Below are 70734 nucleotides of genomic sequence, written 5' to 3'. Positions count from 1 at the left end.
TCTTTTCCTATACTTAAAAAAAGGAATTTTATTAATTGTGTTAAGCATAAATGCTTGTCTGAGAGGAGATAAGAAAATGATTGACCGAACGAAGTGTGGCCCAAGTTTTGATTCGATGGATTTGCTTTGTTTGTCTGTATGTTTGTTTGTTTGTCTGTATGTTTCACAAATGACGTTCCCTGCTTAATGTAGAGCTTTTTGCTGTTACTAAGTCGTCGCTTAACTCTATCGTCAAATCCCTCTACCAGTTCTATGCGATATGCTCTCCACTGCACTGTTTTGAGCCATTGTTAGGTAGGTATAAATAACTGTTACAACTGAACAGGATTTTTGTTTATAGGTACCTATGTTTCTTTTCCTATACTTAAAAAAAAAGGAATTTATTAATTGTGTTAAGCATAAATGCTTGTCACAAATGACGTTCCCTGCTTAATGCTTGTTAGGTAGGTATAAATAACTGTTACAACTGAACAGGATTTTTGTTTATAGGTACCTATGTTTCTTTTCCTATACTTAAAAAAAAAGGAATTTATTAATTGTGTTAAGCATAAATGCTTGTCACAAATGACGTTCCCTGCTTAATGCACTACGCTAGATTTTATGACTTGACTTGGACTCGAACCACCAACCTCCAGATCCGAAGTCCACCGGGCTAACCACTACACCACTGAGGTTGGTTATACTTTTCCTATACTTACTGGAACTGTTTCCTCTCTGCTTCAGTTTCTTTCTTCAGTTCGTAGCTTCGATTGTTGAGCCAATAGAACTGAGTGCTTGGCAGTATGATGCATCGGTTCAAAGGGGAGTCTTCGTTCTTCAGCTGGGACACTTTCAACACTATTGTGGTCTCTACCTCGTTTAACTTCTTCTGCTTTTCTGTCTGCATGAAATTATTTGTTAATTAGTTTATCTATTACCTACCTCTCTCGAAGTTCCATCTCCGTATCTAAAGAACATAGTTGGACCAGGGCTCAAGTCAGTGAGTCTTCGTTCTTCAGCTGGGACACTTTCAACACTATTGTGGTCTCTACCTCGTTCAACTTCTTCTGCTTTTCTGTCTGCATGAAATTATTTGTTGATAAGTTTATCATCTATTACCTACCTCTCTAGAAGTTCCATCTCCGTATCTAAAGAAGTTTGAGTCTTCGTTCTTCAGCTGGGACACTTTCAACACTATTGTGGTCTCTACCTCGTTCAACTTCTTCTGCTTTTCTGTCTGCATGAAATCATTTGTTAATAAGTTTATCTATTACCTACCTCTCTAGAAGTTCCATCTCCGCATCTAAAGAACATAGTTGGACCAGGGCTCAAGTCAGATTATGAGCAAAGAATTCCTAATTATAAGCACCTAAATGGCAAGTATTGTGTCCCTTATTGCTAACCTAATTAGGGATATATTGCGTGATATGAAGATACGACAGAGACCACGCACGCGTGAGTCTGATGTACATAGCAGTTGTTTCATTGCTTTGAAAGCAAAACGGCGCGGCGATGAAACACTCATCTTTTGAAAACATGAACATTTTTATTTCCGATTCTCCGTGTAATGGAGATTGGTAAAGACTGCAATGAGGAAAGGAGCTAAGAACAAGTACTCACACAAAGTAGTATTTTACAGGTACTTTTGTTCTGATTTATTCAATATTTTAATGTTGTAGAACTTTTTTTTCTTCTTATGAACGCTTATGTGGCCTTTTATGAAATACCTAGATATTAATTATTTATCAGAAATCACCAACACAAGTTCCTGTCCAGCTAAAATTTACCATTATCGTCCTAATGATATAAATTGAAAATCGAGTAAATAAATTACCTAATTGACATGGGTGCCTTGCCTATCCTATAATACCTCTCTTCATTCGAAAGCGATAAATTAGTCATATCAGTATGCTATTCAAAATTTCAAATCCATTGTCCTGAAAACTTTACAAACTTTTGCCGTCCTAACTTCCTGGAGAGTTGAATTATTTCGTCCGAATCGAACTAAATTATGCCGGATTGTGCAAAATATTCATCCTTCTTCCTCTTGATTAGCTACTAGTTGCCCACGGGCTACGTGTGTTGTCACATTTTATTCGGAATTGAATATGTTTTATTTATTTCACCCATTATTCAGAAATTAACCTATTCGAACATGGAATATTCTATGCATTATTCTATGCACTAAGAGGAGCAAACCAAGGTAAGTGTAAAAGAACCTCGCCTAGCTAGAGAATAGAATGGTACTTATCTACAATCTACATAGGTATTAATGTACAAACATATTTAATAATTATTATAATTCCAAACAATATCCAGCATTTTAGGGGCTAAGCCATTAATATTGCTTTTTCTATACATCATCTATGTTTTGATTTTCATTGTCAAGAGTTACATCTTCATCTTCAATAATGTCTTCCTCTTGCTCTAAATCAGCAGTGGCTTCTACATAATCTACATCATCTTTCACGTCGTCTGTTTTAGTCTCACTCTCAATGTCTGATCTTACAATATCCTCATCTTCTTCTACTGAAGATTCACCAACTTCAGTCACACGATCTCCTTCATCTGGTTGTACAGATACTTTGATAATGTCCTCTTCTATTCCAGATACATCTGATAGTACTGACATAGCATCATCATGACCTTCATCTTTCTTGTTCAGCTGACTTTCAGTTTGTTCAATATCCAATAGCAGCATGGAGAGGGTTGCTTTGATAACTTCAGCATTGCTAACACCAATATTTGAGTCTTCTTTTTTAGTTGCCAGATCTATCATGACATCTACTACATCATCCACCGTTTCATTCTCAGTTCCTTTGATATTCAATCCATACAACTTTTTCAAATCATCCACAATAAAACTAAAATCATCCGTGTCGAGTTTGTGAGAATTTATGGCTTCCAGGATTTCTTTGATTTTCTTGCTGGCATTTTTCAATTCAGTTGCTCGGTCAGCAGGAGTATCTTTCGGTTTAGTCTTGACTATCTTGATTTCTTTTCTCATTGGAGGTAGTTTGACAGGAGGGCGTGTACCTTTATATGTAAGGTCACATAGTTCTGTCATGATTAGAACCTCTTCACGTTTCAGTCTGTCATACATTCCACAGAGCTTCGCAATATCTTGGTTATAATCAGATTGACTAGATTTGTGCTTTTCGTTTTCAAGTTTTTTCTGCAATAAAATGAGAGAGATACAGTCATAGATATTACATCAAGTACAATTATCTGAAAGAAGACATTTCGGAATGAGATTTTATTGACACCACTATATTGTACAGCTTCATTTGTCCATTAGAGTAGCTAGTTTTCACACTGGGAACACACAAATCCACTTTGCAGTGACATTAAATGCCAGGAGGGTTATTATTTTTTATAATGACGTAATTATGTTCCCACCCCTTGTAGTGCATGAGCCTTTGTTTCTAGAACAAGTACAAATCCTACCTTTGAATTGATAATAGCAATTTCCCTTTCCAAATGTAGCTGTTCTGTTTCTAATGTTGCCAGAAATTGAAATGTTTCATTTCTATTCTTCATCAACTCAAGCAGGGCTATTTCTTCTTCTTCCAATTTTGTCTGCGAAAAAATGTAGCGTATTAGGCTTCTATGCAGTTAAGTGCGTATAATATGTATGTGCATAACCCCCATTTTAGTCTCCCCCGCCTACAAAAGAATCGCGATTCTTTTAGAGTCGATTCTTTGAGTCGAATATTTGAAAAGAATCGAATCGCGGTATTCGAATATTCAAAAAGAGTCGAATATCCCATCCCTACTTATTAGGCTTCTATGCAGTTAAAAGCGTATAATATGTATGTGCATAACTAGGTACTTATTAATGAAAATATGATCTAAACTTGACACTTCAGTTGAGGGATTACCATTGTAATGACGAACATCTACCTTGCATTATTGGTCGGAATAGCTCCCTAAGGAAAATCATTGCACATAAAATATGTAAATCAAAGATAAAAACCTAACAAACTAATCTCCATCAAACACATAGAAGACCTAAGGTCACAACCTTCCACTAATATTTCTAGTGAAATGAGACTGAGCATCTAGAGAATCTAGGCATCTAGAGATAAACAGAGTATTATATCAAAGACACACCAACAGAAAGGTTTAATATGAGCATGTCGGCCTGTCAATTAGCAGACGGGCACAATGGATAGGGGATGTTCCTGTGCAGACATAATGAGAAAACGGTGAATATCCCTGTGTGTCTAAAATGGTTTATTAAACAACCTACGCAACGAAATACTAAATTGGCTATACGACGAAATACTAAAATAGCCTGCCCAATAAGTTTAGGTGACCTTTAGGGTTTAATTTTAGAATACATCACTCATTCACTCATTCCTAGAAACAACATTGTATGGTAGATTTCTTTTGAAAGTTGGGTTTTGCTATAAAACTTCTATATCAGACATAATGAGAAAACGGTGAATATCCCTGTGTGTCTAAAATGGTTTATTAAACAACCTACGCAACGAAATACTAAAATTAAAATAGCCTGCACAGTGAAATTCGTAAGGTTACCTACGTAAGTTTAGGTGACCTTTTGGGTTTAATTTTAGAATACATCACTCATTCAGCATTCACTCATTCCTAGAAACAACATTGTATGGTAGAGTTCGTTTGAAAGTTGGGTTTTGCTATAAAACTTCTATATGTATTGCTGTTACCTAACTGGGTATAATATTTTATTTTTTTCAAACTCATTTTTGAGTAACTTTTTTTCCTTTTCGTATGAACACGGGTACTTTAAAATGGACTCTTCACCCTACATTTTAAGTATCCATGCAGACATACACTCCTTAAGTTTAACACATGCACATGCAGTCATGCACTTTTCGGTAACATAGGTACTAACACACTCTCTCTCTCTCTCTCTCTCTCTCTCTCTCTCTCTCTCTCTCTCTCTCTCTCTCTCTCTCTCTCTCTCTCGCTCTATTTTTCTCTTTCTCGTGTCAATTTTCTATTTCTAAAATAAAAAAGCAAAGGAAATTTGATTTCTTGACTCTTTATTTGACGCTTTGAGAGACGAAATAGAAATAAAATTCTGAGAAAAAAATGGGGAATTTTAGAGAAAGAAATATGGAGAGAAAGGGCGAGAGAACGAGAGAGAGAGAGAGAGAGCACGGACTTATATCCTATAGGTTTCATCTCTAATTTCCTAATAACGTGTTTTCGTGTTTTTCTTCCTAATATTTCACTCTCCCCCTCTCCTGCGATTCTCTTTTATTTATATCTCATTGCCTCTTTATCCTTTTCTACCCCCTTATACCGTCCCTCTTTTCTCTCTCTCTCTTTCTTCTTTTTTTTCTCAGTATTTTCCCAGCTCAACTGGCATAGTTATTTTGTTCTGATCAGATATCTACAATCTAGATTACCTAGGCAGGTTTGGAAGAGAGTCTATTGAAGATACCTTTTTTGGATTCCTCCTATCTTTTCAAAATTTATCATCTCCATTTTTTCTCAGTATTTTCCCAGCTCAACTGGCATAGTTATTTTGTTCTGATCAGATATCTACAATCTAGATTACCTAGGTAGGTTTGGAAGAGAGTCTATTGAAGATACCTTCTTTTTTTGGATTCCTCCTATCTTTTCAAAATTTATAATTATACCTACCAAGGCCTAGGTAGGTAGGTAACTACACGTAAGTGAAAAAGATCCTGATTATTGTGTGGAATTTGACACTGACACATATTGAGCCCCTAACATGTGAAAATTTTATTAGACACGTGTACCTCTGGCATCACGTGTAAACGACACCCTATATCATCCGAAATATCTCACGAATGGGGAAATGTTGATAATTCAGTTCCCTCAATAATCTCAAATGTCCAGCATTTTATTTTATGCTCACTTGTGGCAGAGACTTAAAAAAAAAAACCTTTTCAATCTAGATTACCTAGGTAGGTTTGGAAGAGAGTCTATTGAAGATACCTTCTTTTTTTGGATTCCTCCTATCTTTTCAAAATTTATATACCTACCAAGGCGCCAAGGCCTAGGTAGGTAGGTAACTACACGTAAGTGAAAAAGATCCTGATTATTGTGTGGAATTTGACACTGACACATATTGAGCCCCTAACATGTGAAAATTTTATTAGACACGTGTACCTCTAACATAGGTACTAACACATAATTAAACAAATGACCTATCTTAAGTCTGTTCCGAAGTTCTTTATTTACTCATTTATTAATTTTTGGAATTTCCTACCTGTTTTCGTTTCAGGTCGCTGTCCAGTGATTTGATAATGTCAGGCACATCCATTCTCACTTCATGGATTAGGGCCTGTAGTACAGCCTCCTCCAATTCAGTCACATTCACAAGGCGTCCATATTTCTTTATAGTGGCTTCGTTTACTTGGCCCAGTAGCTTCTTGTATTGCTCTTGAAGACGGGCGTTTTCGCTCTTGATTTTCGACAGCGTTTTGTCGCATTCACTGTTGAGAGGAGACCTATATCATCCGAAATATCTCACGAATGGGGAAATGTTGATAATTCAGTTTCCTCAATAATCTCAAATTTCCAGCATTTTATTTTATGCTCACTTGTGGCAGAGACTTTTAAAAAAACCTTTCCCTATATCATCCGAAATATCTCACGAATGGGGAAATGTTGATAATTCAGTTTCCTCAATAATCTCAAATTTCCAGCATTTTATTTTATACTTACTTGTGGCAGAGACTTTTAAAAAAACCTTTTAAAAAAGCCTTACCTTATTGTGGTATCCTTGGCCAGTTCCATCTCCAGAGGACTCTGCTCTTGATCCTGCTTGAACATATCTATCATATCACTGATAGACATATCCGATGAGATAGCACTCAGATCACTCAGATCCAAAGTGGAGATGTCGGAAGATCCCGAGGGAAGTTCCAGGGTAGCCATGGATATCTCGGGAGTTGTGAGGAACATGTGAGACCTGTGGTGATGAAAGTGTTGACTTAGGGGTAAGGCTTTTGCCGAAGGTCCCCGGTTCGAGAAAATCACAGACAAATTTCGATGAGCCATGGATATCTCGGGAGTTGTGAGGAACATGTGAGACCTGTGGTGATGAAAGTGTTGACTTAGGGGTAAGGCTTTTGCAGAAGGTACCCGGTTCGATAAAATCACAGACAAATTTCGATTGCAAACATTTCAACGGATTACTTTCTCGGGTTCGATGACAAGCTACCGGCCTGCTCACATACTAGATGTAAAGCTGAGCGGTCTGACATCTGACAGACAAGACGATGGCGGATGGGGAAAGCGAGAAACACGCGATTGCCAAGATGGTTACCCATCCGGATAATAACCATGTGCAATGTAGCTTAACTTCCATGCATTCAACGTTCCATTGCCGCTGGTCTACACAAACAAAAGATAGGTATCGATTGGTAACTAATCGAAATCGAACCATTATTAATGGATTAGTTCAGACGAGCATCACTGACCTGTGGACATCCGACTCTAAATGATCCAGTCCAGGATGGGATAGCACACTAGGCATTCTGAAAGTCGCACAGGACGGCAGCTCGCAAGGCACTTCCGAAGGTTTCTCCCCGCCATGAATTTTGAACACGGTTTGGGAAGCCTCGTTTTCTTCTTCGTTCAGTTGGGACATGGTATCGGGGAGGTTCAAACTGGACGGCTCCTCAGAGAATGGGGACACAATGATCTCAGGGGGTCGTAGAAGATCCAGCTCCGGACATGTCCAGAGATTTCTAGGCTCGTATTGATCCGGGAAAGTCGTCTGATCAACCTGTAAGCAATTTGAACATGTCCAGAGATTTCTAGGCTCGTATTGATCCGGGAAAGTCGTCTGATCAACCTGTAAGCAATTTGATATTGACAGACTGAAAAATATCCTTTCTTTATTCTGCCAACACCATTCTGCTACAGCTAAAGCCGCTACAATAACAACAGACTGCTTACTTGCCCTCACGATGGCCGGTATTCAACTACCCCAACAAGCCTATACCACTAACTTCTTTGGACCTATGGACAAATCCAAGGGAGGCAGCTACATTCCTGGGTCTACTGGATGGGAACACGAACGAGGATGATTTGTGACAAAAGGAGGCGCCGCTATAACAACAACAACAATAACAACAACAACAAGATTGCAACTATAGGTAAATGGATTATTCGTAGAGATAAAATCTAAATATGAAATGAAAATGAATGAAAGGAATTCTAATTGTGTTAAGCATATTTAAATGCTTGTCACAAACATCGTTCCCTGATTATTTCACCTTGATAAATTTCATGACATGACTTGGACTTGAACCACCAACCTCCAGATCCAAAGTCCAACGCGTTAACAACTGCACCACAACTACCCCAACAAGCCTATACCACTAACTTCTTTGGACCTATGGACAAATCCAAGGGAGGCAGCTACATTCCTGGGTCTACTGGATGAGACCATGGACGAGGAGGATTTGTGACAAAAGGAGGCGCCGCTATAATAATAACAACAACAACAACAACAACAACAAGATTGCAACTATAGGTAAATGGATTATTCGTAGAGATAAAATTTAAATATTTAGATAATTAGATTCAATTAAATAAATGCCTATGACACATTCGATTCGTCACAGTTGCTGTGAAGAAGGATCGGAAATCGATATTTTTGGAATCTGAAATAAACCCCAACGGAATTCTCAGTTGACATAAGGACGTCAGGAAAACATCCCAACAAACACTCACCTGAAATTTCCTCTCCGGGAATTCCAGGTCATAGTTCAAGCAAGGGATGCTCGGAAAGTGCTGATGAAACTTCTTCGGAATAAACACCTGTCTCTGTTTGAGATCGTGGGTCAGCTGTTTCATTTCTTGAATGAGATCGACTTTCTCTTGCAACAGGTCGAGGACCTTCTGATTGAATTGTTGCTTCAAGTTGTGAATCTGTGAGATGAACGAATGATGTGTGAAACAATTGAACATTTAATCGTATGTCATAAATCATAAAAGAAATGTTGTTCCATTGTAGATATTAAGGCTCGCGTAGGAAAATGGCCTAATGGTGAATGTCCCAACATTAGTAAACAACTACAGTTCTCATAAATATGGACAGCCCGAACTTACATCCAAGATAGGGAAATTTGACAACAGATAATAATTATACTACCTAGGGTAAGTGTACCATTTATTCGCCCACCTAAAAAACGTACCATTTATTGGCCCACCTGTACCATACGCCACATAAATCTGAACTGGACGCACTTTTTCAAGATCCAATTTCATCAAAAGAAAGGGCTCAAAGACTGCTATCGAACCAGTGCTATACAAAAATTGTAGTCATAAAAACAAAAATTAGAAAAATAAATGTGGGCAGGTGGGTCAATAAATGGTACGTTTTTTAGGTGGGCGAATATGTCAGGTTTGCCTCTTGAGCATTTAGCTCAAGAATATTGTTGGGGGGAAGAGCTCTTTCGTGAAAATCTACCACTTTTGAAATAAAGCCAATAAAAAATAAAAAATCCACAATACCTTATGCACCCTATTATCCTATTCAAAGCCTGTTGTTCCATCCATTGTAGATATTAAGGCTCGCGTAGGAAAATGGCCTAATGGTGAATGTCCCGACATTAGTCAACAACTACAGTTCTCATAAACATGGACAGACCGACCTTACATCCAAGATAGGGAAATTTGACAACAGATAATATACTACTTGTGTCATGTCAGGTTTGCCTCTTAAGCATTTAGCTCAAGAATATTGTTGGGGGGAAGAGCTCTTTCGTGAAAATCTACCACTTGAAATAAAGCCAATAAAAAAATCCACAATACCTTATGCACCCTATTATCCTATTCAAAGCCTTTTTTTCTTTCTCTCATTTCCTTTTCTTTCAATCCCTTCCTTTTCTCCCGTGACTTTTTGTCTAATTTCCCTTTTCATCTGTTCTTTCTCCGGATTAACCCTTTTTCTCTATACTATATTTATCATTTCTCTTCCAGTTTTTCTCTGTTCTCAATTTTCTTTTGTCGTAGAAAACACAATAAAACCTTGCGACGATGATGAAAACCAGAGATGACCTAGAAACTTACTATTTACTAAAAGACGAACACCTCGTGACCTAGTTGTTCAGTGATCTGTAAAACTCACTCGGAAAAGGGCCCCCACGATTCCTCAATGGGCCTGGAAAACCTATCAGCAAATTGTCCTTATCTGTAGCTCTCCTTTCACCGAAACCGAACCACCGCGCACCGCACCGTTCAAGAGTAAATTTAATTCTCATTTCCTTTTCTTTCAATCCCTTCCTTTTCTCCCGTGACTTTTTGTCTAATTTCCCTTTTCATCTGTTCTTTCTCCGGCAAGGACCTTCTGATTGAATTGTTGCTTCAAGTTGTGAATCTGTGAGATGAACGAATGATGTGTGAAATAATTGAACATTTAATCGTAGGTATGTCATAATCATAAATCATAAAAGAAATAATGTTGTTCCATTGTAGAAAAATATTAAGGCTCGCGTAGGAAAATGGCCTAATGATGAATGTCCCGACATTAGTAAACAACTACAGTTCTCATAAACATGGACAGATCGAACTTACATCCAAGATAGGGAAATTTGACAACAGATAATATACTACTTGTGTCATATCAGGTTTGCCTTAAATGCTCAAGAATATTGTTGGGGGGAAGAGCTCTTTCGTGAAAATCTACCACTTGAAATAAAGCCAATAAAAAATAGAAAAATCCACAATACCTTATGCACCCTATTATCCTATTCAAAGCCTTTTTTCTTTCTCTCATTTCCTTTTCTTTCAATCCCTTCCTTTTCTCCCGTGACTTTTTGTCTAATTTCCCTTTTCATCTGTTCTTTCTCCGGATTAACTCTTTTTCTCTATACTCTATACTATATTTACCTCTTCCAGTTTTTCTCTGTCCTCAATTTTCTTTTGTCGTAGAGAACACAATAAAACCTTGCGACGATGATGAAAACCAGAGATGACCTAGAAACTTACTATTTACTAAAAGACGAACACCTCGTGACCTAGTTGTTCAGTGATCTGTAAAACTCACTCGGAAAAGGCCCCCCCCACGATTCCTCAATGGGCCTGGAAAACTTATCAGCAAATTATCTTTATCTGTAGCTCTCCTTTCACCGAAACCGAACCACCGCGCACCGCACAGTTCAAGAGTAAATTTAATAGTTGTTGGGTGGGGGGCAGAGTGTCGAACTAAATTCAAAATCGTCGGTTCGCCGAGTCAAAACTTTTACCTCACTTCTTTCTTTCAATTAATTTCGGGGGGGGGGAAATAAATTTCTACCGATATATTTATAAAGTTTACTTATTAATTTATCCTGAAGGGATAAGGTTGATAAGGTTCGTTCTCGGAACGGCTAGCTTTCTCCTATCCTGTCTTCCTTTTCTCTTCGATTCCGGGACAATAAGACCCTAGCAGTTACAGCTCACTCTATCTAAGCTGTTGAAAAAAGGTTATTAATTTTTTATTATTTATGTGAAACACATAACAGTAAACAACAAGAGGTTACCACATACTTTCTATGTTCTTAACGTAGCAAAAGATCAAGATAATGAAGGAAGGAATTGGGAGGGAAACAGGGAGGAATGATAAGACCGAAGGAGGGGAACCAGAAGAGTAAGGCAGGGACAGGGAGGGAATTCAGCTTATAAAGAAGAGATTGAGGAATGAGGGAGCCCAAGGAGCAGAAGATGATTACAAAAGGAACGGCAGACAAGGGTGGAGAAGCTATTTATACCTTAGGGAAGGAATGGAGGATACCTATTATTACACCAAAGGGAAGAGCAAAGAGCAGTACCTATAGTGGCGTAGCGTGGTCTAAATTCAAGTGTAGGGCACTAATTTCCATCATCCATGGTTCTTCATGGATTGGCATATTTTTCGGATCTGACTGGGATAAAAAGGGATTTAGGGATTTTAAGGGATTTTTAACCATTTTAAGGGATAATAATTTTTATTTATCTAATAAAAATACATTAATTATTTATTTAAAGTCAATATTTAGTGAAATTTCGAGTGTATGGCCGCCATACACGCCCTACATGGACGCTACGCCACTGGCGGAGGAGAAACCAGACGATTTCTCACCCAACAGCTATATACCTAAATGAAGCATGTTCTTCTGTTACCAAGTGAAGTTTTTGGACTGTTCCTCCCATTTAGAATTTCTCACCCAACAGCTATATACCTAAATGAAGCATGTTCTTCTGTTACCAAGTGAAGTTTTTGGACTGTTCCTCCCATTTAGAGTAGGTACTGAGACCTGTAGGGGTTTGTACCAAATTTCAACTTTCTTTCAACTCAGTAAAATTTTAATTTGTTTTCTGATTCAAAATCCTCAAATTTCGATGATGACATCTCCAAATACATACGCCGAAATATAGCTCAGACTATTTCCGAATGTAAGGTGACTTGGATAGGTACGAGTTTTATAAAATTTTAATTTGTTTTCTGATTCAAAATCCTCAAATTTCGATGATGACATCTCCAAATACATACGCCGAAATATAGCTCAGACTATCTCCGAATGTAAGGTGACTTGGATAGGTACGAGTTTTAGTAACTTGGCTTGACATACTGCTGATGTGTGCCTCTATACCTCTTTACATAATATTATTAGGTACATATTGTATTATTTTATCGTTACCAAGTTTTATACATATTAATGCATAATGAACTTTTTTTCCTCCCTATCATAACAGGGATTTTTTGCCTCTTTATTTCTCTCTCTCTCTCTCTCTCTCTCTCTCCTCTCTCTCTCTCTGCCATACAATATTATGCTACACAAGTACGCCTAGAATGTGAGAGGAGATAAGAAAATGATTGACCGAACGAAGTGTGGCCCAAGTTTTGATTCGATGGATTTGCTTTGTTTGTCTGTATGTTTGTTCCACGATTTCGAACGGTTCATCCGATTTTGATCAAAATTGGCAAAAAAGTTCAACATTTAAGGAAATATTCTCATTAAATTTTGGGCCCGATCTATCAATAGGTAGGTATTGGTATCAGTATAGGTAGGACCCTATGCTATTGCAACCTGATAAGATCCGTGACGTTCGCCTTTTTATTTCTCTCTCTCTCTCTCTCTCTCTCTCCTCTCTCTCTCTCTCTCTCTCTGCCATACAATATTATGCTACACAAGTACGCCTAGAATGCGGTACACATCAATAAGTACGGATACTTAAATTTCATAGGTAGAATGCGTAAATTTTTCTTCTTTTTCTCCTCCTCCTCCTCCTTTTTCTTCTTCTGTTTTAAATTGGAGTTTTGGCCTACTATGTATAAACAAGGGATGAGAACAAGAAGTGCCCTCAACCCTCATGGGGACAATATCCCCGGTTCGAGAAAATCACAGACAAATTTCGATTGCAAACATTTCAACGGATTACTTTCTCGTGTTCGATGACAAGCTACCGGCCTACTCACATACTACATGTAAAGCTGAGCGGTCTGACATCTGACAGACATGACGATGACGGCTGGGGAAAGCGAGAAACACGCGATTGCCAAGATGGTGACCCATCCGTATAATAACCATGTGCAATGTCTTCGGGGAAAAAAAGTATATTTCTACCGATATACCTATTTATAAAGTTTACCTATTAATTTATCCAGAAGGGATAAGTTCGTTCTCGGAACGGCTAGCTTTCTCCTATCCTGTCTTCCTTTTCTCTTCGATTTCGGGACAATAAGACCCTAGCAGTTACAGCTCAATCTATCAAAGCTGTTGAAAAAAGGTTATTATTTTTTTATTATTTATGTATTAATTTGTAATATTTTCATGTTTCCTATTTGTAGATTTTCCTTCTGAACTGTGGACATTGGGCTGAGTCCGGTCTATGCCCAGTGACCTTACATACATTACACCTGGCCTGTTTAGAACATTCCGAGACCAAGTGGCCCTCCTCCGTGCAATTAAAACACCATTTTCTCACCTCATTTTCCGTTTTCAAAATCTGAAGCTTCTTCGTTTTGACCGAGCTCCTCTTGTCTTTGGGCACCCGATATTCTGGATCACACTTCATAGTGTAGTTTCCGACAGTCTTGTCTGCGTTTTCGTCTGGTTTTTCTTCCTCTTCGTGATTGTTAGCCATGTCGGGTTTGAGCTTTTCGAATTCTTCCAGCTGAAAATGGGAAAAAATGATTCAGTATTGAGATTGTCCCAAACAGTAAATGGTTTAAAAATTGATCCCAAAGGCAAGGAACACCTAGACCCTTGAGAAATGGAGTGTGCCTGAAGGCATGTGATTTGTTCCAATCCACTCGATCCCATATTGCGATTATAAGTTTGATAATTTTTTATGAGTGAATTACATGAGGCTAGTAGCTGGACTGCCTACTGGCGTCGTGTATTCCAGCAATTAGAAGCTACTACGAGGGTAGGTATTCAAGTTTTTTTTTTTTTTTTGTGACCTCGTATGTACGACGGACCATGCTTTACTTTGCGACGCCTTATGAACTGATGAAGATCTTACTCTATATGTTTGTGTCTTTCTGTCTTATGTCGAATGAAGACTTCTGAACCACAAAGTCCTTTGTGAAGACTTACCGATAGTTTCTGGGTGTCTATTTCTTCTCGTCCTTCGTAGTATTTCCTCAGAGCTCGCTGTGTCCTCAAAGGTAACTTGTGCTTGAAGCTCTCCAGATCTTTCAGGAACGATGGCTTTCTTTGATCGATTTCGGGGCTTTCTTTCACGTCTTCCTTGCTGGGAGCTCGAGTGTTTTTGATCTCTTCCGGAATCTTGAAGCTATTGGAGGAGAAATTATTTAAAGGAAATGAGATTTCCTGGTATTCTCTAGTTGTTGTTGTAGCAGTGACGACAATTCAGCAGTCATCTTCAAATTCTAGACTCGTTGGTAGATTTAAGAACTCAGCTACTTTTATAGAATATGCCAATCCATGAAGAACCATGGATGATGGAAATTAGTGCCCTACACTTGAATTTAGACCACGCTACGCCACTGGGGCTTTCTTTCACGTCTTCCTTGCTGGGAGCTCGAGTGTTTTTGATCTCTTCCGGAATCTTGAAGCTATTGGAGGAGAAATTATTTAACCTCTTGAGACCTGGTGGTCTTGTACAAGTACACTCGGTCTGTATTACATAAAACCGAAAAAAATCTTCAGGTCTTAAGAGGTTAAAGGAAATGAGATTTCCTGGTATTCTCTAGTATTTTCTTTGAGAAGAAATCACTTTAGATCCCAGGCAGAGCAGGGTATTCAGATAATCACTCCTGAAGGAAGGCCATTTGGTTGGTGCATTGTCGTACACAAAAAGCCCAATGTAGGGGCAAACAGCCCCAAAAGATGGGGTAAGCTTATACGAATCTACCTACACAACACATGGCCTTGATGTTTAGCGTAAAATTACTTCTCTACACTTACTAGACTGAGCCAACCTCAGTGGTGCAGTGGTTAACGCGTGGACTTTGGATTTGAAGGTTTGTGGTTCGAGTCCAAGTCAAATCATAAATTTTATCTTGGGTGTAATAATTGAAGAACGATATTTGTGACAAGCATTTGAGTATGCTTAACTCTACACTTACTATACTGAGCCAACCTCAGTGGTGCAGTGGTTAACGCGTGGACTTTGGATCTGGAGGTTTGTGGTTCGAGTCCAAGACAAATCATAAACTTTATCTTGGGTGTAATAATTGAAGAACGATATTTGTGACAAGCATTTGAGTATGCTTAATACAGTTAAAAATCCCTTTCCCTTCCTTTTAAAGGTTTGTGGTTCGAGTCCAAGTCAAATCATAAATTTTATCTTGGGTGTAATAATTGAAGAACGATATTTGTGACAAGCATTTGAGTAGGTATGCTTAATACAGTTAAAAATTCCTTTCCCTTCCTTTTCACTTACCAGACTGAAGTTTCAGATTCGATTTCCATCAGCAAATTGTACAACTCTGATTCCAAGTCCTGTTTCATTTTTTTCTGCACAAAAGTTGTTACGTATCTTTCACATCTGAAAAAAAAAGTTTTTCCCACAGAATAAAAACTCCATCGATCATTGGTATTAATTAAAACAATTTGAGAATAAGCTACATGAGATTTTGTCTGGGAGATAACGTACTGTTTGCTATTCTAGGGTGCACCCAGCCTTGCCCTTGATTTTATTGGGAATCTGATTGAAACCCCTGGGAAAAGGGGGAAAACTTGAGGTAGGTAGGTTTTAATTAATCTGATGATAGTGGATAGTGATGATTCCCCCTTAGTCGTCACAATCTCAATACGTCATGCATTGAGATTCAGGCAAGGGGTAATATCTCCTCATTTCTTTCATAAATTTGATTTAAATTATGTTATGTATTGGCTTATGGTCAAACCAAATGCCATTTTACCGATGTCATAAAAAAAAAAGATGTTATAAATATTGGAAAAAGTATGCTTAATACAGTTAAAAATTCCTTTCCCTTCCTTTTAACACTTACCAGACTGAAGGTTCAGATTCGATTTCCATCAGCAAATTGTACAACTCTGATTCCAAGTCCTGTTTCATTTTTTTCTGCACGAAAGTTGTCACGTATCTTTCACATCTGGGAAAAAAAGTTTTTCCCACGGAATAAAAACTCCATCGATCATTGGTATTAATTAAAACAGTTTGAGAATAAGCTATCAACCAATGATATTTTGTCTGGGAGATACCGTAGGTACTGTTTGCTATTCTAGGGTGCACCCAGCCTTGCCCTTGATTTTATTGGGAATCTGATTGAAACCCCTGGGATTTCCATCAGCAAATTGTACAACTCTGATTCCAAGTCCTGTTTCATTTTTTTCTGCACGAAAGTTGTCACGTATCTTTCACATCTGGAAAAAAAGTTTTTTCCCACGGAATAAAAACTTCATCGATCATTGGTATTAATTAAAACAGTTTGAGAATAAGCTATCAACCAATGATATTTTGTCTGGGAGATACCGTACTGTTTGCTATTCTAGGGTGCACCCAGCCTTGCCCTTGATTTTATTGGGAATCTGATTGAAACCCCTGGGAAAAGGGGGAAAACTTGAGGTAGGTAGGTTTTAATTAATCTGATGATAGTGATGATTGATGATTCCCCCTTAGTCGTCACAATCTCAATACGTCATGCATTGAGATTCAGGCAAGGGGTAATATCTCCTTATTTCTTTGATAAATTTGATTTAAATTATGTTATGTACCAAATGCCATTTTACCGATGTCAATGAAAAAAAAAAAAAGATGTTATAAATATTGGAAAACAAGGTTAACTAGAGTGTTCCGTTATTTCAAGCTCAAGGGATCTTGAAACTAAGGGGCTCTGACTTCTGACAAAACTGGTTACTTTATTTCTGCGAAAATGGGGATTTGAACTTATGACATTGACACGTTAGCTAGCATTTTCTTCTCCGTCAAAACTGTCAGGATCGATTGCTTGACTGGCAAAAAACGGCGATATTATTATGACAAGTCGAGAGAATGAGAGAAAAATATATAGAAAGAGATGAAGAAAGAGAGAGAGAGAGAGGGAGAGAGAGAGACACACAGATAGGAAGAGAGAGAGAGTAAAGTCCATGCAGCAGTTTTCTCCCGTACCTATAGAAAATGTTGTGTTTGTGTGCAACTGACAGCCAAATAATAAAAGAAAGTGATTTGAACTTATGACATTGACACGTTAGCTAGCATTTTCTTCTCCGTCAAAACTGTCAGGATCGATTGCTTGACTGGCAAAAAACGGCAATATTATTATGACAAGTCGAGAGAATGAGAGAAAAATATATAGAAAGAGATGAAGAAAGAGAGAGAGAGGAGGGAGGGAGAGAGAGACACACAGATAGGAAGAGAGAGAGAGTAAAGTCCATGCAGCAGTTTTCTCCCGTATAGAAAATGTTGTGTTTGTGTGCAACTGACAGCCAAATAATAAAAGAAAGTGGAAAAAAAATATTTTAAAATCGGTAGCAAAAGAGAAAATATCAAGAAAATGAAAAAAACTAAACCTGAACGAGAAAGAAAAGGAAATGGAAAAAGGAAAAGAAGAAGGAAAGAGGAGGGATATGAAAAAGTAAGAGAAATTGAAAAAGAAGTAGGTATGTTTGTACATGGATCAATAGAACAGTAAAGAGAGGTACAACTAATACTAACAACCGGAATACTAACAACATAGGTATAAATATCTAATCCATACATCCATACTACTACTTATAATAAATTTCAAGGACCGTCGCAGGAATAGGCCTTTTCAGTCGGATAAAACTTCATGCTTTGAATGGGATATGAACCCGCGCCTATTCGCTCAAAAGGCTTGCTCTCCTGTATTACCATAATGCACACTTTTATCGACCACTCACGCTCCAACTGTCAGTCCGACCTAGGTCTATCAGACCGCCGCGCAGTAAGGTGAGGGGCGGAAAAGCTTCCGAGTTCTAGGTCTGTCAAACAGTCGAACCGAGACTGGCCTACTCTAGGAATTTTTTCCCATCCGTGGCAAAAGCTCCGGCTTTTACGAATAGGTATACCATTTATTGATTTTTTTTCCATCGAGAAATTTGTATCGAATAACAAATAAATGGAAAATATTTCGCCTGATATTAAGGAGCGCGGTAGCGCTCCGCCCCGCCAAGTCAAGAAAGTTTGACCGCGCTACTAGAGATATTATACGCGTCAACACTTACCGTCTCAAAATCAGACCCAGCTGGTTTTGCAGTGTGGCCAGAACGTTTCGCAAGTTCTGTTTAGCTCTGTTAGCCTCCGCCATCCTGTTACCGTATCGAATCTTCTGCTTCTCCTCTTCCAGACTTTTCTCGATATCCTCTGGTAATTCCACGTCCAAATCTTTCACCTGGAGAGAAGATATTCCAGAGTTAAGGCTCTGGTATACTGAGGCAACATGAGGCATGCTTCTTGAGGCTATACCAGGAATTATCTTGAAATAATGAAAACGCATTCATGCTAAACCTAAAATTAAAATTGAAAAAAAAAAAAATGTTTTTTCCAAACTAGAAATGTATGAGGATTAAAGGTCTAAAGACTCTAAAGTGGTGTGGGGTAGTGAAAAGCTGCTTGTAACTTAGGATTGGGAGAATCATAGCAAATTCCGTCTTACTTGAATATGTGAAAGACCACATTACGTAAAATGAGAAAATTCTCTCATAAAAAGAAGAAGCATGAAGCTTGGTATGGTTTGAACTGGCGGTGATGCTACGTGGGGTAGTGAAAAGCAACTTAGGATTGGGAGAATCATAGCAAATTCCGTCTTACTTGAATATGTGAAAGCCCACATTACACTATTTCCCATAGCTTCTGTACCACCTTTGTCGGTTCATCTCATAAAATTCCCGCCTCCAGCCTAAATCAACCTGCATTGTTGTCACCGGAAAAATCCACTCGAAAATAATTCGGAATCCAGCCCCCACGGTCAGCGGTTAGTCACAGAGAAATATATTCTGAATCATTTGTTTGTTTCCCTCGGATGATCAATTCATATGAGAGATAAGACACAAAATATTAGGGAGGGCCTTGGACAACAGGGAGGACGGGGAGGGGAGCACTTGATCATTCATTCAACCCGTAACCTTCAAACTGCGAGGTAGGCTCAGGGAATACTTGGAGAGGGGGGACCATGGAATATTATAGTCGGAATAATATGAGGAGAGTAAGACCTGGGGGGATTTGTCTGATAAGAATCACGCTGCCTCAAATCTAACAACTATGTAAGACCCTGGTGCGTGTACCAGGATAGCCCTTTTGCTTCTACTGATTTATTATTCTCATCTGGAATAGGTACAGCTAAGTATTTGCTTATAAATCTACTAATGTCGGACACTCACGCTGTCGGAATGATTAAGGCGTTTACTGTGGAATATCAGAGGACAGAATACAACAGACCTTGTTGGTACTGGCGAAATAAGACAAAACCGTAAATTCCACAGTCTAAAGCAGGGGTTCTTAACCTTTTAGAATTGGCGGACCACTATTGATAAACCAAAAATCTCGCGGACCACTTGAGATTATGTATGTATATGCAATCAATTGTACATTGTACACGCTATGTGACAATGGGTATGTATTAGAGGACCTATATCTACCTGTTGTCTGAAAATAGGAAAGATTACTACAACCCGATACCCGAATCAAGAATGTACTTACAGAAATGTTGAAGATTTCTCACATTTGAATAACTTAATAAGGATAAAATGAGAAAATTCTCTCATAAAAAGAAGAAGCATGAAGCTTGGTATGGTTTGAACTGGCGGTGATGCTACGTGGGGTAGTGAAAAGCTGCTTGTAACTTAGGATTGGGAGAATCATAGCAAATTCCGTCTTACTTGAATATGTGAAAGACCACATTACACCATTTCTCGCGGACCACCTGAAACCTTCTCGCGGACCACTAGTGGTCCACGGACCATAGGTTAAGAATGGCTGGTCTAAAGGGAGAAGAAAAGAAGAGAACTGAAAATTTCTTCTCATCCATCACACTAAGGACACATGAAAAGTTGGAGACACCTAGGAGGAAGTATGTATTTTGGATTTCACACTCCTAAACTGGGCCACTTTGATGTGCAGGTTGGGGATCTTGTAGGAAGACAATTTACTTCGGCTCGGTATGTGGTGAGGGATTTGAATTTGCATGGAATACCCATTGGTGCAGGAAACTAGAACGTTGTTTCCCTGTAATGGAATGATGGGAAATAACTACACAGTTGCTTGTTAGACCGGCCATTCACTATCAAGTAGACCTGACAGGTAGTTTGAACAGGTGCGCCTGTCAGGTCTACCTTTAGTTTATGGCAGCAATAAGTCTTTTAGGCAACCTTTCAGGTCTACCTGATAGTAAATGGCCTCAAGGTTGCAGCGCAGTACCTGTTGGTGTATGGATATATCTCTTCCAAATAAATCAGGACCTGGTTAGAATTTCAGACAGTTGAGAGTGCCTTTTCTACTCCAATTGAGCGGTGTTTTAAGCTGTACGACGTATAGCGTACGTATATTTACTGTTGTCAAGTAAATAAATAGCCTCAAGTAGGGTATCTCATTTCAATACATAGGATCCTTCAGGTAGGTTATAGTAGCTATCTACATACTCGCTGCCAAACGAATTATATTTTCATGGTAATTTTCTATTAAGGCAAAAAATCGTCAGACCTAGGTCCGACGAGACAACGGTCTGTCTGACAGAGCTAGGTCTCAAGCTTTTTCTGACACGCCTGAGTCTATCAGATGGTCTGAGCGTGAGTGGTGGACATTAGATTTGACTCATCAGACTCAGAGTGCGGGTTCGACCCCCGGGAGTGGAAGGTAGACTAACACCTAAGGATGGACAATGGGATTCAATTTGAACCAGACGAATGATCCCGTTCCCGAATCCCAGGTACAGATGGTTGCTGTTGGGACTGAAAGAAGACAATGGGATTCAATTTGAACCAGACGAATGATCCCGTTCCCGAATCCCAGGTACAGATGGTTGCTGTTGGGACTGAAAGAAGACAATGGGATTCAATTTGAACCAGACGAATGATCCCGTTCCCGAATCCCAGGTACAGATGGTTGCTGTTGGGACTGAAAGAAGACAATGGGATTCAATTTGAACCAGACGAATGATCCCGTTCCCGAATCCCAGGTACAGATGGTTGCTGTTGGGACTGAAAGAAGACAATGGGATTCAATTTGAACCAGACGAATGATCCCGTTCCCGAATACCAGGTACAGATGATTGCTGTTGGGACTGAAAGAAGACAATGGGATTCAATTTGAACCAGACGAATGATCCCGTTCCCGAATCCCAGGTACAGATGGTTGCTGTTGGGACTTAAAGAAGACAATGGGATTCAATTTGAACCAGACGAATGATCCCGTTCCCGAATCCCAGGTACAGATGGTTGCTGTTGGGACTCAAAGAAGACAATGGGATTCATAAATCTTGTCATCTAAACTTGATTATTTTCTTTCTTTCTTACTGACTGACTGACTGGCCGACTGACTGATTGACTGACTAACGGACCCTAAATGTTTCTCTTTACTTACAGCTTACAGATGATTTCCCCGCTAAGGTATTACAAATTAATAAAATTCATGACTTGATTTGGACTCGAATAGACCTAAAGTCCACCTTGCTAATCTCTACACAACTGGGGTTGGTTATGTGTACACCTAATATACATTCCGTGCCCTAAATGTTTCTCTTTACTTACAGCTTACAGATGATTTCCCCGCTAAGGTATTACAAATTAATAAAATTCATGACTTGACTTGGACTCGAATAGACCTAAAGTCCACCTTGCTAATCTCTACACAACTGGGGTTGGTTTTGTGTACACCTAATATACATACTCGTATGTAGGTAAATTTCATGTACCTGATATTAATGTACGTAGTAGGTACCCACATCCAAAGCATGACATTTTTTTACTGCGTACAAAACAAAACAAAAATGTTAAAGGCATTAAAAAGGTCCATAATCATATTCCCATCACACTAATCTGTGCTTCGGAATGCAAAGTAGGAACGTCCGTGGGAATAAACCTACATTTTAACGTGAATGTGAAATAAATGTGTTAGGTAGGCGTAGTGACTGATTGACTGACTAACGGACTGGGCTCGTTCCGTGCCCTAAGTGTTTCTCTTTACTTACAGCTTACAGATGATTTCCCCGCTAAGGTATTACAAATTAATAAAATTCATGACATGATTTGGACTCGAATAGACCTAAAGTCCACCTTGCTAATCTCTACACAACAGGGGTTGGTTATGTGTATACCTAATATACATACTTACTCGTATGTAGGTAAATTTCATGTACCTGATATTAATGTACGTAGTAGGTACCCATAACCAAAGCATGACATTTTTTACTGCGTACAAAACAAAACAAAAATGTAAAAGGCATTTGTTCATAAATGGCATTAAAAAGGTCCATAATCATATTCCCATCACACTAATCTGTGCTTCGGAATGCAAAGTAGGAACGTCCGTCTAAAAAGGTCCATAATCATATTCCCATCACACTAATCTCTGCTTCGGAATGCAAAGTAGGAACGTCCATGGGAATAAACCTACATTTTAACGTGAATGTGAAATAAATGTGTTAGGTAGGCGTAGTTTGTTATGGGTATTATCTATGTAGGTAATGCGGTGCGTGAATTACAAGCTAAAGCTTTTCTTTCAGGGGAGTCATTAAAAATTTGAACATACGTAAGTTTCAAAAATTTTGTTATAAATAAGTAGGTCACACAAGTTTGATAAGTCCATTAGCAAGACCAGCCACCATGGCACAACCTGACTTCAACGCCTGAAATCGGAGAGAAATTGGATCTTAGAATGAGGTCTGCAAGGGGAGGGGGTGGCCTTTTTACTTCAAGGGGAAAGGTGATTTGTGACGAATGTGACTAAATTGAACCTTGCGGTGTTTATTGGTAAAAGGAAAATCTAACCACAGGAAACTTCGGAGTCGCTCTAATAACGGTCAGACAAGTTGGGTTGCAAAGTTCCTCCGTTCAATCATGTTTTGGGGCTTTTTTTAGAAGATTTATTTGAGGGAACTGTAACAACGGAGATAGGTATTATCGTCCTAAAATCCAAGAGACAGGACCTTGTCAAAAACGAAACTCTTGCACAGGGATTCTCTTTCCTCCCTCTCTTCAATCCGAAATTGGTTACCTGAAATTTCTCACGTAGACTTCGCATCAAAATTCCCAAGAAATCTGCAATTCTATACAAAATTTTGAAAAGGGAAGACGGAAAGCGACAATCATGTTTTGGGGCTTTTTTTAGGAGATTTATTTGAGGGAACTGTAACAACGGAGATAGGTATTATCGTCCCAAAATCCAAGAGAGAGGACCTTGTCAAAAACGAAACTCTTGCACAGGGACGCTCTTTCCTCCCTCTCTTCAATCCGAAATTGGTTACCTGAAATTTCTCACGTAGACTTCGCATCAAAATTCCAAAGAAATCTGCAATTCTTTACAAAATTTTGAAAAGGGAAGACGGAAAGCGAAAAAAAGTAAAATCGCGGAACAAAAGAAATTTTGCAACCCAACCAAAAGTATACCTGGAATGAGACAGCCCTTTTGCTTCTACTGATTTATTATTCTCATCTGGAATAGGTACAGCTAAGTATTTGCTTATAAATCTACTAATGTCGGACACTCTCGCTGTCGGAATGATTAAGGCAAAAAATCGTCAGACCTAGGTCCGACGAGACAACGGTCTGTCTGACAGAGCTAGGTCTCAAGCTTTTTCTGACACGCCTGGGTCTATCAGATGGTCTGAGCGTGAATATAAAAATACAACAAGTTTTTTTTATAACAACATTTTATTTTTATTTATTACTATGGGAAGAGTGGTATTTCTGTATGCTTTTTTTTTCAAGACTGTTGTCAAATCGGGTGTAATACCAGATAGTTGGATGCGCATATCAGGAGCAGCATTTAATTTTATACTAAACAGATAAAGTTTGTTCTCGGAACGTCTGGCTTTCCTCCTATCCTGTCATTCTTCTCTCTTCGATTTCGGGACGATAAGACCACCTAAGGATGGGTGGTTTATATTGTATGTAGAGCAGTCACACCTGGGGGCTAGGGGCAGGTGCACCCCTACACCTCGGAAAATAAGACGGTCTCCACCTCCTTTTTCTAAGTAGGTAGTTACAGTAAATACAGGGTTTATACGCTTTTCCCGGAATTAAATTCCATGTTCCATGACGAGCAGTCACACCTGGGGGCTAGGGGCAGGTGCACCCCTACACCTCGGAAAATAAGACACTCTCCACCTCCTTTTTCTAAGTAGGTAGTTACAGTAAATACAGGGTTTATACGCTTTTCCCGGAATGAAATTCCATGTTCCATGACTTTTCCAGAAAAAATAAATGAGTATGATACACAAGAAAAAACAGCGAGTGTCTAAATATATCCAAGTCTACACCGTCTATATCTGTATGTTGTTATTCGAGGCCTCTTCAGTTCACCGACAGCCAGACATGGGCGTTGTTCTTTTGAGTCTCTTCCTTATCTTGATCTGAAAATTCCGTTTTTCTATTCCCTGGTATTCATTTTCCTGTCAGCGAGAAGATTTTACATTTTTTTAGGTGGGATTTTTCCAAAATATCTCGCGGAACCCTTGCCGTCAGCTCGCGGAACCCCTAGGTTCCGCGGAACACCAATTAAGAAACACTGAACTAAGCAACATTGCAGTCAGTATTCTGCACTGACCAGACTGTAGGCATTATTCTTTGTGCTAAGGTGGTAATTTCGCATAGCTGTAAACAAAATCAAACCTGCTAAGGTGGTTGCCAACATCCGTGATCATTATTACGATGCAACTAAGCAACATTGCAGTCAGTATTCTGCACTGACCAGACTGTAGGCATTATTCTTTGTGCTAAGGTGGTACTTAATTTTGTATAGCTGTAAACAAAATCAAACCTGCTAAGGTGGTTGCCAACATCCGTAACGGATAGGGCACTACAAGAAGAAGGTGGTAATGTCTCCCTATATGCAAGACCTTAATGCAAGCAGATATTCTGGTAGGTACATTTTGGTTATTTTTACCTACCTACCCAACTAAACAACAAGCTATCATCATAGGGACCTATGTAGTAATAGTAATTAGTAATTAGGTAGTTACTCAAGGAGGTAGGTACCTACTTATTACAAAGTCACCTAGACATCAAGGTTATCAATATGAACTTTATTGAAGTAGGTACTTACATAAGAACACTGAGAAGTTAGTTGAGGAGGCACCAATTGAATTCTATCAGATATTCTGGTAGGTACATTTTGGTTATTTTTACCTACCTACCCAACTAAACAACAAGCTATCATCATAGGGACCTATGTAGTAATTAGGTAGTTACTCAAGGAGGTAGGTACCTACTTATTACAAAGTCACCTAGACGTCAAGGTTATCAATATGAACTTTCTTGAAGTATAGGTACTTACATAAGAACACTGAGAAGTTAGTTGAGGAGGCACCAATTGAATTCTAATTGTGTTAAGCATGAATGATTGTCACAAATGTCAATTCCTGATTAGTGTTAAATTTTTTGGTCTAGACTTGAACTAGCAGATCATGTCCCTCAGATCATGTCAACATGAAACTATTAACCTGATTTTGTTTCCCCAGAAGGTACCTAAGTACCTACCTAAGTACCTACATACCATTGAACTAGCAGATCATGTCCCTCAGATCATGTCAACATGAAACTATTAACCTGATTTTGTTTCCCCAGAAGGTACCTAAGTACCTACCTGTAGGTACCTACCTAAGTACCTACATACCATTTTTTTTTTCCTGACAAGTACCAGATTTTTTCCTAGTAAATAGCATATTTTTTAAGGACCTATGGCCTTGACCATGGATGATTTTTCAATCCTCACTTTTACCCCGTAATTGTTACCTAGCTACATTTTTCCTGTGAGTCAAACAAACAGAGATTGAGTGGGGAGTGCAGAATTCATGGAATAAGTGGCTTCCTGGCTATAAACAGGCAAAATAAATATTTTTCTCTTAATTTTCACAACCAAACGTGTTTGTTCTTAATTTTTCCGAAAGTTTTCAATATCATAGTACGAATAATTAACGATAATTATTATGTTTTGTCCTTCACTACTTATATCTTAAAATATAAATTTCATATTCTCAGCTGTTCAATTAAGTTTAATAACTTTTGCAGAAAATGTGATTACCTACATGTGTTTTGAATAGGTACCTACCTACCTGCTTGCTTACTTTATGTAAGTACATATTACTTTTTTCAATGACAAGGCAAGCTGATCTCACTAAATGGAACTAGAAATCGAGTGATATTCAAGACTTTTCCAAGATTTTTTTCCCACCTCTATAGCTAAGGGCCAGTCTAGTACCTACCTACCTGCTTGCTTACTTTGTGTAAGTACATATTACTTTTTTCAATGACAAGGCAAGCTGGAAAGGAGAAAGTTGCAAATACACACACAAGGCACTTACCTCTTTACATAGAATATTTGGAAGAAAAGATCAGGTTAAACTGTTACAATATAACAATGTACAGACATTCCACTAGACTGCTCAGGTCTCAATATAGAAACAACATTGTCTTGAGGAATGCAACCACATTCCAGCATGCCATTAGCATTAGATATTAGCAAGAACCAGCAACTTCCATGTATTGGCACTAACACAACACTGTCTTTGATTTTATTAAAAAGAAAAAAAAACACCAGCTTAATAAAATAGCTATAAAGCAATTACCGTTCCAATCAAGTTAACGTCCTGAGAAGCAACAAAGTTCCAGTGCAAGAGGGACCGTGGCATTCCCTGATTTGAATATTTTGAATGTTTTAGACGTTCATATTGATTCCGACCGCGACAATCTTTATCGAAACAGATATAGTTTTTCCAGGAACAGCTGGCTTTTTCCTACCCTACCTGCTCTGTTCGATTTCAGGACGATAACACCTCTGACCTTTGTAGTTAAGTAGTTATAGTTCCCTTTATCAAACAGTCAAATTTCTTGTGACTTCTTATCTTAATCATAGCCAAGCAAAAAAAAAGATAATTTTAATTTTTAAATGGAAATTTTTTCACACATAGCCTTGTCGCTTGGAGTGTAAATAAATAAATGAAATGAATTGGAAAAATTATTGGTGCATTGAAGTTTTACGAACAAGTATCAAATCATTTTAAAATCATGCACGTTTGATTTGTACGAGTAAGCTTTTAGTGAACTTTCTTGTTTGAAGATCAGCATCTGAAAATTCTAGTATTAATTTGAAGCCCCACATCATTTTGGGTCTCATCAGAAAACCGTCCGAAGACACTGTTGTTGATTTCCATACATTTTAAAATCATGCACGTTTGATTTGTACGAGTAAGCTTTTAGTGAACTTTCTTGTTTGAAGATCAGCATCTGAAAATTCTAGTATCAATTTGAAGCCCCACATCATTTTGGGTCTCATCAGAAAACCGTCCGAAGACACTGTTGTTGATTTCCATCATGAAACACATGTCGACATTGTTGACGTAACAAATGGCGCCTCCACTAACAAAAATAAATCAGCCCTAATTCTAGTATTAATTTGAAGCCCCACATCATTTTGGGTCTCATCAGAAAACCGTCCGAAGACACTGTTGTTGATTTCCATCTGAAAATTTTTCGCACCATGTCCAAGCTCCCATTCCCCACCCTTCTCCTCTTCTTCACCTCCCTCTTTGTCCTGAGCTCCGGGATGAAGAACCGCTCCAGTCAATTCAATTGCTACAGATGCAAGGGTTTTGATAAGGATTTGAGTAAATGCTCTTTTACTACCCTATGTGTCAAACCCAGGGAGAACTGTTACACTCTAGTGCAGAGCGACGGGGCCAGGACTATTTATACTCGCGGCTGTGGTCACTCCCGGGTGTGCAAGATGGCGAAGCGTGTGGACCTGTACGACCTGAGATATTGCAGCCAATGCGACACGGAGAAATGTAACAAAGAAACCACGTTTACATATTCAGAGCTGGATGTGAGTCACGCTACAAGTACAACTTATGGAGTCACCTGGACTGGGGCCCTGATTATAGGCTTGTGGGTGGGGATTCGTTTCATGCTTTGAGTAGTGGGCGATATGGTAAATGAATATTTGAGCAAAATATAATAAAATTTTAGAATTTTACCTACCTAGGTACCTAAAATTTTTAATTTAACAACTTTGGATGGGTTTCACCAATCTTCTTTTTAGCCAGTCACGGAAGACAAGAACTCGAAATCGAAGAGAGAAGGAGGATCGAATAGGAGAAAGTCAGCCGTTCCGAGAACGAACATTATCCGTTCCGAGAACTCATTGCGGAAATAGGTACCTGGATTGGATGCAGCCAGTTGGCTTCGTTAGTTTCATCGAATTTCATCTTGGCTCCTTCAGGATCTGACAGCTTTTCTTTGAGACGAATGATGAGAAGTTTGATAAGTCCATTAGCAAGACCAGCCACCATGGCACAACCTGACTTCAACGCCTGAAATCGGAGAGAAATTGGATCTTAGAATTGCTTTTGCATTATTTCAATACACATTCTTGCTCTAGTAGGTTTTACTTAAATTCACATTATTTTGGATAGCATGAAAGGGAAATTCAGGCGAAAGCCAAAAGGTGTCTCTTTCAATCACCCCACAGGGGCAGATGAAGGGATCACTTGAATTCACATTATTTTGGATAGCATGAAAGGGAAATTCAGGCGAAAGCCAAAAGGTGTCTCTTTTAATCACCCCACAGGGGTTTATAAAAGGCATGAAAGTTTAGATATTTCCGTGTACGAGAAAATCAATCAGAAAATTTTCGCCCTGATTCCAACCTGCAATACCTGGGTTGTGGGTCAATACTTTTGATCACTAAGTGGTTCAGTGATGCATGCGAAATTGAATTCACATTATTTTGGATAGCATGAAAGGGAAATTCAGGCGAAAGCCAAAAGGTGTCTCTTTTAATCACCCCACAGGGGTTTATGAAGGGATCACAAAAGGCATGAAAGTTTAGATATTTCCGTGTACGAGAAAATCAATCGGAAAATTTTCGCCCTGATTCCAACCTGCAATACCTGGGTTGTGGGTCAATACTTTTGATCGAGAAATTTCTCACCTCGCGTGTATCAATATTACACACAGAGGCATCTTACCTCTACCTTATTGTTACCTTTGAGGAAAGCCATAAATATTTTTACCTTTGTGGAAAGGCATAAATTCTTACCTCTGCGGAAAGCCATCAATTTTTACCTCTGTGGAAAGCCACAGAATACGCGTGATCCGGAAAGGTTGACCATCATGGAACAGAACCAGTTTCTTATCCAGTACCGACCAGACGGCCAGTCCGCCCTGCCAACCAACACCAATTTTTACCTCTGTGGAAAGCCACAGAATACGCGTGATCCGGAAAGGTTGACCATCATGGAACAGAACCAATTTCTTATCCAGTACCGACCAGACGGCCAGTCCGCCCTGCCGACCAACAGCAATTTTTACCTCTGTGGAAAGCCACAGAATACGCGTGATCCGGAAAGGTTGACCATCATGGAACAGAACCAATTTCTTATCCAGTACTGACCAGACGGCCAGTCCGCCCTGCCGACCAACAGTGTATGGCTTTCCACCGAGGAAATTCTTACCTCTGTAGAAAGCCATAAAATCTTACCTCTGTGGAAAGCCATCAATTCTTACCTCTGTGGAAAGCCACAGAATACGCGTGATCCGGAAAGGTTTAGCATCATGGAACAGAACCAGTTTCTTATCCAGTACCGACCAGACAGCCAGTCGCCCATACCGACCTACAGTGACCAAATAGAGGCCACGTGGTGACGGAGCCATGTCGACTATTGGTCCAGTATGAGTGACATAGATCTTCTCGGCCGGACGCAGGTTTGTGGTCACTTCTACATGGAGTTTCCAGAACCCTCCCCACTTATCCTGCAAATATAGAACAGAAAGTAAGTTGTTTTCAACTCATGAGGCGTGAGAAAGATCTAGTTTTCCCATAATATTGTAGGTCATTTCGTTCAGGACAGCCACACTACTGTCACGTTACGTCAAGTGTCAGTGGTAATGTGCTTCTACCTTCAGTCTCCGCAGGTTTGTGGTCACTTCTACATGGAGTTTCCAGAACCCTCCCCACTTATCCTGCAAATATAGAACAGAAAGTAAGTTGTTTTCAACCCATGAGGCGTGAGAAAGATCTAGTTTTCCCATAATATTGTAGGTCATTTCGTTCAGGACAGCCACACTACTGTCACGTCACGTCAAGTGTCAGTGGTAATGTGCTTCTACCTTCAGTCTCCTACAACTAATAGCACCCTAACAGTATTTTTTTCTCAGTGTACCTGTTGTTTACTAATGCGGAAATTAAAGGTCAGTTCCCACTTGTCGTTCCCTACAACTAATAGCACCCTAACAGTATTTTTTTCTCAGTGTACCTGTTGTTTACTAATGCGGAAATTAAAGGTCAGTTCCCACTTGTTCAAAAAAAAAAGTCGTGTCGTACGTAAGTGGGAAGACTCTCATTTAAATTACATTGTCTACAAGGCATTTGGAAAAAAAAAATCGAATGAAACTCACAAGTGGGAACCGCCCTTAAGTCAAATGGAGAAAGCACCCACCTGCCCAAACCACGTACAGTCCTCCGTACCAGGGCTCTCCACAATGTGCATCAGTTGGGCTCCGAAAATCATCTCCTTCACCTCTATCTCAAAGATGGGCTCCAATTCCACAAACTTCTCATCTTCAGGGGGATTAGCCAGATCGATCGTCTGGTAGTTCCACATCCGAATGAAACCGTCTGCGCCTGTGAAATAGGGAGAGGTTAAGTGGAAGAGAACGCTTTACTGAAGGAGAAATGCTACTTAGTGAATCTAAACCAAGGCTTCTTTATGAGGTTTGATAGAGGGGACTATTGGTGAACTACACACACTAACAGTTCAAATACCTACAGAGCAGTTGTCTCTTTGAACTTTGATAATTGGGGTAAGAAGGGTTTTGGAGATATTTTCCTCGGAGGAGTAGATAAATACGTTTTCGTTTAGGTTACCATTTTGTGCTATAAGGAGTTGAAGGTACTACGAGTCCAAGATTTTTTTAAAAGAGGTTTGCGTTTGATAGAGGGAACTAGAAATACGGAGGTCTTATCGTTCCGAAATCGCAGTGAAGAGGACGGTATTAGAGAGAAAGGAAGTCATTTCGAGAACAAACCTTCTCTGTTTTGGCTAAAGCTTGCTACTCACCCACTGTGGTAATTTGTAAGGTTTGTGGATCATAGAGGAACTGCACAATTTGGTCTGCATGACAGGGACGTCTGTTTTTCCTGGACACTTCGATTTTGATCATTCCATCATCCCACACCAGAATGTTGCCCCATTCACAGCCAGAAAGGACCTATTGGACCAATTATAAATTATCTTATATCGTTATATTGTGCTTTGTTTGTGGTAAAGCAGAGCTTTTTCACAATATGTCAATGTTGGTATTTGAACCCGGGAACTTCTGCTTGGCAAGCAAGCGCATTACCACTGGGGTAACCGTGCCCCTTAACTGGGCTGGTTCACACAATGTTGTGATTTTCTGGACTTGGGGTTGGCACATAACTTGTTTTCTACTGAACGTTTCGGGTCTAAATTCCAGACCCGTCTTCATAAGTGTCATTGAAGGTATTATTCCATCATCCCACACCAGAATGTTGCCCCATTCACAGCCAGAAAGGACCTATTGGACCAATTATAAATTATCTTATATCGTTATATCGTGCTTTGTTGTTATTTGAACCCGGGACCTTCTGCTTGGCAAGCAAGCGCATTACCACTGGGGTAACCGTGCCCCTTAACTGGGCTGGTTCACACAATGTTGTGGTTTTCTGGACTTGGGGTTGGAACATAACTTGTTTTCTCATAACTTGTTTTCTAATGGACGTTTCGGGTCTAAATTCCAGACCCGTCTTCATAAGTGTCATTTAAGGTATCCCTTACCTTTTCATCAGGCATGGGGTAGATGGCCAAAATATCGCACGTTGTGGTTTTGCCAAACCTACCGATGACTCCCAACAGTTTCAGACTGGTGAAGGTGTTTACTTCTCTTCTTCAGGGGGATTAGCCAGATCGATCGTCTGGTAGTTCCACATCCGAATGAAACCGTCTGCGCCTGTGAAATAGGGAGAGCTTAAGTGGAGGAGAACGATTTACTGAAGGAGAAATGCTACTTAGTGAATCTAAACCAAGGCTTCTTTATGAGGTTTGATAGAGGGAACTATTGGTGAACTACACACACTAACAGTTCAAATACCTACAGAGCAGTTGTCTCTTTGAACTTTGATAATTGGGTTAAGAATGGTTTTGGAGATATTTTCCTCGGAGGAGTAGATAAATACGTTTTCGTGTAGGTTACCATTTGGTGCTATAAGGAGTTGAAGATTTTTTTAAAGAGGTTTGATAGAGGGAACTAGAAATACGGAGGTCTTATCGTTCCGAAATCGCAGTGAAGAGGACAGCATTAGAGAGAAAGGAAGTCATTTCGAGAACAAACCTTATCTGTTTAGGCTAAAGCTTGCTACTCACCCACTGTGGTAATTTGTAAGGTTTGTGGATCATAGAGGAACTGCACAATTTGGTCTGCATGACAGGGACGTCTGTTTTTCCTGGACACTTCGATTTTGATCATTCCATCATCCCACACCAGAATGTTGCCCCATTCACAGCCAGAAAGGACCTATTAGACTAATTATAAATTATCTTATATCGTTATATTGTGCTTTGTTTGTGGTAAAGCAGAGCTTTTTCACAATATGTCAATGTTGGTATTTGAACCCGGGAACTTCTGCTTGGCAAGCAAGCGCATTACCACTGGGGTAACCGTGCCCCTTAACTGGGCTGGTTCACACAATGTTGTGATTTTCTGGACTTGGGGTTGGCACATAACTTGTTTTCTACTGAACGTTTCGGGTCTAAATTCCAGACCCGTCTTCATAAGTGTCATTGAAGGTATTCCTTACCTTTTCATCAGGCATGGGGTAGATGGCCAAAATATCGCACGTTGTGGTTTTGCCAAACCTACCGATGACTCCCAACAGTTTCAGACTGGTGAAGGTGTTTACCATCTTCCACATTTTGATGTGACCCAGCCCTGATTGAATAAAACGGGATAGGCACCGGACATGAAAAGAAAATGGTGAACTTGATCAAGGCATGATTTCCATGAACGCTTCTACGTCCTCAACGGAGTACTGTTCATAGCTCCGACCATAGTACCGGCCCTCGCAGAAAATCAAGAAATTTAGCTGAGTATTTTTCTGCGATGGTCGATGGTCTCGGCAAGGGTCAATGGTCTATGCCATGGTCGCCGTTGCAGCCACGCACTAATGAGATCTTAAATTAAAAAAAAAAAAAAAAAAAAAAATAGAAACATCGGAAAATACAAAGTTCATCAATGTTTGTCAGTACTCACGATTTCAAGAAGGCGATCTACATATTTGCAACTTTTACCGTTGTGCTATGAGTTCTCGTAAGGGCAACTACAGACACCTGTTCGTCGCCTCCTTCTACCATTAGGCCAGCCATTCACTGTCAGGTAGACCTGACAGGTACACCTGACACCTGATGAGCACACACTATCAGGCAGATCGGACAGGTACGGCTGAAAAGGTCCGTCTGTCAGGTTTACCTGATACCCGATGAGCACACACACTATTAGGTAGACCTGACAGGTACGGCTGAAAAGGTCCGTTAGGTCTACCTGATACCTGATGAGGACACACACTATCAGGTAGAACTGACACCTGATCAGGTCTACCTGATAGTGAGTGGCTGGCCTTAGTGTCGCTGTTGTACCTAAAAAATGTAGGTGATTCCCCATCCGTGGCATAAGCTCCGGCTTTTAAGGATGGGTATACCATTTGTTGAATATTTATTTCATTGAAAGATTTGTACCGAGTAACCTAAATGGAAACTTCATAAAAATAATAATACCTATGATTCCCCATCCGTGGCATAAGCTCCGGCTTTTAAGGATGGGTATACCATTTGTTGAATATTTATTTCATTGAAAGATTTGTACCGAATAACCTAAATGGAAACTTCATAAAAATAGTAATAATATTGTATATCTATAGATTACCTGTAATCCACGCATGTGTATTGTTTGACGCTTCCGCCTCTCAGGACAGAGACCACATTGAAGCTAGGCCACTCATAGATGATAATATCAGGGTTGTGGCCCTTCTCCCCGATTGCAATGTGAGGCTCCGTGTTATTTTTCTGCGGATGATATCAAATATGAAGAGAACGGATACAGTCCAAACCTTGGTATCTACTAATCACTCAACCCAGCGGCTCCGGGTCAAGAGCCAGTGCTCTTGAACACTCGGCCACAGAGGTGGGCACGTTCCCTAATCACTCACCGTTGGTGTCGCCTAATCACTTACCGTAATGCAGCCCAAACCTTGTCCTCCAGACCCACGTCTCAGCTCCACTAGTTTGTCACTAATGTTCAAAATATGAATGAAACAGCCAGACAGGAACACCAGATAGTTTGGATCCGGACAGCAAATGTTGAAATTCTTTCCGCAATCATAACCAAACGAATATCTGAACAAAGTAAGGTTAAGGCAAAGTACAGAGGTCAGTATGAGGGGGACATTCTCTGCCACCTAACCCTTGAAACTCTACGTCAACAAATCCTGATTATAGTTTCAAACCGGGATACTATGTCAATGATGCAAAGTACTTTGTCTACACTTAACTAGGAAGACTACTGAATAAGACAAAGTAATTTAAATGTTCCATCATTATTTACCTGTAAAATTCTGACTGTTGTCAAAGTGAGGATAAACTCCTAGGCTTCGGATGACATTGAGCCTAACCTAACCACGACCTTACTAGGTATGCTGTAGATATATTAGGTACCTACCTAACCTCCTAACTTAATAATTTTACCACCATACCCATTGAAATATTAGCGAAGGTTTCAGAGTGAAAACAAATTGACTGATGGAAGAATAATAACAGGCATCTCATACGAGTAAAAAGCATCAGAAATATGATATTAGACTGATAAGTACCTGACAGTGTGAAATTTAATATTCCGAATTTCCTACCAAAAAACATTGAATTTTCATTTGTAGATACGTTGATCTACATAGGAACATCTTTAAACAGACAATTCATTCCTGAATAAAAATATTTCATGCTTTTTAAAATTTTGTCCTCTTCATCTAAATCTCATTTGTAGATACGTTGATCTACATAGGAACATCTTTAAACAGACAATTCATTCCTGAATAAAAATATTTCATGCTTTTTAAAATTTCGTCCTCTTCATCTAAATCTTTCTTTCCTTCTTCTTGTTCTCTTCCTTTTCCTCGCCACCTTCTTTTCCTCCTTTTTCTTCTTCTTTTCTTTTTCCACCATCACCAACACCTCCTCCTCCTCCTCCTCCTCCTCCTCCTTTTACTTTTTCATTTCCTTATGTAAATTCTCATTCTCATCTAAAATGGAACAACGTGAAAATGAGGAAAACCTCGAAAAAGTACGTGCGTTTTCCAAGCCAAAGTGTTTTCCAAGTCCCCGCCCGCTTTCCACATCTCAATGGATGATAAATGTAAATAACGAAACTTTTCGCAAAAAAGGAGACAAAAAAGAGGACATTTTATAAAAAGAAAAACAATGAGACTGAGCGGGGCGAGGAGGGAGAAATGGAGAAGGAGGGGATAAAGGAGAAGGAAGTTAAGGAGGAGGAGATAGAAGGAGAAGGTGGGGAATGAGGGGGAGGAGAGAAAGAAGAGGATGGAGGGCATTGCTTAAAGGCAAGATGGGAGGAGGGACCAGTGGCGTGGTTATACGTAAATGTAGAACTTTATAAATATACCTATCCATCAACTTCTTGTGCCCCCAAAAATATTTACCACTAGTGGAGGATTAGGTACTTATTTGACAATCCTAAATATTATTCCAAGCCAAAGTGTTTTCCAAGTCCCCGCCCGCTTTCCACATCTCAATGGATGATAAATGTAAATAACGAAACTTTTCGCAAAAAAAGGAGACAAAAAAGAGGACATTTTATAAAAAGAAAAACAATGAGACTGAGCGGGGCGAGGAGGGAGAAATGGAGAAGGAGGGGATAAAGGAGAGGGAAGTTAAGGAGGAGGAGATAGAAGGAGAAGGTGGGGAATGAGGGGGAGGAGAGAAAGAAGAGGATGGAGGGCATTGCTTAAAGGCAAGATGGGAGAAGGGACCAGTGGCGTGGTTATACGTATATGTAGAAATTTATAAATACTTAAAATACCTATCCATCAACTTCTTGTGCCCCCAAAAATATTTACCACTAGTGGAGGATTAGGTACTTATTGGACAATCCTAAATATTGGAATAAAGCCTCGTTTCATAAGAACAAGAATTTTTTACAAGCTGAAAGCTGAACAACAACCGATTGAAGCCCTGAGTTTCTTATGAAAATCTGAATTTGACGATATGATATGACTCCAACTCATTCATTCATCTTCTCTTCTTCACTGATAGAGAGTATTAGAGAGCTGAGCATTTTTGTTAGAAAACAAATTTCAGAAAATTGTGGTTGTTTGCGAACGACCGCACTAAACTCTTTTCTCGCCGCAAATTCAAAGGCACACGTTTCTACTTTCGAGTAAAAAAGACGGGACGGTTTAACAGATGATCTTTTTTTGTCCTGTGCAGAAGTTCTTGTCCCAGTTTTGCATTCCTTTCTTAACATCTTCTTAGTTCTGAGGTGATAAAATATAGTTGCGAAAGACTTAGGTTAAAAGGTCCCAAGGGATCTGTCCTCAGGTAAAATGACTCTTCTCCATTCTAACTACCGCTCTGGGTGGATTCTAAGAGTGTCATTCCATAAAAAAGATGAAAATGCTGTCAAATTCTATCATATACCTTATACTTATCTCATGAAGCGCATGACACACCATCAGGAGAAAAAAAAATAATAAATGGAACAGATGACGAAAAAAAACTGAAGAAGGAGGAGGAAAAGAAGAAGAAGAAGGAGAAGAAAGGACGAGGAGAAGGAGGAGAGAACGTATGAAAAATGGAGTGAAAATATCTATTAGGGGTGGGGGATGTGAATATGATACGATCTGAAGATGTCAAAATATTGCAGATGGTGGAGTGAATAAAATTCATTCGGTTCATTTCTTTCCTATATTGGCATTCTGAAAATTCTACATACCTACCTGAGTAGATAATACAGAACTATACTATGTACTTATGGGTAGGTAGTATTCACATCCTACACAAGTAACTACCAATAGGTACATAAGATGCCTATACTGACGATAACAAGTGCACCCCAAATCTCAAGTCAGGGAGGGAGAGAGGTATACATCGAAAAATGTAGAAATTATTCTATTTTATAAAAATATACTTACTCAATTGAATAATTCTCTTAGTAGGTACCAGTAAAGTCCTATATTGACTAGGCTGGAGGTGTATACGGAAGAGATGGTTATAAATAACAGAATAGGTCATATGATGGTAAAGAGGAAAGGAAAGGTAGATAATATTTTATTTATTTATATTTATTAGAGTGTGCCAACATAGGTAGATAATAATTAATAACATATAATTTTCAAGAGACTAATGCCCTATCTTACCATAGAGCGTTTTCAGTTAATCCAGAATTTAAGAAATACTGGCCTGTGTAAATCAAATGGGTGACGTCAAAGAAAACACTTGACACTGTGTTAACCTGTTAACTCTTAGTGGTAAGATCGGCCATTAAAAGTGAAAGATTATCATTACCCCAGCTTTTAACGTGGTAAAATTCCTCATTAATGCGACTAGAATTTCATAGTTGGGATTCGAACTTGGACCTTCCCACTTTCCCAACCCAACCCGAGCACCAACCATTACCCTATTGAAAGAAATAAAAGAGACAAGAAAGGGAAAGAATGTGGCACAAGGTAATATTTATGGCTCATCAAAGGTAAAATAAGATCAAAAGTTTGAGGAAAAGTGTGTCGAATTACCAGGGCTTGAAATTTGAATATTTTTGAAATAAAATGCTCCTTTCATATTCTGTAGAGAACAAAAACCGAACAATTTTATCTCCCTTTCTTCCTTTACTTTTCTTTTTCATTACCTCGTTCCTCTCTCTAATGTCTTGTTAGGTAAAGATGTGAGCTACAGTGGCGTATTTTCTAATGGGCTGATCTTTCTATTTAGATATCAATGGTGACAAAAGCAAGTTTTGTTCCCTCCATTTTTATGATTTCTTTTCATATTTGAAAACCCTAAATAAATAACCATGTTTGTTCCATCTTACAAATCTATGAGTTAAAATTTAATGTTAATAATAAACTCGTATGTCACTCCTACCATAGAATTGTAAAAGTTACTATAGAACATAAAAATAAGCATCATTCAATAGGATAAGGAAAGTCGTGTGATGTTCACACCAGATTTTTATTAGGAATATTTTATTCAGGAATTCCTTCTTGGTGCTTGGTGACTCTGGTGAGGGCTCGTACATGTAGCCTTCGGCACTCAACTCTGAATTCAAGACATCGACAGCGACTAATGTAAAACTCAATTTCCGTTTTCTACCAAATTGAGCTTTGGCTTTCTAAATCAGATATCATAATGAAGTTTATAAGAATAATATTGTGTAGTTTTTGTTATAACATTTGGGAGCAATTGCTTTAATGTGGAAAGTGGAAATATTACAAAATGGAAATTTTATCCCCACTAGTATCTATTTATTATTCTGCTCAGGCAAAAGAAAAAAAATACATTGCTGTTAGCTGTTAGGAGTAGATACATAGCGGAATATTACTCTATCCTTGAGAACCATTACGTTATCACTAGTTTCACATACTTGACCATCTCAACCATCATGGCCTTTCTTTTCAATCTGAGTTTGAGAAGTCTTTGACAACACCTGCCTTGTAAGCAGTAGGTCTCGGGTTCGATTCCCGACCGGGGCGAACTTTCTCAAAAGGGCTGGCTTTTTCCTATCCTGTCTTCTTTCTCTCTTCGCTTTCGGAACAATGAGATCTTAGCAGTTACAGTTCGCTCTATCAAACTTCTTCTAAAAAGTCTGGCATTTTCTTGCCTTTTATTTCAAACTTTTTTTTAATCTTCGTAAATGTCGTTCGCGCCTATTTGTTTATTAAGCGTTTCGACGTTCCAAGTGGCCATTTTTTCCTCCGAAATTCAATATTTTCTTATATTCTCTTAAAAACGTCTCAACAAACAAAAGATTATGTTACTTGAGGTTTTTAACCAGAAAAAATTCGCCCTTGGAAAATGCTTGATGCTTGTGAACTTTATTTCTTAAGTAAATTAATGGAGAAAGAAGCAGAAGACAAAAGACTAGGTAGGTACTTACTTTACATTGGCAATTGAATTGCACAATTGGGACTCTAAATCAAATTTATACCTACCTACATATAACTGTTATGTATTATTTAGTTATGTATTATTAAAGTGCATTTAACATAAACGTATAATAAATAGATACTTACATGTAGACATTAATGTTAAGCAACGATGAGCACATATTTTTTTTTTTTTTTTTTTTTCAACAGAAAGCGCTCCTAATAATACGAGTAGGTTGGTAATATTCATCTAAAAATTTCAAACTTTGCAAAATTAATTTTGTTGTTGATAATTTTATCATTAATATTATTGTTAATTTCGATATTATTAGAAAAGTTTCAGGGTGATTGATATTAAATAGGTATACCTACCTAGGTACTAGGTAGAAAAGTTAGTAATTTTATTAATATCTAGATAGGTATTGATAACTTTCTACTACCTACAGAATACAGAAAACTGAGAAAAATGGCCTGGGCCACAATCTGTGATTTTAAACTCGGTTCAAGTTCAATTCTTGGATTAATCGATCTCATTGGTTGATTTCAAACGTTGTAGCCAATCAGGTTCGTTAATATGAGAGTTAAACATGAACAACCGAGTATGAATTTTGTTTATGGCCCCGGCCATAAAGTAGAACCTCGATTACCTATTTCAACTTTCTATTATTTCAACTCCAAAATTCATTGTTTTTTCTATCTTTCAAAGGATATCCTATTTTATCAGAGGAAAAGATCACAGAAAGTGATCATTGCAACCTCGATCATTTCAACTATCTACCCCCGGTCCCAATTGGTTGAAATAATGGAGGTTCTACTGTACCTATACCTGTGATAAAACCAATATTTTATACTTGCTTAAAAGGATGTACCTTTGTATCTTATTCAAAGGTGAAGGTTAGATATTTTTAATATTAGAGAAACGTTGCATTCCTGTGGGACTGACGGGAGTATTCCAGACATACGATATTATTATTACTATTAGGTATTATTTATTTATTTGATTTTTGAAGGGTATTTACGCAGGTTAGGTATTGGTACTCGGTACTCGCAGGTTTAAAGTACGCTACATAAATGGGAAATCAAACTCGAGTTTAAACAATAGAAGATTCTCATAAAAGTTATAAAATTCAAGTAGGTACCGACATACCTAGGTAGGCATTTACAAGTCTAAGTACTTACATTTTATTATTTACTGCCCATAAATTATTGTAGATGGGTATAGGTACTAGGTAGGTATTACGAGTCTGTAGGTAGGTAGGCAGGCACAATTTCGTTCTCCTATTTAGATTGAGATTTGAGGTGGGTACCAATTGGGAGACCCAATCACGCATGAAATGTCAAAATGGCAATAGATGAACTGGAGTTTTATCGAAAAATCAAAGCGCTTTCCATTATTTTAAATGGGCAATAAACGTTTGGGTCCTTGCTCCCTTTACAGTTTCATTCTCCTGAATTTGATGTTCCTATAATAGTATTCCTACCCTACCATCTATCTAAACTGAATCATTGAGTTTCTGTTGAGGGGATACTTTAGCTGACGGAAAAAATGTATTCATCCATAAATCTGTCATGGTCATTTTGATTTTGAAACTTTTCTACTAACTTTTAGTGACCAATTTTTAGTCAATTGAGTAACATGTTTTAATTGAATTCCAACATGTACATATGCCCAATATGCCCATGAGTATCTCTAAAGGTCGTATAAAGTGAAAATTAAAAGACTTTGTTCTTACTTATTTTATTCGTTAAATAATTACCTTACCTTATTCATCCTGTCGGTTAAGACTAAAAACTCCCATTATGACAACAGCAGTTACTCAGGAAGAAAGTTAGACCACCATAGAAGCTGGTAGGAATAAATTAGTACCATAAAACTGTGGATATTTCAGTTATTTCAGGCACGAGTGTTTTTTCTACCTAAGTGGCTTAGCCGCTTTTTGTTGTCTGGTATATTTAAATAATTAAAACAAAAACAAAAAATGCACCGTTAAAAAATTAACGGTTTTATTGCAACAGAGGCAGAAGAAGGCTCTCAACAAATGGCTCCATGGAGATTTATTATTATTTACAACTTCTGTGCATTATGCAGCTTTTTTCTAGTGCTAATTAAAATAGTATGTTTGCCATTAAAGTGAAGGACTTAATTTATTATAATGCTCTTTTCTTTCCAAGGGCCTACGCTAGAATGAATGGTGACAAAAGATCAGATACTCGTATACCTACATACCTATAGGTATTATAATTTATCAACCTATCCAACCCTTGATGGAAAATGACTTTTTTAACTCTGTCGAGGTAGTTGTACCTTTTGAATTTTATATTCAAAACAATGGAGCAGTTGCAAATGGGTAAAATTATAAATAAATGGTCGATTCCTATGTAAAAAGTTGGGAAAAATCCAAATCTGAGGTCAAAACTCCGAAAAAAAATAACTGTAAAACGTCGAAAATTCAATTTTTATTTTCCGTTCTAATGAAAGAGTTCAAATATGTGTGACGTCAGATTTTACGCAGTTGTTTTTTTCGTCCGTTAGGTAGCGCCACTATGCAAGCGCGCTAGCGGAGGAGCAGAAAGAACTGCGCAGAAACGTATGCGCACAAAAACATTAATGCGTTGCCTGCGAGGGAGCTTTCATCGCCTACGGAAGCGTATAGTGACGTCAAAGTTCACGATTTACCGGCATTTTTTTAATCGATTTATCTCGGGATCTAGAAGTCGTAGAAGAAAAAGATTCCGTTAGTCCTTGTCAAAGTTCACGATTTACCGGCATTTTTTTAATCGATTTATCTCGGGATCTAGAAGTCGTAGAAGAAAAAGAAAAATCCCGTTGGTCCTCATTTTTCCTGCTCTATGACATTGAAACATCACCCAAGTAAGCGCAACTGATTTATTGAAGAACTTTTAAAGTACCTAGTGTTGTGGAGATCTGGTTACCTGGGTTGGTAGTGGTAGGAGATTCAGAAAAACTTCAAATAATGATTCTTTTAGAACCGAAAATGGCATGTACTTAAACTTGTGCCGACATAGGTATCTTGCTCTGTGTGAATGGAAAAAATCTCTGGTACAGCTTAGGAAACGCCAAAATCTATATAATCTCTTGGAGGGTTTCAGCAGTCATTATATATAAGTTCTGTGGGTCAACTTGATACGGAGAACAAAAAGGCAGATATATTTTGCAGAACTTCAAACTTTCTTTGAAGTTCTGCAAAATATATCTGCCTTTTTGGTTCTCCGTATCAAAAAAAAATCTATATAGGTAAATAAAATTGTAGATTTGTCTGTGGGTACATTGCTTAGAATCGTGAAATTTTTAGTTATTCTCACTCCTTATCCTTATGCATCCCCGATTCCAAAAATCACATTAGAAAAATTTCCGTCTGTCTGTCTGTTACGCTAAAAAGACCTTTGGTTGTCCTCTTTTCACACAAAAACGGCTCGACCGATTTTGATGAAATTTTTTGTGGTTGTTAAGAAAAGAACTCAGGGTGACATAGGCTACTTAAAATTGTCACATTCCATCCTCTCTCCGTTGTTACAGTTCCCTCTATCTAATATCTTCAAAAGAAGCGATTTTTTTTCTATCGATCTATCCTGTACCTATCATTAAATCATTATATCAAAAACTAGACAATATTTCATGAATGTACGTATAATAAAACTCGCACTTCGTGCTCGGGAGGGGGCTTCGCCCCCCTCCACCCCCCGGGGGCTTCGCGTGTTCGCTACGCGGGGTTGCGTATACGGTCGCGCTGCGCGCTCCCGGGGCTTCGCGGGGTGTGCATGAGGTCGCGCTTCGCGCTCCCTTGGCTTCGCCCCTGAAAACTAATATCGTCCCTGAGTCTTGTCTCGAAGAAATGAAAACTGAAAACTAAAAGCGAGAGCAAAATATTAAACGTAGGAAAAGTTTTGCTGGCCTCAAACTCTGTTCCCTGTGTATTTCTTATGGGGAACTTAAAAAACGTCAATATCTCGGGAACGGTTTGGAATTTCGGGGGTTTTCGATTTTTCCCAGTATGTACAAAAAATAAGGAATCCAATGGTGAAAACCGCATCTTCCTAGCACATCTAGAAGTGGGTTAGAATTAGTATGAGTGAGTGAGTCAGTCAGTCAGTTACACAAGGGGCTGTATATATTTAGGATTTATATTTCATGAATCAACCTACCATTCTATGCTCTTACAAGCTTCTATGCTAAGACCAAGGGTTCAAAAGTTATGCAAGTGTATTCAAACTTCTGGTACACGCTGTATAGTACAGAGCCCTTCACTCCCACCCTTCATTCTCTCTCACCCCTATTTCTCTCTACATAATATATTATATACCTATAGCATTATACTCTATAGATATACATTCACCCCCACTCCCAATACCATCTCACCCTCCCTATATACAGGCAACCTCCCCTCCCTTAACACCCCCAGCCTACTGCACAGTTCTGTAGCGGCTCTGCTAATAATTTACCCATGAAACACACTCCTGTATCAATATTAGCCCTTCTGTCAAAAATGAGGTCTGGCCCCAGATCTTTTGCATGTTTGAGCTAATTTTTTTCTAGGATCACATAATCGTGGAGTCATGAGACTTCTTTAATTCCTCAAAAAACATCTATTGTTTAATGGATATGACAGTGCTCCCGTATCATAATAGTAGTGGCTTAATAAATATAAAAAAAACTCTTGACTTTTAGTTTTACAAATTTAATATATTTCATCTACCTATACGCGTATTTCGAGTGTTACCCTATTCTCAAGATGAATTTAGTATCATCTTGAGAATGGGGTAACACCCGAAATAGTAGTGGATGTGACAGTGCTCCCGTATCAATAGTAGTGGATGTGACAGTGCTCCCGTATCAATAGTAGTGGATGTGACAGTGCTCCCATATCAATATTAGTGGATGTGACACCACTCCTTACTCGCTGTTGTTGTTGTTGTTGTTTTGGCGGCGTTACCTTTCGCCGAATGGTAATAGCAGGAACAACCCCCCCACAGCAGAGTTCACATGCTGAATTCATTTGGACACGGATAAGTAAGGAAATTAGTAATAAAAAAAGGTATAAGGGACGGACTATTGTATTCGCTTCGGTGTCGTCTGTCTGTCGGTCGGTCTGTCTGTCCCCATAGAAGTACTTATCCAAAGGATTTTTTTCACATTTTCTCACACAAATGAGCTCTGATGTTGAAATTTGTCGCGACGACCTATGAACTCAAAGCGAGAAAGTTTTAGATATAATATAACACTTCAGTCGATAATTTTTAAGACCGGTTTTAGCGTCACCTGTGTTAAGCTACGCCGAGAAAGGCCAATAAATGGATGGGTGACTTAAACATTGTATTGGGAATAAAGGGAGAACGGGCTCTAGTCTTGATTTTAAATCATTACATGAAAGTAAAATCAAAAAATCAAGTCAAGAATAATAATAAACTGAATATTAAACAAATTAGGTATAGGTACATAGGTACCTACTGATTTTCTCTAATCACGATCGAATAAACTATACGGGCTAAAAAATTCCCGGAGGGACGGGCCCTGTTTGTTCACAACTAAAGGCTATACGACCTATAGTTTTGTAGACAGGAAAAAAAATGCACAAAGGATTTTTGAATATTTACAAAGAAGTTCGAAATTTGTAAAGAATCTGAAATCTAAAAAAAAAGTCATTCCATATTATTCAGGACTGATTGATTTTTTTTTTCTCCTTTGAGTTCTTGATTCTACTTTATTATTTTGTTACAATGTCGATTATGTCATAAATTTTGTATCGTTTTGGATTGGTTTGTTCCTCGAATTCCACCTTCTATGAAGTTTGTATAGAACATTTTTACACGATTCACCACCCCCGGATCGACAGGTTTTGGACATTTTTATTGCCTATTGGTTCGAATCCCTTTTCAAACAAAACTTTGAATTATGACTAGCAGGTACCTACAGCTAGGTATACCTATGTATTTCTTCTTCCCTGTATCCTCTATTTCTTATGTGTAGAACCTGCAAGGTATAGATTCATAGAATTACGTTTCAATGTCTACTGATAGAGGGTGGATTTAGGTCTTCTATACTCCTCAGAAACCTACCACTCACGCTCAGACGGTCCGACAGACCTAGGTCCGAGCAGTGTCAGAAAATAAGCTAGCAAGTTTGAATTCAGTTGCCATTTTGTATGGAATATGGTGTGAAGTGAGGCCACAGCAGACAGAAGGCCGATCCGTTTTGTATCGAAAATGTCGGAGTTAACCTCCGCCGTGTTTAGGGAAAATTTCATGCTCTGTGTCTTTTCTTTTCATTTATAGCTCTCTCTCTTTCCCATCTGTAATTTGAGCACTCCCTCCTCTTCTCTTCATTTTCTATTTTCGTCAGATCTTCTTTCTCTAATGTAGGTATATACGTCTATCTACTATTTACGTTATGTATCGTTGTGGAGGTATCTGTACCTATAGGTTCAGACCAGTTGATAATGCGCTTATTCTCTCTCCCCTTCTCCTATATACTTTCCTCTGCGCTCTGCGCGCTTTCTCTCTCTTTTCCTATATTTACCTCTACTCTCTCTGTTGCCCTATAGCCTGTCATTCTCTCTCTCCCTGTAGTCTTGCTCTCTCTTATTTCTGTTTCGTACATTTTCTCTCTCCCTTTCTACCTAAACAATGCTTCCTCCTCCCTTCGCTGTATTTCTCTCTCTCTGGTGTGAAGTTTTACTATAGGTAAGTACTTAATATCTACCTATAGTAGAACAGATATACAACTTCTCTTTTCAGTATTACGTAGCTCTCGCTACCTATCTATTGATAGCTAGGTAGATATACTCTGTAGTACATTTCATGAAATCTACCATGAAAAACTAAACACTGAACTCGCCAATGCACTGCAATATATCTGTCAGCTTGTTTTTTGCTTGAAGAATTTCTCGCTGGTTAAGCAGAGAATTTTAGGCTCGGATCATCAATAACCAGGGAACAGGTCCTTTATATTTCAGGCTTGGATCCTGGATCATCAAATCATTTGAACATGAAACATGAGTTTCAGTATACGGTCTGGTCCGACCCTGGAGAAAAAGTTAGGTATCTACATACATATTTACATTTACCTGTACCTTATATTATATCGTATACATCAGTAGGTACCTAGCGCTACCTAGGTACTTTGTAAAGTTTTTAGGTTCTCGCTAAAACTGTTCCATCCTGTATAAAATTATTCTATTCAGTAGGTCCTAGGAGTAGGCAGGTTCTAGATAGAATTGTGTCACCCGGTATATTCTAGTACCTAGGTACCTATTATAAGGTTCTAGGTATAGAACTCATTATAGGTTCGTTCCAGTCTAATTCTTATACGGGGAAAATTTCGTTTTCATCATCATGCTTCATTTCCAATAAAACCAAATACTATATACTATATAGGGTTTCCCATAGAACCAAATACCTATATAGGGTTTCCAACGTTTCCAAGAGAACCAATAGGTAACTATAATACAGGGTGTCAAACAGATATTTAAGGAGAAAACCAATCATTAGAATTAGCTATCTCACTACTTTTCCAAATATTTACACAAGTAAAGATAGTAAGGAGGAATGGAAAGAAATGCTTTTTTAGGCAAATTATGAAGGGGACTCGGTTTTCTCGCTTCATTTATAATCAGAGTCCTTCAAACGTCATAATGTCATGATATCATACTAAAACGTCATATTTAGCTTTTTTGGGGAAAACATCATAAAACGCCGAATTTTCTAAAATGTCATAAAAAAACGTCATATTTTAGGCATTTTGAGCCAAAATTTACGAAAAAGTCCTAAAAATATCTTACATTTTTTAGGCATTTTGAGCCAAAATTTACGAAAAAGTCCTAAAAATATCTTACATTTTTTTTTTTTTTTTGCCTGAGCAGCGACGATACTTATTGCCTGAGGAGCGCCGATAGTCACTTTGTCGATTGTCGCCCTCTGGTGGCAGGTGTTAAGAAGCGCTTCAGGATATCTTTCTTTTGTTTACTCTTTGTCTACCTAATTGATTCCTGTTGAAATTTGATTAAAAATACCTACTCTCGGCTAATCTACTTTTAGTATATTGGGTTATGTGTAGGTATTTTTGAAAAATAAACGTCATATTTGACGAAAATAAGAGTCATATTTCACGAAAAATAAACGTCATAAAGTCATATTTTTAGAGTCATATTTTAAGAAAAATAAACGTCATATTTGAAGGACTCTGTTTATAATACATAATTTATCTCTCTTCTTCTCTCGCACATAGGTTGGTAGCTACTATTTTTAAAAAGTTTTCTTGTGTAAGTGAGAGAATCACTCTCTCTCTCTCTCTCTCTCTCTCTCTCTCTCTCTCGCACTCACTCGGTCTCTTTTACACATATTCTCGCTCGCTCTCACTCAAAATCATTCTCTCTTTTTCTCGCACTCTCATTCTCTCTCACAGTCATTCTCGCTCTCTCTCAGAATCATTCTCTCTCGCACTCACTCGCCTTCTCTCTCTCTCTCTCTCATGCCGTCGTTCTATTCCCCTGTGGATTTTAATCAAATCCCCCCCTCTCCATGTCTCTATACCTCCTCTCTCTCTTCCCTTTCTCCTTCATTTTCTCCCCTCTTCCTCTCTCCTATACTAATACCCCTCCTCCCATTCTTCCCTCTACAGTTTATACAATAATATATTATACATACATATATATACATAGCTCTATAGTCAACTTCTTTTTTCACTCCCTCCCCCCTCCCCCTCTCTGGATTTCTCTCCCACCCTTATATTTTCCTCTATACCGGATGTCTCACAAGTTCCGTTCATCTCAACGTTTCCCACGTGTTTCGCTGTTTTTCCCGGATACCTACAGGAAAACCATAGGAGAAAGAGAAAGCCAGCCGTTCCGAGAACGAACATCGTATCGTGTAGCGTTAATTTATTTCTGTTAAAGCAGAGCCTCTTCACAATTAACCATGGCAATATTACCTACTGAAGTAGTTAGGACGGTAGGTACATAATTAGGTCATCAAATCTCTTTCCATTTGTTTAAATGGAAGCAAATCATACCGATTGGCAAATGTCGAGTGAGTGGAATCGCACCATAATGTAGAATGTAGATACTTGGAAGATGTGCTACCTACTTGGGTCGCGGCTTCCCGCCCGGGGCAAACTTTATCCTATAAGGTTCGTTTTCAAAACAGCTGACTTTCTTCTAACCTGCCCTCCTCTCTTCGATTTCGGGACGATATCTAATATCTCTTCTCACACAAATGAGCTCTGATGTTGAAATTTGTCGCGACGACCTATGAACTCAAAGCGAGAAAGTTTTAGATATAACACTTCAGACATTTTCTTTCAATCAGCAATCTGCGCTCGCTCTCACTCGCACTCAAGCCACCCTTTGTCACGTTTCCTAGTCCTCACCCCTTCTCTCTCTCTCTCTCTCTCTCTCTCTCTCTCTCTCTCTCCTGCTTTATAATTTTCCAACCCTTTATCTCTCTCTCTCTCTCTCTCTCTACTGAAACTATTTTCACAGAACTGCGTTGCTTTGCGTGCTCTCTCTCTCTCTCATTCCATTTCTCTCTTTTCCTCCCCTCGGGTTGAAGTTCAAAGCATTCCTGAAATTCTCTGCGCGCTGTTATTTCGTGGGGGAAACCATTTAGATACCGAAAATAAGTCCAAGACCTTGGTTCGAATCCCAAATATAAACATGAAAATTAGTCAGGAAAGTATTTTCAATTCATGAAAACGGCAGGTAATGAAATGAATTGGACTTGAAACATCGACCAACTGTTTTTCTACAACTAAGTAGGTATCTCTACCTAGGTACCTATGGTCTGGGTACTTTAGCGTCACCTGTGTTAAGCTACGCCGAGAAAGGCCAATAAATGGATGGGTGACTTAAACATTGTATTGGGAATAAGGGGAAGGTACCTATGGTCTGGGTACTGAACCTAAAGATCTAAGGCTGTGTCCTCATCCGCACATAGTCTACGACCGTTGATCGATCATCGACGAGACGAGGTAAATCTAGGTATGTTGTCTAGGCAGTGTGGACAGTTTCAGTCGACATTGATCGAGTCGATAGACTAAATGTGGATACAGCTTACTACTATACCTACCCTGTATAATAGGTACATTGCTGTTGGGACTTAGAAACACCCGGTATTTTATCTTTGACATTTCATGCCCCTTCCTCCCCATTCTCTTTCCGTCTCTCTCCCTCATGTTCTACACTAAATGAATAAATGAAATATTTATCAACAGTAAAACATGAATGCAATATAATTATAACTACCTAACAAAGGTAGAACGTGACAGACTCCATAATCATTCTTGCAAAAATTTAATTTAACTTTTCTCAAGGTACAGACACATGATTTGGATTTGACCATATCCCAACCCAACTCACTATATTGGGATACAAATGTCTCAAGTTACACTCATTAATCTGCTTGTAAACTAAATTACACAAGAGACTGTTGTACAAGTGAACTTGTGCAATATTGGTTGCAAGTGGACACTAAAAGGATATAGCCAAACAAGCAAGGTTCATTTTGAAATGTGTACCTACATCTATACTTATGTACATAGTCTACAGACAATACAAGCACAGTAATTTTGTCAATATTTATTGGTACCTATGGTCTGGGTACTGAACCTAAAGATCTAAGGCTGTGTCCTCATCCGCACATAGTCTACGACCGTTGATCGATCATCGACGCGACGAGGTAAATCTACATATGTTGTCTAGGCAGTGTGGACAGTTTCAGTCGACATTGATCGAGTCGATAGACTTAATGTGGATACATCAGCTTAATAGTATACCTACCCTGTATAATAGGTACATTGCTATTGGGACTTAGAAACACCCGGTATTTTATTTTATCTTTGACATTTCATGCCCCTTCCTCCCCATTCTCTTTCCGTCTCTCTCCCTACCTTTTTCCGTCCCTCTACCTCTCTCTATCCGTCACTCTCAATTTCTCTCTCTGTTCACCCCCAAGAGGAGTGTGTCTCACCCACCAAGGTTTCAAAATCCCCGCAATATTGCACTTCGGCCGCCTGTGGAGGCCACAGCAGACAGAAGGCCGATCCGTTTTGTATCGAAAATGTCGGAGTTAACCTCCGCCGTGTTTAGGGAAAATTTCATGCTCTCTGTCTTTTCTTTTCATTTATAGCTCTCTCTCTTTCCCATCTGTATTGTGAATTTGAGCACTCCCTCCTCTTCTCTTCATTTTCTATTTTCGTCAGATCTTCTTTCTCTAATGTTATAGGTATACGTCTATCTACTATCTACGTTATGTATCGTTGTGGAGGTATCTGTACCTATAGGTTTAGACCAGTTGATAATGCGCTTATTCTCTCTCCCCTTCTCCTATATACTTTCCTCTGCGCGCTCTCTCTCTCTCTCTCTTTTCCTATATTTACCTCTACTCTCTCTGTTGCCCTATTATAGCCTGTCATTCTCTCTCTCCCTGTAGTCTTGCTCTCTCTTATTTCTGTTTCGAACATTTTCTCTCTCCCTTTCTACCTAAACAATGCTTCCTCCTCCCTTCGCTGTATTTCTCTCTCTCTCTCTCTCTCTCTCTTGTTTGCTATTATAGCCCTGGGCGTTTCGAAACTTCTCCGAAACGTGCTAGCATGAGAGAGAGAGAGAGAGATTGAAAGGGGGGGGGAGGAGGAGGAGGAGGAGGAGGAGGAGGAGGGAAGAGAGCGTTTCATGCTTTTTCTGTCTTCTTCTTTTACTATCATTCTTCTTTCATGTCATAATGATAAAGAGAAAAACTGGTTTACCTAAATACATCGAGAGCTAGAGGTACTTTCATATCATTATTAGATTATTATTCCTCAGAGTAAGAAAATATTATTATTTTTTTTTTTTTTTTAAAAAAAAAAGAGAGATCCAAGATTCAGAGAGAGAATTTCTTGGAACTAAAAAAAAAATCCATTTGATTATACGTACGAGTAGGACAGAGCAGGACAAGGTGTTCTTAATAAAAGGAGGCAGCATGGATATTATTATTATTTTTTATGAAAGACCCCTCTATTCTTACTAGTCACTAGTCGTCTGAGTGCACCCCTACTACCCCTAACCGTTTCCTAATTCTGGTGGGAGGTACCTACCTATGTTTTTTTTTTTAATTTTATTTTTTGCAGAGTGAATTAAGTACGAGTAGGTACCACCTACCTACCCATTTGAAGAAAATAAATAGAAAACAGTCAATTTTATGAAACTGCACAAGAAGGAAGAGAAAGACGGAATCTATACATTCCATGAACTTTCCTAGAATTCGGGGAGACTAAAGATAGAGAGCGAGAATTCAAAGAGAAATCGCATTGGGGTGAGAAGGAAGGAGGAATGTTGAACAAAGAAAAAGAATGCATCGGAGAGAGAGAGAGAGAGAGAGCACAATGAAATACGAGGACGGAAGACCCTTTTTTCTTAAAAAAAAAACTGGTTTTTACTCCTTTCAGTCCTAAGGGTCAGTAATTTAGAAGGCGAACAATCGATATCAATATTTTATGATGAACTTGGGTATTAAACGCTGGGGCACTGGACATACCATGATGGCCTAGTCGTCTAGAGGGTCATTGAAGTGGACGTCGATTGTCGATTTGGTTTTACGATTACCTACGACCGATCTCATTTCGAGGCTTAGGTAAATAGGTATACTGTTCAAACAAAATATAAATCACTTGGAAAAGGCATTAATTAAACTGAATACCAAAGTCAGACCGACTGTTATCGCGTGGAAGTCCTAAGGGTCAGTAATTTAGAAGGCGAACAATCGATATCAATATTTTATGATGAACTTGGGTATTAAACGCTGGGGCACTGGACACACCATGATGGCCTAGTCGTCTAGAGCTAGAGGGTCATTGAAGTGGACGTCGATTGTCGATTTGGTTTTACGATTACCTACGACCGATCTCATTTCGAGGCTTAGGTAAATAGGTATACCTACTGTTCAAACAAAATATAAATCACTTGGAAAAGGCATTAATTAAACTGAATACCAAAGTCAGATCGACTGTTATCGCGTGGGTATCACACGGATAAATTAAATGCCTAAAAGTCGAATACTTAAAACTTATTTCGTTCTTTCATTTAAAGGCCTCTATGTGAACCAGTTGAATCAGTAAAAGGGTCGCCATAAATTAACACCGTATAAGACTTTATGTAGAATCTTTATATTATACATAGCTGTATATAAATATTATTATATACTCGGAATATACATACAAGTGCAGTGAGGTACCTATTAGTAAGTATAGGAGAGGAAATACTTGTGCTCCCGTGTGTGAATGGAAAAAATCTCTGGTACAGCTTAGGAAACGCCAAAATCTATATAATCTCTTGGAGGGTTTCAGCAGTCATTATATATATAAGTTCTGTGGGTCAACTTGATACGGAGAACCAAAAGGCAGATATATTTTGCAGAACTTCAAACTTTCTTTGAAGTTCTGCAAAATATATCTGCCTTTTTGGTTCTCCGTATCAAAAAAAATCTATATAGGTAAATAAAATTGTAGATTTGTCTGTGGGTACATTGCTTAGAATCGTGAAATTTTTAGTTATTCTCACTCCTTATCCTTATGCATCCCCGATTCCAAAAATCACATTAGAAAAATTTCCGTCTGTCTGTCTGTTACGCTAAAAAGACCTTTGGTTGTCCTCTTTTCACACAAAAACGGCTCGACCGATTTTGATGAAATTTTTTGTGGTTGTTAAGAAAAGAACTCAGGGTGACATAGGCTACTTAAAATTGTCACATTCCATCCTCATTCAAAATGGCGGCGGTTCAAAGTTATGCCTATTATGCTGCACTGTGGGACATGTCAGGGAGCGCGTAGCGCGACAATGTGTGTGTGTGGTGTGATGGGTGTGTGTGTGTGTGTGTGTGGTGTGATGTGTGTGTGCTGGGTTTGTGTATGTGGTGTGATGGGTTTGTGTGTGTGTGATGGATGTGTGGTGTGTGTGAGGCGGCGGTTCAAAGTTATGCCTATTATGCTGCACTGTGGGACATGTCAGGGAGCGCGTAGCGCGACAATGTGTGTGTGTGGTGTGATAGGTGTGTGTGTGTGGTGTGATGTGTGTGTGATGGGTTTGTGTATGTGGTGTGATGGGTTTGTGTGTGTGGTGGTGTGTGTATGTGTGGTGGTCCCGTACAAAGGACGGGTCAACCACTAGTAATGAAGGTACCATGAAACTGATGAAGAACGTGAAAGAAGAAAAGAGAGAAGGTTTGAAAAGAGCAGAGATGGTAGAGAAGTAAAGGAAGAGAGAAGAGTGAGGGAGCAAGAAAGAGAATATCAGGGTAAAGAAGAGAAAGAGAAGGAAGAGAGGGGAGGTTGTAGAGGGGAAGAGGTTGATAAGTAAAGCACGAGTGAGGGGGTGGATGTACCTACAGGATGGATAGAAAAATGAAATTTAGAATTTTGGCCCTGATAGTCTTTGATAATGTGTGTGTTTTTTATTTTATTTTTTAATATGAATCACAGACGTGATCAATTTGAAGCACAGAACTCCTTTCAAATTTAATTATTGATTACTCATTATTAGTGCTTCCCCTATTGGCATAAGAACATGGAAAAATGAATCCACAAGGAGAGGCTGGGGCCATGACTTTGTGAGAAAAATATGGATCCTCCATTTCCTCTAAAAATAAGATATACCTACGACGTTTATTGGCGTTTTATGATATTTTAGACTTCAAGACATCCACCCTAGGTTATACTTTATAAACACCCTGTATATATAGAAAAAAGACAATCTTGTCAAGTTTTTTAAACTAAACAAACAAAAATTGTATTTTTTCAAATTTGTTCCTTAGAAATGTCTAAGTGAGAGTAAGGAAAGAATTACACATTCAAATCTTCAAGATAATTTCTGTACACATCAGTTGTATGTTATTTGTTTTCTGAACAACTCTTGGCTGTTTCTCTCCAAGTCAGTCTTCCTATTCCATAAAAGCATTTACTTACAAGGGATCTACTACTCCTATCTACATGACACAATAATAATAATGACTATCAAGAGTACAATTTGAGAGGGAGTTTTCTCTCCAAGTCAGTCTTCCTATTCCATAAAAGCATTTACTTACAAGGGATCTACTACTCCTATCTACATGACACAATAATAATAATAATGACTATCAAGAGTACAATTTGAGAGGGAGTTGGGGGGATTTCATTGGCTAAAGAACAAAAATGAGGACAATAGGACTGATTTGAACAAAAAGTAAAATATAATTTAACTCTAGGTATCTACTATTTTAGAACAAGAAATGTGTAGGTTCTTAGGTTGAAATCTTGAATTGTCTAGGTTTACATTGAAGGTATTGCATCTAAACATGTCTAGGACTTCAAGACCATTTTGTTAAAAGCTTCACATGAACACAAACCCCCTTGTTATTGAGAAGGGTAAAGGAACATGTTTCTTTTCATACATTGAGAACATTTTACATTGTAAGATTTAGATAGGAGCTTTGTAGACTAATTTGAACCAGTGTCCGCACATACAGCGTTTGGGTTTTCCCTCATAAAGCCACATCCAGTTAATACTCGGTGATTCTTCTTCACAGATGCAACCAACAATTCTGGCCTCGAATGCTGATGGAACTTCAGTGGGCTGTGTTTTGGTTCCTGAAATCAACAAGGAAAGGAACATGTTTCTTTTCATACATTGAGAACATTTTACATTGTAAGATTTAGATAGGAGCTTTGTAGACTAATTTGAACCAGTGTCCACACATACAGCGTTTGGGTTTTCCCTCATACAGCCACATCCAGTTAATACTCGGTGATTCTTCTTCACAGATGCAACCAACAATTCTGGCCTCGAATGCTGATGGAACTTCAGTGGGTTGTGTTTTGGTTCCTGAAATCAACAAGGGTAATGCTTAGATTTTCAACTGACAGCCATGTTCTACACTAAATGAATAAATGAAATATTTATCAACAGTAAAACATGAATGCAATATAATTATAACTACCTAACAAAGGTAGAACTTGACAGACTCCATAATCATTCTTGCAAAAATTTAATTTAACTTTTCTCAATGTACAGACACATGATTTGGATTTGACCATATCCCAACCCAACTCACTACATTGGGATACAAATGTCTCAAGTTACACTCATTAATCTGCTTGTAAACTAAAATACACAAGAGACTGTTGTACAAGTCAACTTGTGCAATATTGGTTGCAAGTGGACACTAAAAGGATAAAGCCAAACATGCAAGGTTCATTTCGAAATGTGTACCTACATCTATACTCATGTACATAGTCTACAGACAATACAAGCACAGTAATTTTGTCAATATTTATTTGGTGTTGTGATGTTGTGACACAAACAGAGTAAAGTTCAAAGTTTGAAATGAGAAATTCTTCCTGGAGTAAGACCTTGGGTACAAAATGCACAATGGATGAATTACCTGCCCCATACATTTGAACACTCTTGTAAGTATCTGACCATAGGGTCTTCTACTTGTATTTGATGTTGTGACACAAACAGAGTAAAGTTCAAAGTTTGAAATGAGAAATTCTTCCTGGAGTAAGACCTTGGGTACAAAATGCACTATGGATGAATTACCTGCCCCATACATTTGAACACTCTTGTAAGTATCTGACCATAGGGTCTTCTACTTTGGTCTAAACACCTACTTCTTTACTTCTACCTACTCAGGTTCTAGCATTTGCTTTTGTTATTTGTGCTCTCTTACCTAATCCCCGTTTTCTGATTTTAACGTTGAATGGATCAGGGTCTCCAGCTAGTTCAGCTAACAGTTCTCTCTTCTCGAGACCAGTAGCGAGATCCAGAGGGTCTGGTAGTTCATCGAGGTCGTTCTTATTCCATCTCTGTGCACATGTAGAGAAACTATTGCCTGTAGCTGTAACACTCCTAGCCAGGTATCGGGTATTGGGACTAAGCACTAGGGATCTGAAGAATACAGCCATTGTCAACTATGAAAACTAGGTCAAACTGAACTGTAGAACACTCGCTTTTCCGTCTAGGAGTACTTCCAGCGGAACTTGGTCAAAAGAACATCAAATTAGATAACAGAAAATTAGATGTCTTTTAGTTCTTTTACCGACGGCAATGGAAAAAAAGTTTTTCCCAAAAAATTCACCCTGAAAATAACCTTCAAAATTTTCTCCATTTTATCACTATGAAAACTAGGTCAAACTGAACTGTAGAACACTCGCTTTTCCGTCTAGGAGTACTTCCAGCGGAACTTGGTCAAAAGAACATCAAACAGAAAATTAGATGTCTTTTAGTTCTTTTACCGACGGCAATGGAAAAAGTTTTTCCAAAAAAATTCACCCTGAAAATAACCTTCAAAATTTTCTTGCATTTTATCACTTTTTGATCACGCTTGCCGCAACATGAGAAAAAAATAAATTGATCAAGGGGTATTTCACACGATGCTTGTAAGGGAAAGGTGTGAAGCTGGCCCGGCCAAGTGTAGCAATTGTATTTTATTTAACAATAGAACAGTTGCGTTTACTAGGGTGATGTTTCAAAGTCATAGATAGCAGGAAAAATGAGTTTTTTTTACTTAAGTTATATATAGAAATGGATACTTACGAGTGATTTACAAAGGATGTCAAAATTAAATAAATTAATTAATAAGGAAAAATGAGGACCAACGAAATTTTTCTTTTTCTTCTACAACCTTCAGATTTGGATTTTTCCCAACTTTTACATATAAATCATTTATAATTTTTACCCATTTGCAACTGCTCCATTGTTGTATTTTATTTTACATCTAACCGCTAACCTCAGCCCGGTTCATTCAAGGTCACTACCTCCCCTCACCTTTATGAAAACAACACGAATTTCTGGTTAATCCGGCCCGAAGGACCAATTCCTGGTTAATCTGGCCCGAAGGACCACTGATTGAAAAATGGGCTTCAGGTTGAAGCATCGTGTGTAACAAGCCTCTGAAAATCATGTTCTGTTTCACAGGTTGGTACGCTTGCATGTCGATTGTGAAACAGCTGTTTCGATTTTAAATTTTAAAAACACATTTCAAGTTTTCAATTTCAATTTTTCAAGCAAAATCATCTGCAAAATTCATTTCCCAAATTTTAAATTCTAAACTCTAAACTTGAGATCCTCTTGTGGTTCGTTTCTGTAGAACAGATTTGACTGCCAAATTGTCAGTGGACACATCTTCAATCTAAATACCCAATATGCCCGCCGCTCTCAGTCCCAAAGTCCTCAGCCAACTGAAAGCCTGGTAAGTGTCTTCTTACTTAGAACGGTAGCAAAGTCGATGGGTAAAATCTAGGCACCCAGCCTAGGTCTTATCAAGGGTAAAAGCAGTTCGTTGGCTTTGTGGGATGAAGTTCCCTTATTATGTACATACAAGGGGGTTTTGGGTAAGGTGTGTTTTAGTAAACTGTTACCTACTTTACAATATCAACCCATATTTCTATTTCCTTCTATGAGGTGATAAAAGGAGTAGGTAGATAGATAGGTACCTATTTTTAAATTACCTACATAAAAGTCTGTGCAAGAATCTGGTTGGGGCATGGTTAGCCCAGTATTAACACACTTGACATGCAGAAGTTTCTGGGTTGAATATACACCATTGACAAAAAAATTTTATTAGTTTTTCAATTGCAATATTTTGGTACTTGTTCAGAAGTCATGTCAGTGGAAAATTGGTACAAAAAGGAGTTGTCACAAATGAGCAGTAATCAGTGTTATTATAGGTTCAAGTCAAACACAAGAAAAGAGCTTTCACAATTTGAGCAGTGACCAGTGTTATTTTAGGGTTAGAATAAACTCCGAAAAAGAATCTTTCTTTTTCGGTGTCGTGGCTTTTAAATATTTTCTCTTGCATCTCATATTTTACTTGGCTACACACTCATATTTTAATTTGGAAATTACCTACTTCCTGGTTGATTGATTAACAAATCAACGGGTAAAACCCATGTACCTATGGTGTTCTTGCATTGACCCAGTACCCAAATGGGGGAGAAAAGGAAAATTTTTTCTTTTTTTCCAAAATTGCCACAAAAAAAAAAAAAAAAAAAAAAAAAAATACGCGTACAAATGAGCCAGTGTTATTATAGGTTCAAGTCAAACATAAGAAAAGAGCTTTCACTCTTTGAGCAGTGACCAGTGTTATTTTAGGGTTAGAATAAACACAAAAAGAATCTTTCTTTTTCGTTGTCATGGCTTCTAAATATTTTCTCTTGCATCTCATATTTTACCTGGCTACACACTCATATTTTAATTTGGAAATTACTTCCTGGTGGATTAATTGATTGATTAACAAATCAATGGGTAAAACCCATGTACCTATGGTGTTCTTGTATTGACCCAGTACCCAAATGGGAAGTATTGTGTCTCTTCTCACCCATCTGATGAGAGGCATACTATGGGATGGACCACATTGAAGACACATACCAACATAAGAGCTTTTTTGTGAAGGAGTTCTACCCAATCAATTTAGGTATTATGGGCATTCTTCCATTTTCTCCTATTCCCTCCTCTACTTGATATTGGGATGTTATCTAAATCTCTGTTGTTACTATTCCCTTTATCAAACCTATAAAAATAACACAAATGAGCAAATTTTGTGTGCATATTATTACCTTTTTTAAAAAATACCGTTAACCACTTTTAGGTTTACGTTTCCCCTCTTGCCATACTAAACCAAGCTCTCGACTTCGGTTAACGATAGAGTTGCCTTTTTTTTCTCGGTTAATGCGAATAGCAGATTTTTTTAATCAGCTGATTATCCCCACTACGAGATTTTTACCCCCACTCTAAATCTCGGTTTTGGTTAGATGTTAAATAAAATACGACAAAATAATGTGTAAATGTGGGTGTAAATGCAAATTATCACAAGACGAGAACAGTGGATAGTTCTTTTTAGAGCTAAAACCCCTCAACCATCTGAGGTGGAAAATGTTATTGATGGAACTGGACGCCAGCCGTGGTGCCAGTCCAGCAAACCCTCAGTCAAACTCACTTCTAGACCTAGGCCACAGGCCTCTTGGGTTCGTATTCGTAGGGTTTGCGACGCAGGCAATTTTTTTTCCCCCAATCTTTATGAAAATGACACGAATTTCTGGTTAATCCGGCCCGAAGGACCACTGATTGAAAAATGGGCTTCAGGTTGAAGCATCGTGTGTAACAAGCCTCTGAAAATCATGTTCTGTTTCACAGATTGGTACGCTTGCATGTCGATTGTGAAACAGCTGTTTCGATTTTAAATTTTAAAAACACATTTCAAGTTTTCAATTTCAATTTTTCAAGCAAAATCATCTGCAAAATTCATTTCCCAAATTTTAAATTCTAAACTCTAAACTTGAGATCCTCTTGTGGTTCGTTTCTGTAGAACGTTTGACCTTTAGAAAATAGAAAAAAATTAAATGCACTTCATAAGAATGTACCTATTTCCTTGATTAAAATGTTTTGTAGTTTTTTTTATAAATCATTGTTTTCATTTCTAAATACCTACTAAAATTTTTGAAGGTTTATTTTCCTGTCCTACATATTATCGTAAAAATTGTTGTTGAGGTGAAATAAATAATCAGCAAGATCTGGTGAGGGCCCAACAACAATACTCTTTGTGTTTCTAAGTGTCATGGATCAACTTTTTGAGAGTTATTCCATATGATATGTGTCAGATATCGATTGTGTGTTAGACTGATTAAGGTCTAATTTGGTAACCAAGAGAATGCAGATTCAGATCCCAACTGTGCAAATACTTTTGTTCTCATTTGAAAATTGAACCACAGTAAATGTAGAACAGAGATTTGACTGCCAAATTGTCAGTGGACACATCTTCAATCTAAATACCCAATATGCCCGCCGCTCTCAGTCCCAAAGTCCTCAGCCAACTGAAAGCCTGGTAAGTGTCTTCTTACTTAGAACGGTAGCAAAGTCGATGGGTAAAATCTAGGCACCCAGCCTAGGTCTTATCAAGGGTAAAAGCAGTTCGTTGGCTTTGTGGGATGAAGTTCCCTTATTATGTACATACAAGGGGGTTTTGGGTAAGGTGTGTTTTAGTAAACTGTTACCTACTTTACAATATCAACCCATATTTCTATTTCCTTCTATGAGGTGATAAAAGGAGTAGGTAGATAGATAGGTACCTATTTTTAAATTACCTACATAAAAGTCTGTGCAAGAATCTGGTTGGGGCATGGTTAGCCCAGTATTAACACACTTGACATGCAGAAGTTTCTGGGTTGAATATACACCATTGACAAAAAAATTTTATTAGTTTTTCAATTGCAATATTTTGGTACTTGTTCAGAAGTCATGTCAGTGGAAAATTGGTACAAAAAGGAGTTGTCACAAATGAGCAGTAATCAGTGTTATTATAGGTTCAAGTCAAACACAAGAAAAGAGCTTTCACAATTTGAGCAGTGACCAGTGTTATTTTAGGGTTAGAATAAACTCCGAAAAAGAATCTTTCTTTTTCGGTGTCGTGGCTTTTAAATATTTTCTCTTGCATCTCATATTTTACTTGGCTACACACTCATATTTTAATTTGGAAATTACCTACTTCCTGGTTGATTGATTAACAAATCAACGGGTAAAACCCATGTACCTATGGTGTTCTTGCATTGACCCAGTACCCAAATGGGAAGTATTGTGTCTCTTCTCACCCATGACCCATGTGATGAGAGGCTTACTATGGGATGGACCACATTGAAGACACATACCAACATAAGAGCTTTTTTTGTGAAGGAGTTCTACCCAACCAATATTATTGTTATTATTTTTTGCAACTGACTTTGTACCATGTACCTATTTTGTGTATTTATGTAAATAAAATAAAATAAATCTAGGTATTATGGGCGTTCTTCCATTTTCTCCTATTCTCTCCTCTACCTGATATTGGGATGTTACCTAAATCTCTGTTGTTACTATTCCCTTTATCAAACCTATAAAAATAACACAAAATAAATGAGCAAATTGTGTGTGCATATTATTACTTTTTGTCTAGTGGTCAATTCTTGACATTCCTAGCTAACAATTTTTTTGTAAAATTTCATAATAGGTACCTGGTACCTACCAATCTTTTTTTTTTTTTTTTTTTTTAAAAAAAGGAAAAAAAATCACCAATTGTTTGGTTTTCTACCTTTGTGAGGAACTCTGACATAATTAATTTTATTGTGGTCAGCACTGCCCTTGTTTGGATCCAGAGGTTGGTGGTTTAATTCCAAGTCAAACCCTACAATCAAGTCCTGGCTTCAAAAATGAACACATACAATTAAATGATTTCAAACTTAGTATCATAGTGGCAAAAATAACACAGCCTAAGTTTTTTTTTTGAGATTTCTGTGCTATCTGGAATTGTTTGTTATTCTACACATACTTAGTGACAAAGTGTTTTTTTTTTTTTTAATTCCAAAAGATGGCACTGTTATAAGTAGCATTTTTAATTTAGGTTCTGCAATCTCTTTTTGCCTAAAAACATAAGGCAATCCAGCAGGGACTATAGAGACACTGACTACTGACTTGATGACAGTAGACAAAAAAGAGTAGGTACTTTATAGTAGGTAACAGAAACACTCACTTGTGACTTGAATTAGCGCAAGAATAAAAAGAGGTTGAGAAAACTAATTACCTATTAGGTAAGTACCTACGAAAAACGAAATTTTACTTCAAATTCTTCAAAAGTTGTGAGGTCTTGACAAACAGAAAATAAAATTACAAGTCAAAAAACTCAAAAATACACAAAGAATTTATGGTGGGAAAGGGACGTTTTATGACATGTTTAATGAAAAATAAAATCCCATCCCCCTACTGTTGTCATGGGATTTTTCTCGAAAAATCTCGTCCTCAACACGCTCCCCTGTGCTAGATCCCACTTTTTGATCACGCTTGCCGCAACATGAGAAAAAAATAAATTGATCAAGGGGTATTTAACACGATGCTTGTAAGGGAAAGGTGTAAAGCTGGCCCGGCCAAGTGTAGCAATTGTATTTTATTTAACAATAGATCAGTTGCGCTTACTCGGGTGATGTTTCAAAGTCATAGGGCAGGAAAAATGAGGACCAACGGAATTTTTCTTTTTCTTCTACGACCTTCAGATTTGGATTTTTCCCAACTTTTACATATAAAATATAAATTGACCATTTATTTATAATTTTTACCCATTTGCAACTGCTCCATTGTTGTATTTTATTTTACATCTAACCACTAACACTAACCTCAGCCCGGTTCATTTAAGGTCACTAACTCCCCTCACATGGAAGTGTGTTTATGACGTTAGGGGCGTTAACCACTTTTAGGTTTACGTTTCCCCTCTTGCCATACTAAACCAAGCTCAAGCTCTCGACTGCGGTTAACGAGAGAGTCGCCATTTTTTCTCGGTTAATGCGAACAACTGATTTTTTTAATCAGCTGATTATTCCCACTACGAGATTTTTACCCCCACTCTCTAATTCTCGGTTCTTGGGTTAAGGGTTAAATAAAATACAACAAATAAATGTACCTATTTCATTTAACATCTGGAAAATAGAAAAAAAAAAAAAAAAAAAAAAAAAAAATGAAATAGGCAGTGTACCTTTGGCCACAGTAATAAACATATTGGTACTGGATCTCCTACATCAATTTGAACAGTGAATTCATCACTGTGCTTAAACTCATTTCATTGTAGGTATGAGTTCATTTTGGAAGCTGGTCAAGACTGGTTGACATTAGGGAATACTGGTTATTTGACTTCACTGTGTATGTCTATGGGGCCTAACCTAGGAACCTATCACTACATGAAATCAGACATCTCTTCATCACTACAATGCAATGTTTTGATTCTTGGGCAAAAGCTCAACTTCTTATTCTGTTGTATTACAGTGTTGAAATTGGAAATAAAAAAAGCACCTAATAAGTAGTTCTTCTATTTATACTTTTTTTTTGTCACCATCAGTCCTGTTCTTTCCATTGGAAGCATTATCTTCACTGGCTTGACTAGAATCTGGTATGCTCTCACTCGCTTTGTCCAGTCGCTGACATGTATCCACTGTTGTCATGAGGAGCGCATCCCGCATCCTATTTATACTTAATTTCAATTTCATTAGTGTATAATATTAGTTTATTAATTCTCAAGTCAATATTTTTACTTTTTGATAATTTTACCAAGTTCTTGATGAAGTATTCCAAATCCCATTATTTTGTTCTTGTGTGTTTCATAGAGAGAGAAAGAGAGAAGAAAAATTGGAAAGCAAGAGAAAGATAACAGACAGGCAGGTTGCAGTCCCTCCCCCAACATGGCTACACTAGGTCCAGATGATCAAACGTTTGAACTCAAACAAGACCAAGAACTCCGATTTGAAGTAGAAAATGCTCAGATTGAAATAGAAGTGACATCTGGTCTGGCTGAGATCTTTGGTGTTGAGTTGGTCAAAAGCAAGAAGTACCTATTCCCCATCGGAGCCAAAGGTGCGGTCTATACCTGGCATGGGTGTTCTATCACAATGAAGAACGCACGCAAGAACATGACTTATGTGTCGAAAGAAACTCCAATGAACTATTACATGAATGTGCATATCATCCTCGAGAAGCAACGCTCAGAGGCAGAGCAGCAATCCAAGCGAGGTCCCATCACAATGATAGTGGGACCTCAGGATGTGGGTAAATCCACCCTATGTCACATTCTACTCAATTACGCCGTGCGAATGCCTGGACTCAATAGAAAGCCCATCTTTGTTGACCTGGATGTCGGTCAAGGTCATGTGTCTGTTCCAGGAACCATAGGAGCATTGGTCATTGAACGACCAGCCACTATTGAGGATGGCTTCTCTCAGCTCGCCCCTATTGTTTATAACTACGGTCATCTGACACCCAATGCTAATCTAGAGCTGTACCAACACTGTGTGGAACGACTGTGGAAGTCAGTGGATGAACGAATGAATAAAGACTCCAAGACCAACTCCTCTGGTATGATTATCAACACATGTGGCTGGATCAAGGGCGATGGCTTCAAATGTCTCATGGCCTGTGCTAAGAGTTTGCGTGTGGACAACATTCTTGTTCTCGATCAGGAACGATTGTACAACGAACTCATCCGAGAATTGCCGAAATCGTACGATGTCGTTCTACTGCCCAAGTCTGGTGGTGTTGTGGATCGGAGCCGACAGTTCAGAGCGGAAGCGCGTGATAAGAGGATCAAGGAGTATTTCTATGGCTCACGACTCAAACCATTCAATCCACACTCATTTGATATCAAGTTTGGGGAGGTTCAGATCTACAAGATAGGAGCGCCAGTGTTGCCAGACTCTTGTATGCCACTCGGTGTCACTGCCACTGAATTCCTTACCAAGGTCGTGCTGGTTCAGCCAGGTAAGCTATTCATTCAATAATTGAAAAAAAAAAAAAAACTTTTGTTAACCTAACTTTTTACCTACATAATTGTTCTTATTTGAAAGAAGACATCACAGAGAAGTTTGAATGTAAAAGGATGGGGGTAGCCTGTACACGATTTGTAAAGGATGAGGTAGGCTACACACAAAAATGCTTTGTTTTATTGGAATAGAAGTTTCAAGTCTGATGGCTCATTTATTGTAAATTTAAATACCTACATTACCTACTGATAAATTTTCGTATATTTTCCAGGTCCCTCTCTCCTGCACCATCTTCTCGCTCTCTCATTCGCCACCACCGAGTCTGAAATCCTGGAGCAGAATATCGTGGGTTTTGTATGTGTGACTCATGTGGATATGCTCCGACAATCACTCAGTGTCCTGTGTCTTCAAGCAAGACCTTTGCCTTGTAGCAAGTTGATCCTGACTGATATCCAATACATGGACAGTAACTAACATGTGAAACATCCTGTATACATATACCCCCTGTCTGGGTGAGCAGCTCATTCTGGCCGGTGAAAATTTTGCAACGGTTTGTCTGGAAATCGAGATTTTCCATTTTTCAAAAGGGTTTTCCGGAAAACGGTTTGGGATAAATACAAACGGTTTTCACAGGTTTGTTCTGCTCATTGAGAGCTATTTAAAACCGGGCTGGCCGGTAAAAATTTTGCAACGGTTTGTCTGGAAATTGAAATTTTCCATTTTTCAAAAGGGTTTTCCGGAGTTTTCCGGAAAACGGCATGGCATAAAGACAAACAGTTTTCACAGGTTTGTTCTGTTCATTGAAAGCTATTTAAAACCGGGCTGGCCGGTTAAAAATTTGCAACGGTTTGTCTGGAAATTGAAATTTTCCATTTTTCAAAAGGGTTTTCCGGAAAACGGCATGGCATAAAGACAAACGGTTTTCACAGGTTTGTTCTTCTCATTGAGAGCTATTTAAAATCGGGCTGGCCGGTGAAAATTTTGCAACGGTTTGTCTGGAAATCGAGATTTTCCATTTTTCAAAAGGCAGCTCATTCAAGTTCAAACCTCACTCCAAGTATTAGAAATTTTTTTGTAACTATTTTTATTGTCATTTTCTGTTTTCTATTATCCTTAAGTTTAGAGAACCTAGGTATTAACTTAAATGCCATGAACTTTCAACTCTGTTTCGCTAGGTCGCGGGTTCGATTCCCGCCTGGGTGAACTGTATCCTAACTGATCTCGTTAAACGGCCGTTTTTTTCTATCGGATGACTTCTCTCTTTGATATCGGGATAAGATCTCCGTGATTACAGTTCCCTCTATCAAACCTCTTTTAACAAAAGAGTAACCTGTTTGACCTTTAGAAAATAGAAAAAAATTAAATGCACTTCATAAGAATGTACCTATTTCCTTGATTAAAATGTTTTGTAGTTTTTTTTTTATAAATCATTGTTTTCATTTCTAAATACCTACTAAATTTTTTTAAGGTTTATTTTCCTGTCCTATTATCGTAAAAATTGTTGTTGAGGTGGAATAAATAATCAGCAAGATCTGGTGAGGGCCCAACAACAATACTCTTTGTGTTTCTAAGTGTCATGGATCAACTTTTTGAGAGTTATTCCATATGATATGTGTTAGATATCCATTGTGTGTTAGACTGATTAAGGTCTAATTTAGTAACCAAGAGAATGCAGATTCAGATCCCAACTGTGCAAATACTTTTGTTCTCATTTGAAAATTGAACCACAGTAACTAAATCTCCAAACGTTAGGTGGCAGAGAATGCCTAGAACTTAAATAGGTACCTTCCATTTAAAAGTTTTTATTATTATTTATTAGTAAATAAATCTCCAAACGTTAGGTGGCAGAGAATGCCTAGAACTTAAATAGGTACCTTCCATTTAAAAGTTTTTATTATTATTTATCATTTCAGGGCTCCATCAGTGGGTGTATTCGGTGCCAGCGGGTTTGTCACGCTCGTATGGGCCACCAACTGGAAAGATTTCCTGCAGTTCATCCCTATTCCTGGCTTGATTGATCAAGGCTACAAAGATTAGAGTGCATGCTTGTTGTTTATAATATGAATGTAATTGAGTAACATTTAAGTTAATTAGACAATTTTATGTAAATGGCACCCCTCCCACCATTAATACTATGTTCCTCTCTATCCTACACCAACATTACAACAAACAACTTATTTATTTATGAAACTGCCTAGTTATCTACTTTTAATATTTAGGAGTAGCCAAATGAAATTTACGAAGGACTAAACATGTTCCACACAAACATTGAAAAGGAGATACTAGAAAGCTAACTCCAGAGACAATTGCAGCTTGGAGAAATTTTAAAAACGGGGTTACTTCTAAGACCTGAATTTATTTATTTATTAACACAGTAAACGGGCGTACCCTTTTCTATCTACCTATCTGTTTTACATATCGAGTTCCCTAGCTAACCTATCTAGCTTAGTCTATGAAAAAAATAACGTAAAAAAAAAAAAAAAAAAAAAAAAAAAGAGTAAATGTGGATCTAAAATACCTACCTTGAAAATTAAATAATGTGTTATTCTTTTTCTCATTCACCATCATTAAATTTCCAGTTCAAAGTTAGCAGGGCACGGTTAGCCCAGTGGTAACGCGCTCTCATCTCCTTTTAATTTAACATTTGAGTGTTGGTAAGTCCAAACGAGCTAAGCGCTAACATTAGGCAGAAAGTATCGGGGTTCGATGCCCGCCATCGAAAAAAAAAAAAAAAAAAAAAAAAAAATGCACTCGTTTTTTCGATTGCAAACATTTAAATGGGTTACCTCCTGGTGTTCTTATGTTGACCCAGCACCTAAATTTGAACTATTGTGTCTCTTCTCGCAAAACTGATGAAAGGTTTAGGTTGGGTTTGGGTCGGGTTAGGTTAGGTTTGGGTTAGGTTACGTTAACAGCACCAAAGTCGCGGCGGAGAATGGATACTTGTCATGAACGTAGTTCCCTAATAATAGGTTAGGTTTGAGTTAGGTTAGGATAAAGGGAAAACGGCATTTGGGATAAAGACACGGTTTTCACAGGTTTGTTCTGCTCATTGAGAGCTATTTAAAACCGGGCTGGCCGGTAAAAAAATTGCAACGGTTTGTCTGGAAATTGAAATTTTCCATTTTTCAAAAGGGTTTTCCGGAATTTTCCGGAAAACGGCATGGCATAAAGACAAACGGTTTTCACAGGTTTGTTCTGCTCATTGAGAGCTATTTAAAACCGGGCTGGCCGGTGAAAATTTTGCAACGGTTTGTTTGGAAATCGAGATTTTCCATTTTTCAAAAGGGTTTTCCGGAAAACGGTTTGGGATAAAGACAAACGGTTTTCACAGGTTTGTTCTGCTCATTGAGAGCTAATTAAAACCGGGCTGGACGGTAAAAAATTTGCAACGGTTTGTCTGGAAATTGAAATTTTCCATTTTTCAAAAGGGTTTTCCGGAGTTTTCAGGAAAACGGCATGGCATAAAGACAAACAGTTTTCACAGGTTTGTTCTGTTCATTGAAAGCTATTTAAGGTTAGGTTTAGGTTAGGTTAGGTTAGGTATTTTTCATTTTTCAAAAGGGTTTTCCGGAAAACTGCATGCCAGAAAGACAAACGGTTTTCACAGGTTTGTTCTGCTCATTGAGAGCTATTTAAAACCGGGCTGGCCGGTAAAATTTTTGCAACGGTTTGTCTGGAAATCGAGATTTTCCTTTTTTCAAAAGGGTTTTCCGGAGTTTTTCGGAAAACGGCATACCAGAAAGACAAACGGTTTTTACAGGTTTGTTCTGCTCATTGGGAGCTATTTAAAACCGGGCTGGCCGGTAAAAAATTTGCAACGGTTTGTCTGGAAATCGAGATTTTTCATTTTTCAAAAGGGTTTTCCGGAAAACTGCATGCCAGAAAGACAAACGGTTTTCACAGGTTTGTTCTGCTCATTGAGAGCTATTTAAAACCGGGCTGGCCGGTAAAAATTTTGCAACGGTTTGTCTGGAAATCGAGATTTTCCTTTTTTCAAAAGGGTTTTCCGGAGTTTTTCGGAAAACGGCATGCCAGAAAGACAAACGGTTTTTACAGGTTTTTTTCTGTTCATTGAGAGCTATTTAAAACCGGGCTGGCCGGTAAAAAATTTGCAACGGTTTGTCTGGAAATTGAGATTTTCCATTTTTCAAAAGGGTTTTCCGGAGTTTTCCGGAAAACGGCATGCCAGAAAGATAAACGGTTTTCACAGGTTTGTTCTGCTCATTGAGAGCTATTTAAAACCGGGCTGGCCGGTAAAAAATTTGCAACGGTTTGTCTGGAAATCGAGATTTTTCATTTTTCAAAAGGGTTTTCCGGAAAACTGCATGCCAGAAAGACAAACGGTTTTCACAGGTTTGTTCTGTTCATTGAGAGCTATTTAAAACCGGGCTGGCCGGTAAAATTTTTACAACGGTTTGTCTGGAAATTGAGATTTTCCATTTTTCAAAAGGGTTTTCCGGAAAACGGCATGCCAGAAAGACAAACGGTTTTTACAGGTCGGAAAACGGCATGGCATAAAGACAAACAGTTTTCACAGGTTTGTTCTGTTCATTGAAAGCTATTTAAAACCGGGCTGGCCGGTAAAATTTTTGCAACGGTTTGTCTGGAAATTGAAATTTTCCATTTTTTAAAAGGGTTTTCCGGAGTTTTCCGGAAAACGGTATGGCATAAAGACAAACAGTTTTCACAGGTTTGTTCTGTTCATTAAAAGCTATTTAAAACCGGGCTGGCCGGTAAAAAATTTGCAACGGTTTGTCTGGAAATTGAAATTTTCCATTTTTCAAAAGGGTTTTCCGGAAAACGGTTTGGGATAAAGACACGGTTTTCACAGGTTTGTTCTGCTCATTGAGAGCTATTTAAAACCGGGCTGGCCGGTAAAAAATTTGCAACCGTTTGTCTGGAAATTGAAATTTTCCATTTCTCAAAAGGGTTTTCCGGAGTTTTCCGGAAAACGGCATGGCATAAAGACAAACAGTTTTCACAGGTTTGTTCTGTTCATTGAAAGCTATTTAAAACCGGGCTGGCCGGTAAAAAATTTGCAACGGTTTGTCTGGAAATTGAAATTTTCCATTTTTCAAAAGGGTTTTCCGGAGTTTTCAGGAAAACGGCATGGCATAAAGACAAACGGTTTTCACAGGTTTGTTCTGCTCATTGAGAGCTATTTAAAACCGGGCTGGGCGGTAAAAATTTTGCAACGGTTTGTCTGGAAATTGAAATTTTCCATTTTTCAAAAGGGTTTTCCGGAGTTTTCCGGAAAACGGCATGGTATAAAGACAAACAGTTTTCACAGGTTTGTTCTGTACATTAAGAGCTATTTAAAAGTTTTCCGGAAAACGGCATGGCATAAAGACAAACAGTTTTCACAGGTTTGTTCTGTTCATTGAAAGCTATTTAAAACCGGGCTGCCCGGCAAAATTTTTGCAACGGTTTGTCTGGAAATTGAAATTTTCCATTTTTCAAAAGGGTTTTCCGGAGTTTTCCGGAAAACGGCATGGCATAAAGACAAACGGTTCTCACAGGTTTGTTCTGCTCATTGAGAGCTATTTAAAACCGGGCTAGCCGGTAAAAAATTTGCAACAGTTTGTCTGGAAATCGAGATTTTCCATTTTCAAAAGGGTTTTCCCGAGTTTTCCGGAAAACGGTTTGGGATAAAGACAAACGGTTTTCACAGGTTTGTTCTGCTCATTGAGAGCTATTTAAAA

General features: G+C 38.4%; 6 protein-coding genes and 2 long non-coding RNA genes across 11 annotated transcripts; 4 read left to right on the top strand and 4 right to left on the bottom strand.

The window, feature by feature from the left end:
• Positions 1 to 1720: 1720 nt before the first annotated feature.
• LOC103516452 lies at positions 1721 to 19283 on the bottom strand. Its single transcript, XM_026828845.1, has 11 exons — positions 19278 to 19283; positions 18594 to 18760; positions 15826 to 15930; positions 14514 to 14712; positions 13900 to 14088; positions 8683 to 8880; positions 7422 to 7729; positions 6707 to 6910; positions 6206 to 6446; positions 3427 to 3558; positions 1721 to 3154 (listed from the first exon to the last, which is right to left on the bottom strand). Exons 1-11 carry the CDS (start codon positions 19281 to 19283, stop codon positions 2333 to 2335), a joined length of 2571 nt encoding a protein of 856 aa, XP_026684646.1. The 3' UTR covers positions 1721 to 2332.
• An 8459-nt stretch (positions 19284 to 27742) lies between these two features.
• On the top strand, positions 27743 to 28559 carry LOC108253316. Its single transcript, XM_017447054.2, has 2 exons — positions 27743 to 27886; positions 28036 to 28559. The coding sequence occupies exon 2, from the start codon at positions 28060 to 28062 to the stop codon at positions 28492 to 28494; it is 435 nt and encodes a 144-aa protein (XP_017302543.1). The 5' UTR covers positions 27743 to 27886; positions 28036 to 28059; the 3' UTR covers positions 28495 to 28559.
• Positions 28560 to 28702: 143 nt separating this feature from the next.
• Positions 28703 to 32472, bottom strand: LOC103516451 (cilia- and flagella-associated protein 44-like). Its single transcript, XM_026828844.1, has 5 exons — positions 32378 to 32472; positions 31640 to 31790; positions 31019 to 31203; positions 30087 to 30332; positions 28703 to 28891 (listed from the first exon to the last, which is right to left on the bottom strand). The coding sequence occupies exons 1-5, from the start codon at positions 32390 to 32392 to the stop codon at positions 28703 to 28705; spliced, it is 786 nt and encodes a 261-aa protein (XP_026684645.1). The 5' UTR covers positions 32393 to 32472.
• Positions 32473 to 32475: 3 nt separating this feature from the next.
• LOC103516450 (cilia- and flagella-associated protein 44-like) lies at positions 32476 to 33522 on the bottom strand. The gene is made up of 3 exons (XM_008481415.2): positions 33397 to 33522; positions 32963 to 33113; positions 32476 to 32549 (listed from the first exon to the last, which is right to left on the bottom strand). Exons 1-3 carry the CDS (start codon positions 33508 to 33510, stop codon positions 32476 to 32478), a joined length of 339 nt encoding a protein of 112 aa, XP_008479637.1. The 5' UTR covers positions 33511 to 33522.
• Positions 33523 to 37750: 4228 nt separating this feature from the next.
• LOC113470427 lies at positions 37751 to 38675 on the top strand. The gene is made up of 2 exons (XR_003393484.1): positions 37751 to 37918; positions 37967 to 38675. It is a non-coding gene; the product is annotated as an uncharacterized LOC113470427 (long non-coding RNA).
• Positions 38676 to 54875: 16200 nt separating this feature from the next.
• On the bottom strand, positions 54876 to 56870 carry LOC103516448 (cytochrome c oxidase subunit 5B, mitochondrial-like). 2 transcript variants are annotated; one of them, XM_017447056.2, is made up of 3 exons: positions 56434 to 56863; positions 55377 to 55586; positions 54876 to 55141 (listed from the first exon to the last, which is right to left on the bottom strand). In XM_017447056.2, exons 1-2 carry the CDS (start codon positions 56666 to 56668, stop codon positions 55417 to 55419), a joined length of 405 nt encoding a protein of 134 aa, XP_017302545.1. In that variant the 5' UTR covers positions 56669 to 56863; the 3' UTR covers positions 54876 to 55141; positions 55377 to 55416. The 2 variants fall into 2 exon arrangements, with proteins under 2 accessions (XP_017302545.1, XP_008479636.1); XM_008481414.2 differs by lacking the exon at positions 55377 to 55586 and having other exon boundaries at positions 54879 to 55351; positions 56434 to 56870.
• Positions 56614 to 57043, top strand: LOC113470426. The gene is made up of 2 exons (XR_003393483.1): positions 56614 to 56687; positions 56892 to 57043. It is a non-coding gene; the product is annotated as an uncharacterized LOC113470426 (long non-coding RNA).
• A 2586-nt stretch (positions 57044 to 59629) lies between these two features.
• Positions 59630 to 67342, top strand: LOC103516447 (protein CLP1 homolog). Of its 3 annotated transcripts, none has more exons than XM_026828842.1 (5): positions 59630 to 60072; positions 60487 to 60585; positions 63881 to 65027; positions 65301 to 65541; positions 66943 to 67342. In XM_026828842.1, the coding sequence occupies exons 3-4, from the start codon at positions 63956 to 63958 to the stop codon at positions 65501 to 65503; spliced, it is 1275 nt and encodes a 424-aa protein (XP_026684643.1). In that variant the 5' UTR covers positions 59630 to 60072; positions 60487 to 60585; positions 63881 to 63955; the 3' UTR covers positions 65504 to 65541; positions 66943 to 67342. The 3 variants fall into 3 exon arrangements, with proteins under 3 accessions (XP_026684643.1, XP_026684644.1, XP_008479632.1); XM_026828843.1 differs by having other exon boundaries at positions 60050 to 60065; positions 60478 to 60585; XM_008481410.3 differs by lacking the exons at positions 59630 to 60072; positions 60487 to 60585; positions 66943 to 67342 and adding an exon at positions 66056 to 66425 and having other exon boundaries at positions 65301 to 65545.
• The last annotated feature ends 3392 nt before the right edge of the window (positions 67343 to 70734 follow it).

The sequence above is a fragment of the Diaphorina citri genome, unplaced genomic scaffold, assembly GCF_000475195.1.
Source record: "Diaphorina citri unplaced genomic scaffold, Diaci psyllid genome assembly version 1.1 scaffold1572, whole genome shotgun sequence".
Classification (NCBI taxonomy): Eukaryota; Metazoa; Arthropoda; class Insecta; order Hemiptera; family Psyllidae; genus Diaphorina; species Diaphorina citri.
This window is presented reverse-complemented; position numbering and strand designations above follow the sequence as displayed.

Bases quoted from the DNA above. Each gene is read 5' to 3' on its own strand.
- LOC103516450 (XM_008481415.2), bottom strand. From the start codon at position 33,510: ATGTGGAAGATGGTAAACACCTTCACCAGTCTGAAACTGTTGGGAGTC. The intron at 33,114-33,396 runs GTAAGGAATACC...TTAGTCTAATAG, and splicing joins ACCCCATGCCTGATGAAAAG to GTCCTTTCTGGCTGTGAATG. The intron at 32,550-32,962 runs GTGAGTAGCAAG...CCTATTTCACAG, and splicing joins CTTACAAATTACCACAGTGG to GCGCAGACGGTTTCATTCGG.
- LOC103516451 (XM_026828844.1), bottom strand. The intron at 30,333-31,018 runs GTGGGTGCTTTC...CTATATTTGCAG, and splicing joins ACTGTACGTGGTTTGGGCAG to GATAAGTGGGGAGGGTTCTG. The intron at 28,892-30,086 runs GTAAGAATTGAT...CTCCGATTTCAG, and splicing joins TTCTGTGGCTTTCCACAGAG to GCGTTGAAGTCAGGTTGTGC.
- LOC103516448 (XM_008481414.2), bottom strand. From the start codon at position 56,668: ATGGCTGTATTCTTCAGATCCCTAGTGCTTAGTCCCAATACCCGATAC. The intron at 55,352-56,433 runs GTAAGAGAGCAC...TGTTGATTTCAG, and splicing joins AATCAGAAAACGGGGATTAG to GAACCAAAACACAGCCCACT.
- LOC108253316 (XM_017447054.2), top strand. From the start codon at position 28,060: ATGTCCAAGCTCCCATTCCCCACCCTTCTCCTCTTCTTCACCTCCCTC.
- LOC103516452 (XM_026828845.1), bottom strand. The intron at 14,089-14,513 runs GTAAGTCTTCAC...TCCCATTTTCAG, and splicing joins TAGACACCCAGAAACTATCG to CTGGAAGAATTCGAAAAGCT. The intron at 6,447-6,706 runs GTAAGGCTTTTT...CGGATGATATAG, and splicing joins GCCAAGGATACCACAATAAG to GTCTCCTCTCAACAGTGAAT.
- LOC103516447 (XM_026828842.1), top strand. From the start codon at position 63,956: ATGGCTACACTAGGTCCAGATGATCAAACGTTTGAACTCAAACAAGAC. The intron at 65,028-65,300 runs GTAAGCTATTCA...TATATTTTCCAG, and splicing joins GGTCGTGCTGGTTCAGCCAG to GTCCCTCTCTCCTGCACCAT.